The sequence below is a fragment of the Mesoplodon densirostris genome, chromosome 14 (assembly GCF_025265405.1).
Source record: "Mesoplodon densirostris isolate mMesDen1 chromosome 14, mMesDen1 primary haplotype, whole genome shotgun sequence".
NCBI lineage: Eukaryota > Metazoa > Chordata > Mammalia > Artiodactyla > Ziphiidae > Mesoplodon > Mesoplodon densirostris.
Window position 1 is genome coordinate 91,334,105 of NC_082674.1, and position 72,089 is coordinate 91,406,193.

The window sequence follows — 72,089 nt, forward strand, 5'->3', positions numbered from 1 at the left end:
AACCCCGATATCGTAATGAAACCAATCCTCACACCTTTCCATTGGTGAACCATAAGTTTGTTTAATGAATCTGTGATTGCCCTTCTCCGTGGAAATATCTGCCCTGGTATCCATTTTTAGGTAACACCTATAAGTGATATGATACGATATGTGTCTTTCACTTTCTGACTTACTCCAAGTCACGTGATTACCTCTAGACTCATCTACGGGGCTGCAAATGGCATTGTGTCCTTTTTTTCCTTGGCTTCTATTCGGCCTTAGCGAGGTCCATTTTCAACAATGTGATTCCCTGAGGGTTGTGGATTAGCTGATCTGGGCAGCCTTACCCTGCCGGCCGGCCCTCCCCAGGTGTGCCTGGTTGAGGTCAATATAAACAGCACTCCAGGCAGCAATAGCCCCTGAAGTTGTGCCTGACTCCATATTCTCTGCCCCGTCAGCAGTCTCGGGGCTGTGCTGGCGGGAGGGAGTGAGGGGCCAAGGCTTTTTTGGTTGCCCGGTGTGAGTGGGGCTCTGCTGGCCTTTCTGCAGGAGTTGCCAGGCTGCCACCTGTAAAGAAGAGGATGTGTCACCCATACCTTCCGATGGAATTTCTCTCCGGACAGAAATGAGGAAGGAAAAAAGCAGTGGGGGCCGGGACAGGAAGGGTATCTCAGGCAGGGCGATAGAAAGCTTCCAGAAGAGCGCCCGGGGCCAGGACCATCCTGGCTGGCCTGCAGGCACCAAGTTGGCCTGCGTGCTGTCGCTGGTGAGGCTCCACGGCCCTTCCTCTAGGCTTTCAAGCCCTTGTACATATTCAGGTGTTTTACCTGGGAAGGGTGGCAACAGTTCAGCAGCAGCTGGCCTGGGGCTCAGCTCACGTTTACTCACAGATGCCTCAGCACGGTCCCCCAGCTTTGCAATGAGGACGCTCCTTGCATGGGGGGTGGGTTGCTGGCTGTATGGGAGGTGATTCCCCACCTCTGACCAATTTCAGAATTGTTTACCGCTGGAGCAAGTGCCCTCATAGGGTTTCCCTCTGTATCACTGGTGGGTTCAGGTTTTTTTTTTTTCTTTTATGGTTCAAGTTAGATTTGATTCCTCTTTTATGTATTTATAGATATGAGCATGGAAATAATTCATTCCTATAAATACATCTGTGTGAAGGGAAGAACGTTTTTCTGTTTTATTTTAAAATTTTATTTTTTAAAATTTTGAAATTTAATTTTATTTATTTTTTATACAGCAGGTTATTATTAGTTATGTATTTTATGCATATACATGTATACAGGTCAATCCCAATCTCCCAACTCATCCCACCACCACCACCCCATGGCTTCCCACACTTGGTGTCCATACGTTTGTTCTCTACCTCTGTGTCTCTATTTCTTCCCTGCAAACCAGTTCATCTGTACCATTTTTTAGGTTCCACATATATGCATTAATATACAATATTTGTTTTCCTCTTTCTGACTTACTTCATTCTGTATGACAGTCTCTAGATCCATCGATGTCTCTACAAATGACCCAGTTTCATTCCTTTTTATGGCTGAGTAAAATTCCATTTTATATATGTACCACATCTTTATCCATTCATCTGTCTGTGGGCATTTAGGTTGCTTGCATTACCTGGCTATTGTAAATAGTGCTGCAATGAACATTGTGGTGAATGTGCCTTTTTGATTTATGGTTTGCTCTGGGTATATGCCCAGAAGTGGGATTGCTGGATCAGATGGTAATTCTATTTCTAGTTTTTTTAAGGAAACTCCATACTGTTCTCCATAGTGACTGTATCAATTTACATCCCCACCAATAGTGGAAGAGGGCTCCTTTGGTCCACACCCTCCCCAGAATTTGTTGTTTGTAGAGTTTCTGATGATGCCGATTCTAACAGGTGTGAGGTGATACCTCATTGTAGTTTTGATTTGCATTTCTCTAATATTAGTGCTGTTGAGCAGCTTTTCATGTGCGTCTTGGCCATCTCTGTGTCTTCTTTGAAGAAACGTCTCTTTAGATCTTCTGCCCATTTTTGTATTGGGTTGTTTGTTTTTTAAATATTAAGCTGCATGAGCTGTTTATATATATATTGGAGATTAAACCTTTGTCCATTGATTCATTTGCAACGATTTTCGCTCATTCTGAGGGATGCCTTTTTCCATTCCCGTTTTTTTAACAAAAAAGGAAAGAAAGAAAAAGAAGCAGAACACTAATGTGCGTAAAATATGCCTTTTGAAATGGTCCTTTTGAAATATGGACGTCCTTTGAATTTTTTGGTCGATATGTGACCCCAGGATTTGTTTTCAGGGCAGGTGTCATTTACAGGCCTGCAATGATTTTGAATATCAACTGACCATTAGCACTGGGATTAAAGCTGCTGTTGCGTGAAACGGCCTCAAGGTGGCAGCAGTTCTCCCTTACCAAATCTGGTTAGTAGAGCAACAGAGCCTCAATGGAAGTCCTGTTCTAGATTGGAATTTAGAATGGAATGTGCCAGGAGAAAGCCCCTCAAGTTTGTCTCACTACTTCTTGTTCGGGTTTTTAATTTTCTTTTTTTTTATTTTCTATTACAGCAAGTTTGATTACAATGTTTGGCTTGTTGTAGGTGTGGAAGATGTGGTTCTTTTACACATATACAGATGTCTGTTCTTCCTGGGATCCTTTTCCCATGTACGTTAGGACAGAATGTTGAGTCGTCTTCTCTTGGTATTCCGTAGGTCTTTGGTGATTATATATGTCACCTGTGTTTGATTATATCTGTTAACCCCGATATCATAATGAAACCAATCCTCACACCTTTCCATTGGTGAACCATAAGTTTGTTTAATGAATCTGTGATTGCCCTTCTCCGTGGAAATATCTGCCCTGGTATCCATTTTTAGGTAACACCTATAAGTGATATGATACGATATGTGTCTTTCACTTTCTGACTTACTCCAAGTCACGTGATTACCTCTAGACTCATCTATGGGGCTGCAACTGGCATTGTGTCCTTTTTTTCCTTGGCTTCTATTCTGCCTTAGCGAGGTCCATTTTCAACAATATGATTCCCTGAGGGTTGTGGATTAGCTGATCTGGGCAGCCTTACCCTGCCGGCCGGCCCTCCCCAGGTGTGCCTGGTTGAGGTCAATATAAACAGCGCTCCAGGCAGCAATAGCCCCTGAAGTTGTGCCTGACTCCATATTCTCTGCCCCGTCAGCAGTCTCGGGGCTGTGCTGGTGGGAGGGAGTGAGGGGCCAAGGCTTTGTTGGTTGCCCGGTGTGAGTGGGGCTCTGCCGGCCTTTCTGCAGGAGTTGCCAGGCTGCCACCTGTAAAGAAGAGGATGTGTCACCCATACCTTCCGATGGAATTTCTCTCCGGACAGAAATGAGGAAGGAAAAAAGCAGTGGGGGCCGGGACAGGAAGGGTATCTCAGGCAGGGCGATAGAAAGCTTCCAGAAGAGCGCCCGGGGCCAGGACCATCCTGGCTGGCCTGCAGGCACCAAGTTGGCCTGCGTGCTGTCGCTGGTGTGGCTCCACGGCCCTTCCTCTAGGCTTTCAAGCCCTTGTACATATTCAGGTGTTTTACCTGGGAAGGGTGGCAACAGTTCAGCAGCAGCTGGCCTGGGGCTCAGCTCACGTTTACTCACAGATGCCTCAGCACGGTCCCCCAGCTTTGCAATGAGGACGCTCCTTGCATGCGGGCTGGGTTGCTTGCTGTATGGGAGGTGATTCCCCACATCTGACCAATTTCAGAATTGTTTACCGCTGGAGCAAGTGCCCTGATAGGGTTTCCCTCTGTATAACTGGTGGGTTCAGGTTTTTTTTTCTTTTATGGTTCAAGTTAGATTTGATTCCTCTTTTATGTATTTATAGATATAAGCATGGAAATAATTCATTCCTATAAATACATCTGTGTGAAGGGAAGAACGTTTTTCTGTTTTATTTTAAAATTTTAGTTTTTAAAATTTTGAAATTTAATTTTATTTATTTATTTATACATCAGGTTATTATTAGTTATGTATTTTATGCATATACATGTATACAGGTCAATCCCAATCTCCCAACTCATCCCACCACCAGCACCCCATGGCTTCCCACACTTGGTGTCCATACGTTTGTTCTCTACCTCTGTGTCTCTATTTCTTCCCTGCAAACCAGTTCATCTGTACCATTTTTTAGGTTCCACATATATGCATTAATATACAATATTTGTTTTCCTCTTTCTGACTTACTTCATTCTGTATGACAGTCTCTAGATCCATCGATGTCTCTACAAATGACCCAGTTTCATTCCTTTTTATGGCTGAGTAAAATTCCATTTTATATATGTACCACATCTTTATCCATTCATCTGTCTGTGGGCATTTAGGTTGCTTGCATTACCTGGCTATTGTAAATAGTGCTGCAATGAACATTGTGGTGAATGTGCCTTTTTGATTTATGGTTTTCTCTGGGTATATGCCCAGAAGTGGGATTGCTGGATCAGATGGTAATTCTATTTCTAGTTTTTTTAAGGAAACTCCATACTGTTCTCCATAGTGACTGTATCAATTTACATCCCCACCTATAGTGGAAGAGGGCTACTTTTGTCCACACCCTCCCCAGAATTTGTTGTTTGTAGAGTTTCTGATGACGCCGATTCTAACAGGTGTGAGGTGATACCTCATTGTAGTTTTGATTTGCATTTCTCTAATATTAGTGCTGTTGAGCAGCTTTTCATGTGCGTCTTGGCCATCTCTGTGTCTTCTTTGAAGAAACGTCTCTTTAGATCTTCTGCCCATTTTTGTATTGGGTTGTTTGTTTTTTTAATATTAAGCTGCATGAGCTGTTTATATATATATTGGAGATTAAACCTTTGTCCATTGATTCATTTGCAACGATTTTCGCCCATTCTGAGGGATGCCTTTTTCCATTCCCGTTTTTTTAACAAAAAAGGAAAGAAAGAAAAAGAAGCAGAACACTATTGTGCGTAAAATATGCCTTTTGAAATGGTCCTTTTGAAATATGGACGTCCTCTGAATTTTTTGGTCGATATGTGACCCCAGGATTTGTTTTCAGGGCAGGTGTCATTTACAGGCCTGCAATGATTTTGAATATCAACTGACCATTAGCGCTGGGATTAAAGCTGCTGTTGTGGGAAACGGCCACAAGGTGGCAGCAGTTCTCCCTTACCAAATCTGGTTAGTAGAGCAACAGAGCCTCAATGGAAGTCGTGTTCTAGATTGGAATTTAGAATGGAATGTGCCAGGAGAAGGGCCCTCAAGTTTGTCTCACTACTTCTTGTTCGTGGTTTTAATTTTTTTTTTTATTTTCCATTACAGCAAGTTTGATTACAATGTTTGGCTTGTTGTAGGTGTGGAAGATGTGGTTCTTTTACACATATACAGATGTCTGTTCTTCCTGGGATCCTTTTCCCGTGTACGTTAGGACAGAATGTTGAGTAGTCTTCTCTTGGTATTCCGTAGGTCTTTGGTGATTATATATGTCACCTGTGTTTGATTATGTCTGTTAACCCCGATATCGTAATGAAACCAATCCTCACACCTTTCCATTGGTGAACCATAAGTTTGTTTAATGAATCTGTGATTGCCCTTCTCCGTGGAAATATCTGCCCTGGTATCCATTTTTAGGTAACACCTATAAGTGATATGATACGATATGTGTCTTTCACTTTCTGACTTACTCCAAGTCACGTGATTACCTCTAGACTCATCTACGGGGCTGCAAATGGCATTGTGTCCTTTTTTTCCTTGGCTTCTATTCTGCCCTAGCGAGGTCCATTTTCAACAATGTGATTCCCTGAGGGTTGTGGATTAGCTGATCTGGGCAGCCTTACCCTGCCGGCCGGCCCTCCCCAGGTGTGCCTGGTTGAGGTCAATATAAACAGCGCTCCAGGCAGCAATAGCCCCTGAAGTTGTGCCTGACTCCATATTCTCTGCCCCGTCAGCAGTCTCGGGGCTGTGCTGGTGGGAGGGAGTGAGGGGCCAAGGCTTTGTTGGTGGCCCGGTGTGAGTGGGGCTCTGCTGGCCTTTCTGCAGGAGTTGCCAGGCTGCCACCTGTAAAGAAGAGGATGTGTCACCCATACCTTCCGATGGAATTTCTCTCCGGACAGAGGTGAGGAAGGAAAAAAGCAGTGGGGGCCGGGACAGGAGGGGTATCTCAGGCAGGGCGATAGAAAGCTTCCAGAAGAGTGCCCGGGGCCAGGACCATCCTGGCTGGCCTGCAGGCACCAAGTTGGCCTGCGTGCTGTCGCTGGTGTGGCTCCACGGCCCTTCCTCTAGGCTTTCAAGCCCTTGTACATATTCAGGTGTTTTACCTGGGAAGGGTGGGAACAGTTCAGCAGCAGCTGGCCTGGGGCTCAGCTCACGTTTACTCACAGATGCCTCAGCACGCTCCCCCAGCTTTGCAATGAGGACGCTCCTTGCATGGGGGGTGGGTTGCTGGCTGTATGGGAGGTGATTCCCCACCTCTGACCAATTTCAGAATTGTTTACCGCTGGAGCAAGTGCCCTGATAGGGTTTCCCTCTGTATAACTGGTGGGTTCAGGTTTTTTTTTCTTTTATGGTTCAAGTTAGATTTGATTCCTCTTTTATGTATTTATAGATATAAGCATGGAAATAATTCATTCCTATAAATACATCTGTGTGAAGGGAAGAACGTTTTTCTGTTTTATTTTAAAATTTTATTTTTTAAAATTTTGAAATTTAATTTTATTTATTTTTTTATACATCAGGTTATTATTAGTTATGTATTTTATGCATATACATGTATACAGGTCAATCCCAATCTCCCAACTCATCCCACCACCAGCACCCCATGGCTTCCCACACTTGGTGTCCATACGTTTGTTCTCTACCTCTGTGTCTCTATTTATTCCCTGCAAACCAGTTCATCTGTACCATTTTTTAGGTTCCACATATATGCATTAATATACAATATTTGTTTTCCTCTTTCTGACTTACTTCATTCTGTATGACAGTCTCTAGATCCATCGATGTCTCTACAAATGACCCAGTTTCATTCCTTTTTATGGCTGAGTAAAATTCCATTTTATATATGTACCACATCTTTATCCATTCATCTGTCTGTGGGCATTTAGGTTGCTTGCATTACCTGGCTATTGTAAATAGTGCTGCAATGAACATTGTGGTGAATGTGCCTTTTTGATTTATGGTTTTCTCTGGGTATATGCCCAGAAGTGGGATTGCTGGATCAGATGGTAATTCTATTTCTAGTTTTTTTAAGGAAACTCCATACTGTTCTCCATAGTGACTGTATCAATTTACATCCCCACCTATAGTGGAAGAGGGCTCCTTTTGTCCACACCCTCCCCAGAATTTGTTGTTTGTAGAGTTTCTGATGACGCCGATTCTAACAGGTGTGAGGTGATACCTCATTGTAGTTTTGATTTGCATTTCTCTAATATTAGTGCTGTTGAGCAGCTTTTCATGTGCGTCTTGGCCATCTCTGTGTCTTCTTTGAAGAAACGTCTCTTTAGATCTTCTGCCCATTTTTGTATTGGGTTGTTTGTTTTTTTAATATTAAGCTGCATGAGCTGTTTATATATATATTGGAGATTAAACCTTTGTCCATTGATTCATTTGCAACGATTTTCGCCCATTCTGAGGGATGCCTTTTTCCATTCCCGTTTTTTTAACAAAAAAGGAAAGAAAGAAAAAGAAGCAGAACACTAATGTGCGTAAAATATGCCTTTTGAAATGGTCCTTTTGAAATATGGACGTCCTCTGAATTTTATGGTCGATATGTGACCCCAGGATTTGTTTTCAGGGCAGGTGTCATTTACAGGCCTGCAATGATTTTGAATATCAACTGACCATTAGCGCTGGGATTAAAGCTGCTGTTGCGGGGAAAGGCCACAAGGTGGCAGCAGTTCTCCCTTACCAAATCTGGTTAGTAGAGCAACAGAGCCTCAATGGAAGTCGTGTTCTAGATTGGAATTTAGAATGGAATGTGCCAGGAGAAGGGCCCTCAAGTTTGTCTCACTACTTCTTGTTCGGGTTTTCAATTTTTTTTTTATTTTCCATTACAGCAAGTTTGATTACAATGTTTGGCTTGTTGTAGGTGTGGAAGATGTGGTTATTTTACACATATACAGATGTCTGTTCTTCCTGGGATCCTTTTCCCGTGTACGTTAGGACAGAATGTTGAGTAGTCTTCTCTTGGTATTCCGTAGGTCTTTGGTGATTATATATGTCACCTGTGTTTGATTATGTCTGTTAACCCCGATATCGTAATGAAACCAATCCTCACACCTTTCCATTGGTGAACCATAAGTTTGTTTAATGAATCTGTGATTGCCCTTCTCCGTGGAAATATCTGCCCTGGTATCCATTTTTAGGTAACACCTATAAGTGATATGATATGATATGTGTCTTTCACTTTCTGACTTACTCCAAGTCACGTGATTACCTCTAGACTCATCTACGGGGCTGCAAATGGCATTGTGTCCTTTTTTTCCTTGGCTTCTATTCTGCCTTAGCGAGGTCCATTTTCAACAATGTGATTCCCTGAGGGTTGTGGATTAGCTGATCTGGGCAGCCTTACCCTGCCGGCCGGCCCTCCCCAGGTGTGCCTGGTTGAGGTCAATATAAACAGCGCTCCAGGCAGCAATAGCCCCTGAAGTTGTGCCTGACTCCATATTCTCTGCCCCGTCAGCAGTCTCGGGGCTGTGCTGGTGGGAGGGAGTGAGGGGCCAAGGCTTTGTTGGTGGCCCGGTGTGAGTGGGGCTCTGCTGGCCTTTCTGCAGGAGTTGCCAGGCTGCCACCTGTAAAGAAGAGGATGTGTCACCCATACCTTCCGATGGAATTTCTCTCCGGACAGAGGTGAGGAAGGAAAAAAGCAGTGGGGGCCGGGACAGGAGGGGTATCTCAGGCAGGGCGATAGAAAGCTTCCAGAAGAGTGCCCGGGGCCAGGACCATCCTGGCTGGCCTGCAGGCACCAAGTTGGCCTGCGTGCTGTCGCTGGTGTGGCTCCACGGCCCTTCCTCTAGGCTTTCAAGCCCTTGTACATATTCAGGTGTTTTACCTGGGAAGGGTGGGAACAGTTCAGCAGCAGCTGGCCTGGGGCTCAGCTCACGTTTACTCACAGATGCCTCAGCACGGTCCCCCAGCTTTGCAATGAGGACGCTCCTTGCATGGGGGGTGGGTTGCTGGCTGTATGGGAGGTGATTCCCCACCTCTGACCAATTTCAGAATTGTTTACCGCTGGAGCAAGTGCCCTGATAGGGTTTCCCTCTGTATAACTGGTGGGTTCAGGTTTTTTTTTTCTTTTATGGTTCAAGTTAGATTTGATTCCTCTTTTATGTATTTATAGATATAAGCATGGAAATAATTCATTCCTATAAATACATCTGTGTGAAGGAAAGAACGTTTTTCTGTTTTATTTTAAAATTTTATTTTTTAAAATTTTGAAATTTAATTTATTTTTTTATACAGCAGGTTATTATTAGTTATGTATTTTATGCATATACATGTATACAGGTCAATCCCAATCTCCCAACTCATCCCACCACCAGCACCCCATGGCTTCCCACACTTGGTGTCCATACGTTTGTTCTCTACCTCTGTGTCTCTATTTCTTCCCTGCAAACCAGTTCATCTGTACCATTTTTTACGTTCCACATATAGGCATTAATATACAATATTTGTTTTCCTCTTTCTGACTTACTTCATTCTGTATGACAGTCTCTAGATCCATCGATGTCTCTACAAATGACCCAGTTTCATTCCTTTTTATGGCTGAGTAAAATTCCATTTTATATATGTACCACATCTTTATCCATTCATCTGTCTGTGGGCATTTAGGTTGCTTGCATTACCTGGCTATTGTAAATAGTGCTGCAATGAACATTGTGGTGAATGTGCCTTTTTGATTTATGGTTTGCTCTGGGTATATGCCCAGAAGTGGGATTGCTGGATCAGATGGTAATTCTATTTCTAGTTTTTTTAAGGAAACTCCATACTGTTCTCCATAGTGACTGTATCAATTTACATCCCCACCTATAGTGGAAGAGGGCTCCTTTTGTCCACACCCTCCCCAGAATTTGTTGTTTGTAGAGTTTCTGATGACGCCGATTCTAACAGGTGTGAGGTGATACCTCATTGTAGTTTTGATTTGCATTTCTCTAATATTAGTGCTGTTGAGCAGCTTTTCATGTGCGTCTTGGCCATCTCTGTGTCTTCTTTGAAGAAACGTCTCTTTAGATCTTCTGCCCATTTTTGTATTGGGTTGTTTGTTTTTTTAATATTAAGCTGCATGAGCTGTTTATATATATATTGGAGATTAAACCTTTGTCCATTGATTCATTTGCAACGATTTTCGCCCATTCTGAGGGATGCCTTTTTCCATTCCCGTTTTTTTAACAAAAAAGGCAAGAAAGAAAAAGAAGCAGAACACTAATGTGCGTAAAATATGCCTTTTGAAATGGTCCTTTTGAAATATGGACGTCCTTTGAATTTTTTGGTCGATATGTGACCCCAGGATTTGTTTTCAGGGCAGGTGTCATTTACAGGCCTGCAATGATTTTGAATATCAACTGACCATTAGCGCTGGGATTAAAGCTGCTGTTGCGGGGAAAGGCCACAAGGTGGCAGCAGTTCTCCCTTACCAAATCTGGTTAGTAGAGCAACAGAGCCTCAATGGAAGTCGTGTTCTAGATTGGAATTTAGAATGGAATGTGCCAGGAGAAGGGCCCTCAAGTTTGTCTCACTACTTCTTGTTCGGGTTTTCAATTTTTTTTTTATTTTCCATTACAGCAAGTTTGATTACAATGTTTGGCTTGTTGTAGGTGTGGAAGATGTGGTTATTTTACACATATACAGATGTCTGTTCTTCCTGGGATCCTTTTCCCGTGTACGTTAGGACAGAATGTTGAGTAGTCTTCTCTTGGTATTCCGTAGGTCTTTGGTGATTATATATGTCACCTGTGTTTGATTATGTCTGTTAACCCTGATATCGTAATGAAACCAATCCTCACACCTTTCCATTGGTGAACCATAAGTTTGTTTAATGAATCTGTGATTGCCCTTCTCCGTGGAAATATCTGCCCTGGTATCCATTTTTAGGTAACACCTATAAGTGATATGATATGATATGTGTCTTTCACTTTCTGACTTACTCCAAGTCACGTGATTACCTCTAGACTCATCTACGGGGCTGCAAATGGCATTGTGTCCTTTTTTTCCTTGGCTTCTATTCTGCCTTAGCGAGGTCCATTTTCAACAATGTGATTCCCTGAGGGTTGTGGATTAGCTGATCTGGGCAGCCTTACCCTGCCGGCCGGCCCTCCCCAGGTGTGCCTGGTTGAGGTCAATATAAACAGCGCTCCAGGCAGCAATAGCCCCTGAAGTTGTGCCTGACTCCATATTCTCTGCCCCGTCAGCAGTCTCGGGGCTGTGCTGGTGGGAGGGAGTGAGGGGCCAAGGCTTTGTTGGTGGCCCGGTGTGAGTGGGGCTCTGCTGGCCTTTCTGCAGGAGTTGCCAGGCTGCCACCTGTAAAGAAGAGGATGTGTCACCCATACCTTCCGATGGAATTTCTCTCCGGACAGAGGTGAGGAAGGAAAAAAGCAGTGGGGGCCGGGACAGGAGGGGTATCTCAGGCAGGGCGATAGAAAGCTTGCAGAAGAGTGCCCGGGGCCAGGACCATCCTGGCTGGCCTGCAGGCACCAAGTTGGCCTGCGTGCTGTCGCTGGTGTGGCTCCACGGCCCTTCCTCTAGGCTTTCAAGCCCTTGTACATATTCAGGTGTTTTACCTGGGAAGGGTGGGAACAGTTCAGCAGCAGCTGGCCTGGGGCTCAGCTCACGTTTACTCACAGATGCCTCAGCACGGTCCCCCAGCTTTGCAATGAGGACGCTCCTTGCATGGGGGGTGGGTTGCTGGCTGTATGGGAGGTGATTCCCCACCTCTGACCAATTTCAGAATTGTTTACCGCTGGAGCAAGTGCCCTGATAGGGTTTCCCTCTGTATAAGTGGTGGGTTCAGGTTTTTTTTTCTTTTATGGTTCAAGTTAGATTTGATTCCTCTTTTATGTATTTATAGATATAAGCATGGAAATAATTCATTCCTATAAATACATCTGTGTGAAGGAAAGAACGTTTTTCTGTTTTATTTTAAAATTTTATTTTTTAAAATTTTGAAATTTAATTTATTTTTTTATACAGCAGGTTATTATTAGTTATGTATTTTATGCATATACATGTATACAGGTCAATCCCAATCTCCCAACTCATCCCACCACCAGCACCCCATGGCTTCCCACACTTGGTGTCCATACGTTTGTTCTCTACCTCTGTGTCTCTATTTCTTCCCTGCAAACCAGTTCATCTGTACCATTTTTTACGTTCCACATATAGGCATTAATATACAATATTTGTTTTCCTCTTTCTGACTTACTTCATTCTGTATGACAGTCTCTAGATCCATCGATGTCTCTACAAATGACCCAGTTTCATTCCTTTTTATGGCTGAGTAAAATTCCATTTTATATATGTACCACATCTTTATCCATTCATCTGTCTGTGGGCATTTAGGTTGCTTGCATTACCTGGCTATTGTAAATAGTGCTGCAATGAACATTGTGGTGAATGTGCCTTTTTGATTTATGGTTTTCTCTGGGTATATGCCCAGAAGTGGGATTGCTGGATCAGATGATAATTCTATTTCTAGTTTTTTTAAGGAAACTCCATACTGTTCTCCATAGTGACTGTATCAATTTACATCCCCACCAATACTGGAAGAGGGCTCCTTTTGTCCACACCCTCCCCAGAATTTGTTGTTTGTAGAGTTTCTGATGATGCCGATTCTAACAGGTGTGAGGTGATACCTCATTGTAGTTTTGATTTGCATTTCTCTAATAATTAGTGCTGTTGAGCAGCTTTTCATGTGCGTCTTGGCCATCTCTGTGTCTTCTTTGAAGAAACGTCTCTTTAGATCTTCTGCCCATTTTTGTATTGGGTTGTTTGTCTTTTTAATATTAAGCTGCATGAGCTGTTTATATATATATTGGAGATTAAACCTTTGTCCATTGATTCATTTGCAACGATTTTCGCCCATTCTGAGGGATGCCTTTTTCCATTCCCGTTTTTTTAACAAAAAAGGAAAGAAAGAAAAAGAAGCAGAACACTAATGTGCGTAAAATATGCCTTTTGAAATGGTCGTTTTGAAATATGGACGTCCTTTGAATTTTTTGGTCGATATGTGACCCCAGAATTTGTTTTCAGGACAGGTGTCATTTACAGGCCTGCAATGATTTTGAATATCAACTGACCATTAGCACTGGGATTAAAGCTGCTGTTGCGTGAAACGGCCACAAGGTGGCAGCAGTTCTCCCTTACCCAATCTGGTTAGTAGAGCAACAGAGCCTCAATGGAAGTCGTGTTCTAGATTGGAATTTAGAATGGAATGTGCCAGGAGAAAGCCCCTCAAGTTTCTCTCACTACTTCTTGTTCGGGATTTTAATTTTTTTTTTTTATTTTCTATTACAGCAAGTTTGATTACAATGTTTGGCTTGTTGTAGGTGTGGAAGATGTGGTTCTTTTACACATATACAGATGTCTGTTCTTCCTGGGATCCTTTTCCCATGTACGTTAGGACAGAATGTTGAGTCGTCTTCTCTTGGTATTCCGTAGGTCTTTGGTGATTATATATGTCACCTGTGTTTGATTATATCTGTTAACCCCGATATCATAATGAAACCAATCCTCACACCTTTCCATTGGTGAACCATAAGTTTGTTTAATGAATCTGTGATTGCCCTTCTCCGTGGAAATATCTGCCCTGGTATCCATTTTTAGGTAACACCTATAAGTGATATGATACGATATGTGTCTTTCACTTTCTGACTTACTCCAAGTCACGTGATTACCTCTAGACTCATCTACGGGGCTGCAACTGGCATTGTGTCCTTTTTTTCCTTGGCTTCTATTCGGCCTTAGCGAGGTCCATTTTCAACAATGTGATTCCCTGAGGGTTGTGGATTAGCTGATCTGGGCAGCCTTACCCTGCCGGCCGGCCCTCCCCAGGTGTGCCTGGTTGAGGTCAATATAAACAGAGCTCCAGGCAGCAATAGCCCCTGACGTTGTGCCTGACTCCATATTCTCTGCCCCGTCAGCAGTCTCGGGGCTGTGCTGGTGGGAGGGAGTGAGGGGCCAAGGCTTTGTTGGTTGCCCGGTGTGAGTGGGGCTCTGCTGGCCTTTCTGCAGGAGTTGCCAGGCTGCCACCTGTAAAGAAGAGGATGTGTCACCCATACCTTCCGATGGAATTTCTCTCCGGACAGAGGTGAGGAAGGAAAAAAGCAGTGGGGGCCGGGACAGGAGGGGTATCTCAGGCAGGGCGATAGAAAGCTTCCAGAAGAGCGCCCGGAGCCAGGACCATCCTGGCTGGCCTGCAGGCACCAAGTTGGCCTGCGTGCTGCCGCTGGTGTGGCTCCACGGCCCTTCCTCTAGGCTTTCAAGCCCTTGTACATATTCAGGTGTTTTACCTGGGATGGGTGGCAACAGTTCAGCAGCAGCTGGCCTGGGGCTCAGCTCACGTTTACTCACAGATGCCTCAGCACGGTCCCCCAGCTTTGCAATGAGGACGCTCCTTGCATGGGGGGTGGGTTGCTGGCTGTATGGGAGGTGATTCCCCACCTCTGACCAATTTCAGAATTGTTTACTGCTGGAGCAAGTGCCCAGATAGGGTTTCCCTCTGTATAACTGGTGGGTTCAGTTTTTTTTTTTTCTTTTATGGTTCAAGTTAGATTTGATTCCTCTTTTATGTATTTATAGATATAAGCATGGAAATAATTCATTCCTATAAATACATCTGTGTGAAGGGAAGAACGTTTTTCTGTTTTATTTTAAAATTTTATTTTTTAAAATTTTGAAATTTAATTTTATTTATTTTTTTTATACAGCAGGTTATTATTAGTTATGTATTTTATGCATATACATGTATACAGGTCAATCCCAATCTCCCAACTCATCCCACCACCACCACCCCCATGGCTTCCTACACTTGGTGTCCATACGTTTGTTCTCTACCTCTGTGTCTCTATTTCTTCCCTGCAAACCAGTTCATCTGTACCATTTTTTAGGTTCCACATATATGCATTAATATACAATATTTGTTTTCCTCTTTCTGACTTACTTCATTCTGTATGACAGTCTCTAGATCCATCGATGTCTCTACAAATGACCCAGTTTCATTCCTTTTTATGGCTGAGTAATATTCCATTTTATATATGTACCACATCTTTATCCATTCATCTGTCTGTGGGCATTTAGGTTGCTTGCATTACCTGGCTATTGTAAATAGTGCTGCAATGAACATTGTGGTGAATGTGCCTTTTTGATTTATGGTTTTCTCTGGGTATATGCCCAGAAGTGGGATTGCTGGATCAGATGGTAATTCTATTTCTAGTTTTTTTAAGGAAACTCCATACTGTTCTCCATAGTGACTGTATCAATTTACATCCCCACCAATAGTGGAAGAGGGCTCCTTTTGTCCACACCCTCCCCAGAATTTGTTGTTTGTAGAGTTTCTGATGATGCCGATTCTAACAGGTGTGAGGTGATACCTCATTGTAGTTTTGATTTGCATTTCTCTAATAATTAGTGCTGTTGAGCAGCTTTTCATGTGCGTCTTGGCCATCTCTGTGTCTTCTTTGAAGAAACGTCTCTTTAGATCTTCTGCCCATTTTTGTATTGGGTTGTTTGTTTTTTTAAATATTAAGCTGCATGAGCTGTTTATATATATATTGGAGATTAAACCTTTGTCCATTGATTCATTTGCAACGATTTTCGCCCATTCTGAGGGATGCCTTTTTCCATTCCCGTTTTTTTAACAAAAAAGGCAAGAAAGAAAAAGAAGCAGAACACTAATGTGCGTAAAATATGCCTTTTGAAATGGTCGTTTTGAAATATGGACGTCCTTTGAATTTTTTGGTCAATATGTGACCCCAGGATTTGTTTTCAGGGCAGGTGTCATTTACAGGCCTGCAATGATTTTGAATATCAACTGACCATTAGTGCTGGGATTAAAGCTGCTGTTGCGTGAAACGGCCACAAGGTGGCAGCAGTTCTCCCTTACCAAATCTGGTTAGTAGAGCAACAGAGCCTCAATGGAAGTCGTGTTCTAGATTGGAATTTAGAATGGAATGTGCCAGGAGAAAGCCCCTCAAGTTTGTCTCACTACTTCTTGTTCGTGTTTTTAATTTTTTTTTATTTTCCATTACAGCAAGTTTGATTACAATGTTTGGCTTGTTGTAGGTGTGGAAGATGTGGTTCTTTTACACATATACAGATGTCTGTTCTTCCTGGGATCCTTTTCCCGTGTACGTTAGGACAGAATGTTGAGTAGTCTTCTCTTGGTATTCCGTAGGTCTTTGGTGATTATATATGTCACCTGTGTTTGATTATGTCTGTTAACCCCGATATCGTAATGAAACCAATCCTCACACCTTTCCATTGGTGAACCATAAGTTTGTTTAATGAATCTGTGATTGCCCTTCTCCGTGGAAATATCTGCCCTGGTATCCATTTTTAGGTAACACCTATAAGTGATATGATACGATATGTGTCTTTCACTTTCTGACTTACTCCAAGTCACGTGATTACCTCTAGACTCATCTACGGGGCTGCAACTGGCATTGAGTCCTTTTTTTCCTTGGCTTCTATTCGGCCTTAGCGAGGTCCATTTTCAACAATGTGATTCCCTGAGGGTTGTGGATTAGCTGATCTGGGCAGCCTTACCCTGCCGGCCGGCCCTCCCCAGGTGTGGCTGGTTGAGGTCAATATAAACAGCGCTCCAGGCAGCAATAGCCCCTGAAGTTGTGCCTGACTCCATATTCTCTGCCCCGTCAGCAGTCTCGGGGCTGTGCTGGTGGGAGGGAGTGAGGGGCCAAGGCTTTGTTGGTTGCCCGGTGTGAGTGGGGCTCTGCTGGCCTTTCTGCAGGAGTTGCCAGGCTGCCACCTGTAAAGAAGAGGATGTGTCACCCATACCTTCCGATGGAATTTCTCTCCGGACAGAGGTGAGGAAGGAAAAAAGCAGTGGGGGCCGGGACAGGAGGGGTATCTCAGGCAGGGCGATAGAAAGCTTCCAGAAGAGCGCCCGGAGCCAGGACCATCCTGGCTGGCCTGCAGGCACCAAGTTGGCCTGCGTGCTGTCGCTGGTGTGGCTCCACGGCCCTTCCTCTAGGCTTTCAAGCCCTTGTACATATTCAGGTGTTTTACCTGGGATGGGTGGCAACAGTTCAGCAGCAGCTGGCCTGGGGCTCAGCTCACGTTTACTCACAGATGCCTCAGCACGGTCCCCCAGCTTTGCAATGAGGACGCTCCTTGCATGGGGGGTGGGTTGCTGGCTGTATGGGAGGTGATTCCCCACCTCTGACCAATTTCAGAATTGTTTACCGCTGGAGCAAGTGCCCAGATAGGGTTTCCCTCTGTATAACTGGTGGGTTCAGTTTTTTTTTTTCTTTTATGGTTCAAGTTAGATTTGATTCCTCTTTTATGTATTTATAGATATAAGCATGGAAATAATTCATTCCTATAAATACATCTGTGTGAAGGGAAGAACGTTTTTCTGTTTTATTTTAAAATTTTATTTTTTAAAATTTTGAAATTTAATTTTATTTATTTTTTTTATACAGCAGGTTATTATTAGTTATGTATTTTATGCATATACATGTATACAGGTCAATCCCAATCTCCCAACTCATCCCACCACCACCACCCCCATGGCTTCCTACACTTGGTGTCCATACGTTTGTTCTCTACCTCTGTGTCTCTATTTCTTCCCTGCAAACCAGTTCATCTGTACCATTTTTTAGGTTCCACATATATGCATTAATATACAATATTTGTTTTCCTCTTTCTGACTTACTTCATTCTGTATGACAGTCTCTAGATCCATCGATGTCTCTACAAATGACCCAGTTTCATTCCTTTTTATGGCTGAGTAATATTCCATTTTATATATGTACCACATCTTTATCCATTCATCTGTCTGTGGGCATTTAGGTTGCTTGCATTACCTGGCTATTGTAAATAGTGCTGCAATGAACATTGTGGTGAATGTGCCTTTTTGATTTATGGTTTTCTCTGGGTATATGCCCAGAAGTGGGATTGCTGGATCAGATGGTAATTCTATTTCTAGTTTTTTTAAGGAAACTCCATACTGTTCTCCATAGTGACTGTATCAATTTACATCCCCACCAATAGTGGAAGAGGGCTCCTTTTGTCCACACCCTCCCCAGAATTTGTTGTTTGTAGAGTTTCTGATGATGCCGATTCTAACAGGTGTGAGGTGATACCTCATTGTAGTTTTGATTTGCATTTCTCTAATAATTAGTGCTGTTGAGCAGCTTTTCATGTGCGTCTTGGCCATCTCTGTGTCTTCTTTGAAGAAACGTCTCTTTAGATCTTCTGCCCATTTTTGTATTGGGTTGTTTGTTTTTTTAAATATTAAGCTGCATGAGCTGTTTATATATATATTGGAGATTAAACCTTTGTCCATTGATTCATTTGCAACGATTTTCGCCCATTCTGAGGGATGCCTTTTTCCATTCCCGTTTTTTTAACAAAAAAGGAAAGAAAGAAAAAGAAGCAGAACACTAATGTGCGTAAAATATGCCTTTTGAAATGGTCCTTTTGAAATATGGACGTCCTTTGAATTTTTTGGTCGATATGTGACCCCAGGATTTGTTTTCAGGGCAGGTGTCATTTACAGGCCTGCAATGATTTTGAATATCAACTGACCATTAGCGCTGGGATTAAAGCTGCTGTTGCGTGAAACGGCCACAAGGTGGCAGCAGTTCTCCCTTACCAAATCTGGTTAGTAGAGCAACAGAGCCTCAATGGAAGTCGTGTTCTAGATTGGAATTTAGAATGGAATGTGCCAGGAGAAAGCCCCTCAAGTTTGTCTCACTACTTCTTGTTCGTGTTTTTAATTTTTTTTTATTTTCCATTACAGCAAGTTTGATTACAATGTTTGGCTTGTTGTAGGTGTGGAAGATGTGGTTCTTTTACACATATACAGATGTCTGTTCTTCCTGGGATCCTTTTCCCGTGTACGTTAGGACAGAATGTTGAGTAGTCTTCTCTTGGTATTCCGTAGGTCTTTGGTGATTATATATGTCACCTGTGTTTGATTATGTCTGTTAACCCCGATATCGTAATGAAACCAATCCTCACACCTTTCCATTGGTGAACCATAAGTTTGTTTAATGAATCTGTGATTGCCCTTCTCCGTGGAAATATCTGCCCTGGTATCCATTTTTAGGTAACACCTATAAGTGATATGATACGATATGTGTCTTTCACTTTCTGACTTACTCCAAGTCACGTGATTACCTCTAGACTCATCTACGGGGCTGCAACTGGCATTGAGTCCTTTTTTTCCTTGGCTTCTATTCGGCCTTAGCGAGGTCCATTTTCAACAATGTGATTCCCTGAGGGTTGTGGATTAGCTGATCTGGGCAGCCTTACCCTGCCGGCCGGCCCTCCCCAGGTGTGGCTGGTTGAGGTCAATATAAACAGCGCTCCAGGCAGCAATAGCCCCTGAAGTTGTGCCTGACTCCATATTCTCTGCCCCGTCAGCAGTCTCGGGGCTGTGCTGGTGGGAGGGAGTGAGGGGCCAAGGCTTTGTTGGTTGCCCGGTGTGAGTGGGGCTCTGCTGGCCTTTCTGCAGGAGTTGCCAGGCTGCCACCTGTAAAGAAGAGGATGTGTCACCCATACCTTCCGATGGAATTTCTCTCCGGACAGAGGTGAGGAAGGAAAAAAGCAGTGGGGGCCGGGACAGGAGGGGTATCTCAGGCAGGGCGATAGAAAGCTTCCAGAAGAGCGCCCGGAGCCAGGACCATCCTGGCTGGCCTGCAGGCACCAAGTTGGCCTGCGTGCTGTCGCTGGTGTGGCTCCACGGCCCTTCCTCTAGGCTTTCAAGCCCTTGTACATATTCAGGTGTTTTACCTGGGATGGGTGGCAACAGTTCAGCAGCAGCTGGCCTGGGGCTCAGCTCACGTTTACTCACAGATGCCTCAGCACGGTCCCCCAGCTTTGCAATGAGGACGCTCCTTGCATGGGGGGTGGGTTGCTGGCTGTATGGGAGGTGATTCCCCACCTCTGACCAATTTCAGAATTGTTTACCGCTGGAGCAAGTGCCCAGATAGGGTTTCCCTCTGTATAACTGGTGGGTTCAGTTTTTTTTTTTCTTTTATGGTTCAAGTTAGATTTGATTCCTCTTTTATGTATTTATAGATATAAGCATGGAAATAATTCATTCCTATAAATACATCTGTGTGAAGGGAAGAACGTTTTTCTGTTTTATTTTAAAATTTTATTTTTTAAAATTTTGAAATTTAATTTTATTTATTTTTTTTATACAGCAGGTTATTATTAGTTATGTATTTTATGCATATACATGTATACAGGTCAATCCCAATCTCCCAACTCATCCCACCACCACCACCCCCATGGCTTCCTACACTTGGTGTCCATACGTTTGTTCTCTACCTCTGTGTCTCTATTTCTTCCCTGCAAACCAGTTCATCTGTACCATTTTTTAGGTTCCACATATATGCATTAATATACAATATTTGTTTTCCTCTTTCTGACTTACTTCATTCTGTATGACAGTCTCTAGATCCATCGATGTCTCTACAAATGACCCAGTTTCATTCCTTTTTATGGCTGAGTAATATTCCATTTTATATATGTACCACATCTTTATCCATTCATCTGTCTGTGGGCATTTAGGTTGCTTGCATTACCTGGCTATTGTAAATAGTGCTGCAATGAACATTGTGGTGAATGTGCCTTTTTGATTTATGGTTTTCTCTGGGTATATGCCCAGAAGTGGGATTGCTGGATCAGATGGTAATTCTATTTCTAGTTTTTTTAAGGAAACTCCATACTGTTCTCCATAGTGACTGTATCAATTTACATCCCCACCAATAGTGGAAGAGGGCTCCTTTTGTCCACACCCTCCCCAGAATTTGTTGTTTGTAGAGTTTCTGATGATGCCGATTCTAACAGGTGTGAGGTGATACCTCATTGTAGTTTTGATTTGCATTTCTCTAATAATTAGTGCTGTTGAGCAGCTTTTCATGTGCGTCTTGGCCATCTCTGTGTCTTCTTTGAAGAAACGTCTCTTTAGATCTTCTGCCCATTTTTGTATTGGGTTGTTTGTTTTTTTAAATATTAAGCTGCATGAGCTGTTTATATATATATTGGAGATTAAACCTTTGTCCATTGATTCATTTGCAACGATTTTCGCCCATTCTGAGGGATGCCTTTTTCCATTCCCGTTTTTTTAACAAAAAAGGAAAGAAAGAAAAAGAAGCAGAACACTAATGTGCGTAAAATATGCCTTTTGAAATGGTCCTTTTGAAATATGGACGTCCTTTGAATTTTTTGGTCGATATGTGACCCCAGGATTTGTTTTCAGGGCAGGTGTCATTTACAGGCCTGCAATGATTTTGAATATCAACTGACCATTAGCGCTGGGATTAAAGCTGCTGTTGCGTGAAACGGCCACAAGGTGGCAGCAGTTCTCCCTTACCAAATCTGGTTAGTAGAGCAACAGAGCCTCAATGGAAGTCGTGTTCTAGATTGGAATTTAGAATGGAATGTGCCAGGAGAAAGCCCCTCAAGTTTGTCTCACTACTTCTTGTTCGTGTTTTTAATTTTTTTTTTTATTTTCCATTACAGCAAGTTTGATTACAATGTTTAGCTTGTTGTAGGTGTGGAAGATGTGGTTCTTTTACACATATACAGATGTCTGTTCTTCCTGGGATCCTTTTCCCGTGTACGTTAGGACAGAATGTTGAGTAGTCTTCTCTTGGTATTCCGTAGGTCTTTGGTGATTATATATGTCACCTGTGTTTGATTATGTCTGTTAACCCCGATATCTTAATGAAACCAATCCTCACACCTTTCCATTGGTGAACCATAAGTTTGTTTAATGAATCTGTGATTGCCCTTCTCCGTGGAAATATCTGCCCTGGTATCCATTTTTAGGTAACACCTATAAGTGATATGATATGATATGTGTCTTTCACTTTCTGACTTACTCCAAGTCACGTGATTACCTCTAGACTCATCTACGGGGCTGCAACTGGCATTGTGTCCTTTTTTTCCTTGGCTTCTATTCGGCCTTAGCGAGGTCCATTTTCAACAATGTGATTCCCTGAGGGTTGTGGATTAGCTGATCTGGGCAGCCTTACCCTGCCGGCCGGCCCTCCCCAGGTGTGCCTGGTTGAGGTCAATATAAACAGCGCTCCAGGCAGCAATAGCCCCTGAAGTTGTGCCTGACTCCATATTCTCTGCCCCGTCAGCAGTCTCGGGGCTGTGCTGGTGGGAGGGAGTGAGGGGCCAAGGCTTTGTTGGTTGCCCGGTGTGAGTGGGGCTCTGCTGGCCTTTCTGCAGGAGTTGCCAGGCTGCCACCTGTAAAGAAGAGGATGTGTCACCCATACCTTCCGATGGAATTTCTGTCCGGACAGAGTTGAGGAAGGAAAAAAGCAGTGGGGGCCGGGACAGGAGGGGTATCTCAGGCAGGGCGATAGAAAGCTTCCAGAAGAGCGCCCGGGGCCAGGACCATCCTGGCTGGCCTGCAGGCACCAAGTTGGCCTGCGTGCTGTCGCTGGTGTGGCTCCACGGCCCTTCCTCTAGGCTTTCAAGCCCTTGTACATATTCAGGTGTTTTACCTGGGATGGGTGGCAACAGTTCAGCAGCAGCTGGCCTGGGGCTCAGCTCACGTTTACTCACAGATGCCTCAGCACGGTCCCCCAGCTTTGCAATGAGGACGCTCCTTGCATGGGGGGTGGGTTGCTGGCTGTATGGGAGGTGATTCCCCACCTCTGAGCAATTTCAGAATTGTTTACCGCTGGAGCAAGTGCCCAGATAGGGTTTCCCTCTGTATAACTGGTGGGTTCAGTTTTTTTTTTCTTTTATGGTTCAAGTTAGATTTGATTCCTCTTTTATGTATTTATAGATATAAGCATGGAAATAATTCATTCCTATAAATACATCTGTGTGAAGGGAAGAACGTTTTTCTGTTTTATTTTAAAATTTTATTTTTTAAAATTTTGAAATTTAATTTTATTTATTTTTTTTATACAGCAGGTTATTATTAGTTATGTATTTTATGCATATACATGTATACAGGTCAATCCCAATCTCCCAACTCATCCCACCACCACCACCCCCATGGCTTCCTACACTTGGTGTCCATACGTTTGTTCTCTACCTCTGTGTCTCTATTTCTTCCCTGCAAACCAGTTCATCTGTACCATTTTTTAGGTTCCACATATATGCATTAATATACAATATTTGTTTTCCTCTTTCTGACTTACTTCATTCTGTATGACAGTCTCTAGATCCATCGATGTCTCTACAAATGACCCAGTTTCATTCCTTTTTATGGCTGAGTAATATTCCAATTTGTATATGTACCACATCTTTATCCATTCATCTGTCTGTGGGCATTTAGGTTGCTTGCATTACCTGGCTATTGTAAATAGTGCTGCAATGAACATTGTGGTGAATGTGCCTTTTTGATTTATGGTTTTCTCTGGGTATATGCCCAGAAGTGGGATTGCTGGATCAGATGGTAATTCTATTTCTAGTTTTTTTAAGGAAACTCCATACTCTTCTCCATAGTGACTGTATCAATTTACATCCCCACCAATAGTGGAAGAGGGCTCCTTTTGTCCACACCCTCCCCAGAATTTGTTGTTTGTAGAGTTTCTGATGATGCCGATTCTAACAGGTGTGAGGTGATACCTCATTGTAGTTTTGATTTGCATTTCTCTAATAATTAGTGCTGTTGAGCAGCTTTTCATGTGCGTCTTGGCCATCTCTGTGTCTTCTTTGAAGAAACGTCTCTTTAGATCTTCTGCCCATTTTTGTATTGGGTTGTTTGTTTTTTTAAATATTAAGCTGCATGAGCTGTTTATATATATATTGGAGATTAAACCTTTGTCCATTGATTCATTTGCAACGATTTTCGCCCATTCTGAGGGATGCCTTTTTCCATTCCCGTTTTTTTAACAAAAAAGGAAAGAAAGAAAAAGAAGCAGAACACTAATGTGCGTAAAATATGCCTTTTGAAATGGTCCTTTTGAAATATGGACGTCCTTTGAATTTTTTGGTCGATATGTGACCCCAGGATTTGTTTTCAGGGCAGGTGTCATTTACAGGCCTGCAATGATTTTGAATATCAACTGACCATTAGCGCTGGGATTAAAGCTGCTGTTGCGTGAAACGGCCACAAGGTGGCAGCAGTTCTCCCTTACCAAATCTGGTTAGTAGAGCAACAGAGCCTCAATGGAAGTCGTGTTCTAGATTGGAATTTAGAATGGAATGTGCCAGGAGAAGGGCCCTCAAGTTTGTCTCACTACTTCTTGTTCGTGTTTTTATTTTTATTTTTTTATTTTCCATTACAGCAAGTTTGATTACAATGTTTGGCTTGTTGTAGGTGTGGAAGATGTGGTTCTTTTACACATATACAGATGTCTGTTCTTCCTGGGATCCTTTTCCCGTGTACGTTAGGACAGAATGTTGAGTAGTCTTCTCTTGGTATTCCATAGGTCTTTGGTGATTATATATGTCACCTGTGTTTGATTATGTCTGTTAACCCCGATATCGTAATGAAACCAATCCTCACACCTTTCCATTGGTGAACCATAAGTTTGTTTAATGAATCTGTGATTGCCCTTCTCCGTGGAAATATCTGCCCTGGTATCCATTTTTAGGTAACACCTATAAGTGATATGATACGATATGTGTCTTTCACTTTCTGACTTACTCCAAGTCACGTGATTACCTCTAGACTCATCTACAGGGCTGCAAATGGCATTGTGTCCTTTTTTTCCTTGGCTTCTATTCTGCCTTAGCGAGGTCCATTTTCAACAATGTGATTCCCTGAGGGTTGTGGATTAGCTGATCTGGGCAGCCTTACCCTGCCGGCCGGCCCTCCCCAGGTGTGCCTGGTTGAGGTCAATATAAACAGCGCTCCAGGCAGCAATAGCTCCTGAAGTTGTGCCTGACTCCATATTCTCTGCCCCGTCAGCAGTCTCGGTGCTGTGCTGGTGGGAGGGAGTGAGGGGCCAAGGCTTTGTTGGTGGCCCGGTGTGAGTGGGGCTCTGCTGTCCTTTCTGCAGGAGTTGCCAGGCTGCCACCTGTAAAGAAGAGGATGTGTCACCCATACCTTCCGATGGAATTTCTCTCCGGACAGAGGTGAGGAAGTAAAAAAGCAGTGGGGGCCGGGACAGGAGGGGTATCTCAGGCAGGGCGATAGAAAGCTTCCAGAAGAGCGCCCGGGGCCAGGACCATCCTGGCTGGCCTGCAGGCACCAAGTTGGCCTGCGTGCTGTCGCTGGTGTGGCTCCACGGCCCTTCCTCTAGGCTTTCAAGCCCTTGTACATATTCAGGTGTTTTACCTGGGAAGGGTGGGAACAGTTCAGCAGCAGCTGGCCTGGGGCTCAGCTCACGTTTACTCACAGATGCCTCAGCACGGTCCCCCAGCTTTGCAATGAGGACGCTCCTTGCATGGGGGGTGGGTTGCTGGCTGTATGGGAGGTGATTCCCCACCTCTGAGCAATTTCAGAAATGTTTACCGCTGGAGCAAGTGCCCTGATAGGGTTTCCCTCTGTATAACTGGTGGGTTCAGTGTTTTTTTTTCTTTTATGGTTCAAGTTAGATTTGATTCCTCTTTTATGTATTTATAGATATAAGCATGGAAATAATTCATTCCTATAAATACATCTGTGTGAAGGGAAGAACGTTTTTCTGTTTTATTTTAAAATTTTATTTTTTAAAATTTTGAAATTTAATTTTATTTATTTTTTTTATAAAGCAGGTTATTTTTAGTTATGTATTTTATGCATATACATGTATAGAGGTCAATCCCAATCCCCAACTCATCCCACCACCACCACGCCATGGCTTCCCACACTTGGTGTCCATACGTTTGTTCTCTACCTCTGTGTCTCTATTTCTTCCCTGCAAACCAGTTCATCTGTACCATTTTTTAGGTTCCACATATATGCATTAATATACAATATTTGTTTTCCTCTTTCTGACTTACTTCATTCTGTATGACAGTCTCTAGATCCATCGATGTCTCTACAAATGACCCAGTTTCATTCCTTTTTATGGCTGAGTAATATTCCATTTTATATATGTACCACATCTTTATCCATTCATCTGTCTGTGGGCATTTAGGTTGCTTGCATTACCTGGCCATTGTAAATAGTGCTGCAATGAACATTGTGGTGAATGTGCCTTTTTGATTTATGGTTTGCTCTGGGTATATGCCCAGAAGTGGGATTGCTGGATCAGATGGTAATTCTATTTCTAGTTTTTTTAAGGAAACTCCATACTGTTCTCCATAGTGACTGTATCAATTTACATCCCCACCAATAGTGGAAGAGGGCTCCTTTTGTCCACACCCTCCCCAGAATTTGTTGTTTGTAGAGTTTCTGATGATGCCGATTCTAACAGGTGTGAGGTGATACCTCATTGTAGTTTTGATTTGCATTTCTCTAATAATTAGTGCTGTTGAGCAGCTTTTCATGTGCGTCTTGGCCATCTCTGTGTCTTCTTTGAAGAAACGTCTCTTTAGATCTTCTGCCCATTTTTGTATTGGGTTGTTTGTTTTTTGAAATATTAAGCTGCATGAGCTGTTTATATATATATTGGAGATTAAACCTTTGTCCATTGATTCATTTGCAACGATTTTCGCCCATTCTGAGGGATGCCTTTTTCCATTCCCGTTTTTTTAACAAAAAAGGAAAGAAAGAAAAAGAAGCAGAACACTAATGTGCGTAAAATATGACTTTTGAAATGATCCTTTTTAAATATGGACGTCCTTTGAATTTTTTGGTCGATATGTGACCCCAGGATTTGTTTTCAGGGCAGGTGTCATTTATAGGCCTGCAATGATTTTGAATATCAACTGACCATTAGCGCTGGGATTAAAGCTGCTGTTGCGTGAAACGGCCACAAGGTGGCAGCAGTTCTCCCTTACCAAATCTGGTTAGTAGAGCAACAGAGCCTCAATGGAAGTCGTGTTCTAGATTGGAATTTAGAATGGAATGTGCCAGGAGAAAGGCCCTCAAGTTTGTCTCACTACTTCTTGTTCGTGTTTTTAATTTTTTTTTTTATTTTCCATTACAGCAAGTTTGATTACAATGTTTGGCTTGTTGTAGGTGTGGAAAATGTGGTTCTTTTACACATATACAGATGTCTGTTCTTCCTGGGATCCTTTTCCCGTGTACGTTAGGACAGAATGTTGAGTAGTCTTCTCTTGGTATTCCGTAGGTCTTTGGTGATTATATATGTCACCTGTGATTGATTATGTCTGTTAACCCCGATATCGTAATGAAACCAATCCTCACACCTTTCCATTGGTGAACCATAAGTTTGTTTAATGAATCTGTGATTGCCCTTCTCCGTGGAAATATCTGCCCTGGTATCCATTTTTAGGTAACACCTATAAGTGATATGATACGATATGTGTCTTTCACTTTCTGACTTACTCCAAGTCACGTGATTACCTCTAGACTCATCTACGGGGCTGCAAATGGCATTGTGTCCTTTTTTTCCTTGGCTTCTATTCTGCCTTAGCGAGGTCCATTTTCAACAATGTGATTCCCTGAGGGTTGTGGATTAGCTGATCTGGGCAGCCTTACCCTGCCGGCCGGCCCTCCCCAGGTGTGCCTGGTTGAGGTCAATATAAACAGCACTCCAGGCAGCAATAGCCCCTGAAGTTGTGCCTGACTCCATATTCTCTGCCCCGTCAGCAGTCTCGGGGCTGTGCTGGCGGGAGGGAGTGAGGGGCCAAGGCTTTTTTGGTTGCCCGGTGTGAGTGGGGCTCTGCTGGCCTTTCTGCAGGAGTTGCCAGGCTGCCACCTGTAAAGAAGAGGATGTGTCACCCATACCTTCCGATGGAATTTCTCTCCGGACAGAGGTGAGGAAGGAAAAAAGCAGTGGGGGCCGGGACAGGAAGGGTATCTCAGGCAGGGCGATAGAAAGCTTCCAGAAGAGCGCCCGGGGCCAGGACCATCCTGGCTGGCCTGCAGGCACCAAGTTGGCCTGCGTGCTGTCGCTGGTGAGGCTCCACGGCCCTTCCTCTAGGCTTTCAAGCCCTTGTACATATTCAGGTGTTTTACCTGGGAAGGGTGGCAACAGTTCAGCAGCAGCTGGCCTGGGGCTCAGCTCACGTTTACTCACAGATGCCTCAGCACGGTCCCCCAGCTTTGCAATGAGGACGCTCCTTGCATGGGGGGTGGGTTGCTGGCTGTATGGGAGGTGATTCCCCACCTCTGACCAATTTCAGAATTGTTTACCGCTGGAGCAAGTGCCCTCATAGGGTTTCCCTCTGTATCACTGGTGGGTTCAGGTTTTTTTTTTTTCTTTTATGGTTCAAGTTAGATTTGATTCCTCTTTTATGTATTTATAGATATGAGCATGGAAATAATTCATTCCTATAAATACATCTGTGTGAAGGGAAGAACGTTTTTCTGTTTTATTTTAAAATTTTATTTTTTAAAATTTTGAAATTTAATTTTATTTATTTTTTATACAGCAGGTTATTATTAGTTATGTATTTTATGCATATACATGTATACAGGTCAATCCCAATCTCCCAACTCATCCCACCACCACCACCCCATGGCTTCCCACACTTGGTGTCCATACGTTTGTTCTCTACCTCTGTGTCTCTATTTCTTCCCTGCAAACCAGTTCATCTGTACCATTTTTTAGGTTCCACATATATGCATTAATATACAATATTTGTTTTCCTCTTTCTGACTTACTTCATTCTGTATGACAGTCTCTAGATCCATCGATGTCTCTACAAATGACCCAGTTTCATTCCTTTTTATGGCTGAGTAAAATTCCATTTTATATATGTACCACATCTTTATCCATTCATCTGTCTGTGGGCATTTAGGTTGCTTGCATTACCTGGCTATTGTAAATAGTGCTGCAATGAACATTGTGGTGAATGTGCCTTTTTGATTTATGGTTTGCTCTGGGTATATGCCCAGAAGTGGGATTGCTGGATCAGATGGTAATTCTATTTCTAGTTTTTTTAAGGAAACTCCATACTGTTCTCCATAGTGACTGTATCAATTTACATCCCCACCAATAGTGGAAGAGGGCTCCTTTGGTCCACACCCTCCCCAGAATTTGTTGTTTGTAGAGTTTCTGATGATGCCGATTCTAACAGGTGTGAGGTGATACCTCATTGTAGTTTTGATTTGCATTTCTCTAATATTAGTGCTGTTGAGCAGCTTTTCATGTGCGTCTTGGCCATCTCTGTGTCTTCTTTGAAGAAACGTCTCTTTAGATCTTCTGCCCATTTTTGTATTGGGTTGTTTGTTTTTTAAATATTAAGCTGCATGAGCTGTTTATATATATATTGGAGATTAAACCTTTGTCCATTGATTCATTTGCAACGATTTTCGCTCATTCTGAGGGATGCCTTTTTCCATTCCCGTTTTTTTAACAAAAAAGGAAAGAAAGAAAAAGAAGCAGAACACTAATGTGCGTAAAATATGCCTTTTGAAATGGTCCTTTTGAAATATGGACGTCCTTTGAATTTTTTGGTCGATATGTGACCCCAGGATTTGTTTTCAGGGCAGGTGTCATTTACAGGCCTGCAATGATTTTGAATATCAACTGACCATTAGCACTGGGATTAAAGCTGCTGTTGCGTGAAACGGCCTCAAGGTGGCAGCAGTTCTCCCTTACCAAATCTGGTTAGTAGAGCAACAGAGCCTCAATGGAAGTCCTGTTCTAGATTGGAATTTAGAATGGAATGTGCCAGGAGAAAGCCCCTCAAGTTTGTCTCACTACTTCTTGTTCGGGTTTTTAATTTTCTTTTTTTTTATTTTCTATTACAGCAAGTTTGATTACAATGTTTGGCTTGTTGTAGGTGTGGAAGATGTGGTTCTTTTACACATATACAGATGTCTGTTCTTCCTGGGATCCTTTTCCCATGTACGTTAGGACAGAATGTTGAGTCGTCTTCTCTTGGTATTCCGTAGGTCTTTGGTGATTATATATGTCACCTGTGTTTGATTATATCTGTTAACCCCGATATCATAATGAAACCAATCCTCACACCTTTCCATTGGTGAACCATAAGTTTGTTTAATGAATCTGTGATTGCCCTTCTCCGTGGAAATATCTGCCCTGGTATCCATTTTTAGGTAACACCTATAAGTGATATGATACGATATGTGTCTTTCACTTTCTGACTTACTCCAAGTCACGTGATTACCTCTAGACTCATCTATGGGGCTGCAACTGGCATTGTGTCCTTTTTTTCCTTGGCTTCTATTCTGCCTTAGCGAGGTCCATTTTCAACAATATGATTCCCTGAGGGTTGTGGATTAGCTGATCTGGGCAGCCTTACCCTGCCGGCCGGCCCTCCCCAGGTGTGCCTGGTTGAGGTCAATATAAACAGCGCTCCAGGCAGCAATAGCCCCTGAAGTTGTGCCTGACTCCATATTCTCTGCCCCGTCAGCAGTCTCGGGGCTGTGCTGGTGGGAGGGAGTGAGGGGCCAAGGCTTTGTTGGTTGCCCGGTGTGAGTGGGGCTCTGCCGGCCTTTCTGCAGGAGTTGCCAGGCTGCCACCTGTAAAGAAGAGGATGTGTCACCCATACCTTCCGATGGAATTTCTCTCCGGACAGAAATGAGGAAGGAAAAAAGCAGTGGGGGCCGGGACAGGAAGGGTATCTCAGGCAGGGCGATAGAAAGCTTCCAGAAGAGCGCCCGGGGCCAGGACCATCCTGGCTGGCCTGCAGGCACCAAGTTGGCCTGCGTGCTGTCGCTGGTGTGGCTCCACGGCCCTTCCTCTAGGCTTTCAAGCCCTTGTACATATTCAGGTGTTTTACCTGGGAAGGGTGGCAACAGTTCAGCAGCAGCTGGCCTGGGGCTCAGCTCACGTTTACTCACAGATGCCTCAGCACGGTCCCCCAGCTTTGCAATGAGGACGCTCCTTGCATGCGGGCTGGGTTGCTTGCTGTATGGGAGGTGATTCCCCACATCTGACCAATTTCAGAATTGTTTACCGCTGGAGCAAGTGCCCTGATAGGGTTTCCCTCTGTATAACTGGTGGGTTCAGGTTTTTTTTTCTTTTATGTTTCAAGTTAGATTTGATTCCTCTTTTATGTATTTATAGATATGAGCATGGAAATAATTCATTCCTATAAATACATCTGTGTGAAGGGAAGAACGTTTTTCTGTTTTATTTTAAAATTTTATTTTTTAAAATTTTGAAATTTAATTTTATTTATTTTTTATACAGCAGGTTATTATTAGTTATGTGTTTTATGCATATACATGTATACAGGTCAATCCCAATCTCCCAACTCATCCCACCACCACCACACCATGGCTTCCCACACTTGGTGTCCATACGTTTGTTCTCTACCTCTGTGTCTCTATTTCTTCCCTGCAAACCAGTTCATCTGTACCATTTTTTAGGTTCCACATATATGCATTAATATACAATATTTGTTTTCCTCTTTCTGACTTACTTCATTCTGTATGACAGTCTCTAGATCCATCGATGTCTCTACAAATGACCCAGTTTCATTCCTTTTTATGGCTGAGTAAAATTCCATTTTATATATGTACCACATCTTTATCCATTCATCTGTCTGTGGGCATTTAGGTTGCTTGCATTACCTGGCTATTGTAAATAGTGCTGCAATGAACATTGTGGTGAATGTGCCTTTTTGATTTATGGTTTTCTCTGGGTATATCCCCAGAAGTGGGATTGCTGGATCAGATGGTAATTCTATTTCTAGTTTTTTTAAGGAAACTCCATACTGTTCTCCATAGTGACTGTATCAATTTACATCCCCACCAATAGTGGAAGAGGGCTCCTTTTGTCCACACCCTCCCCAGAATTTGTTGTTTGTAGAGTTTCTGATGATGCCGATTCTAACAGGTGTGAGGTGATACCTCATTGTAGTTTTGATTTGCATTTCTCTAATAATTAGTGCTGTTGAGCAGCTTTTCATGTGCGTCTTGGCCATCTCTGTGTCTTCTTTGAAGAAACGTCTCTTTAGATCTTCTGCCCATTTTTGTATTGGGTTGTTTGTTTTTTTAATATTAAGCTCCATGAGCTGTTTATATATATATTGGAGATTAAACCTTTGTCCATTGATTCATTTGCAACGATTTTCGCCCATTCTGAGGGATGCCTTTTTCCATTCCCGTTTTTTTAACAAAAAAGGAAAGAAAGAAAAAGAAGCAGAACACTAATGTACGTAAAATATGCCTTTTGAAATGGTCGTCTTGAAATATGGACGTCCTTTGAATTTTTTGGTCGATATGTGACCCCAGGATTTGTTTTCAGGGCAGGTGTCATTTACAGGCCTGCAATGATTTTGAATATCAACTGACCATTAGCGCTGGGATTAAAGCTGCTGTTGCGTTAAACGGCCACAAGGTGGCAGCAGTTCTCCCTTACCAAATCTGGTTAGTAGAGCAACAGAGCCTCAATAGAAGTCGTGTTCTAGATTGGAATTTAGAATGGAATGTGCCAGGAGAAAGCCCCTCAAGTTTGTCTCACTACTTCTTGTTCGTGTTTTTAATTATTTTTTTTATTTTCCATTACAGCAAGTTTGATTACAATGTTTGGCTTGTTGTAGGTGTGGAAGATGTGGTTCTTTTACACATATACAGATGTCTGTTCTTCCTGGGATCCTTTTCCCATGTACGTTAGGACAGAATGTTGAGTCGTCTTCTCTTGGTATTCCGTAGGTCTTTGGTGATTATATATGTCACCTGTGTTTGATTATGTCTGTTAACCCCGATATCGTAATGAAACCAATCCTCACACCTTTCCATTGGTGAACCATAAGTTTGTTTAATGAATCTGTGATTGCCCTTCTCCGTGGAAATATCTGCCCTGGTATCCATTTTTAGGTAACACCTATAAGTGATATGATACGATATGTGTCTTTCACTTTCTGACTTACTCCAAGTCACGTGATTACCTCTAGACTCATCTACGGGGCTGCAAATGGCATTGTGTCCTTTTTTTCCTTGGCTTCTATTCTGCCTTAGCGAGGTCCATTTTCAACAATGTGATTCCCTGAGGGTTGTGGATTAGCTGATCTGGGCAGCCTTACCCTGCCGGCCGGCCCTCCCCAGGTGTGCCTGGTTGAGGTCAATATAAACAGCACTCCAGGCAGCAATAGCCCCTGAAGTTGTGCCTGACTCCATATTCTCTGCCCCGTCAGCAGTCTCGGGGCTGTGCTGGTGGGAGGGAGTGAGGGGCCAAGGCTTTGTTGGTGGCCCGGTGTGAGTGGGGCTCTGCTGGCCTTTCTGCAGGAGTTGCCAGGCTGCCACCTGTAAAGAAGAGGATGTGTCACCCATACCTTCCGATGGAATTTCTCTCCGGACAGAGGTGAGGAAGGAAAAAAGCAGTGGGGGCCGGGACAGGAGGGGTATCTCAGGCAGGGCGATAGAAAGCTTCCAGAAGAGCGCCCGGGGCCAGGACCATCCTGGCTGGCCTGCAGGCACCAAGTTGGCCTGCGTGCTGTCACTGGTGTGGCTCCACGGCCCTTCCTCTAGGCTTTCAAGCCCTTGTACATATTCAGGTGTTTTACCTGGGAAGGGTGGCAACAGTTCAGCAGCAGCTGGCCTGGGGCTCAGCTCACGTTTACTCACAGATGCCTCAGCACGGTCCCCCAGCTTTGCAATGAGGACGCTCCTTGCATGGGGGGTGGGTTGCTGGCTGTATGGGAGGTGATTCCCCACCTCTGAGCAATTTCAGAATTGTTTACCGCTGGAGCAAGTGCCCTGATAGGGTTTCCCTCTGTATAACTGGTGGGTTCAGGTTTTTTTTTCTTTTATGGTTCAAGTTAGATTTGATTCCTCTTTTATGTATTTATAGATATAAGCATGGAAATAATTCATTCCTATAAATACATCTGTGTGAAGGGAAGAACGTTTTTCTGTTTTATTTTAAAATTTTAGTTTTTAAAATTTTGAAATTTAATTTTATTTATTTTTTTTAAACAGCAGGTTATTATTAGTTATGTATTTTATGCATATACATGTATACAGGTCAATCCCAATCTCCCAACTCATCCCACCACCAGCACCCCATGGCTTCCCACACTTGGTGTCCATACGTTTGTTCTCTACCTCTGTGTCTCTATTTCTTCCCTGCAAACCAGTTCATCTGTACCATTTTTTAGGTTCCACATATATGCATTAATATACAATATTTGTTTTCCTCTTTCTGACTTACTTCATTCTGTATGACAGTCTCTAGATCCATCGATGTCTCTACAAATGACCCAGTTTCATTCCTTTTTATGGCTGAGTAAAATTCCATTTTATATATGTACCACATCTTTATCCATTCATCTGTCTGTGGGCATTTAGGTTGCTTGCATTACCTGGCTATTGTACATAGTGCTGCAATGAACATTGTGGTGAATGTGCCTTTTTGATTTATGGTTTTCTCTGGGTATATGCCCAGAAGTGGGATTGCTGGATCAGATGGTAATTCTATTTCTAGTTTTTTTAAGGAAACTCCATACTGTTCTCCATAGTGACTGTATCAATTTACATCCCCACCAATAGTGGAAGAGGGCTCCTTTTGTCCACACCCTCCCCAGAATTTGTTGTTTGTAGAGTTTCTGATGATGCCGATTCTAACAGGTGTGAGGTGATACCTCATTGTAGTTTTGATTTGCATTTCTCTAATATTAGTGCTGTTGAGCAGCTTTTCATGTGCGTCTTGGCCATCTCTGTGTCTTCTTTGAAGAAACGTCTCTTTAGATCTTCTGCCCATTTTTGTATTGGGTTGTTTGTTTTTTTAATATTAAGCTGCATGAGCTGTTTATATATATATTGGAGATTAAACCTTTGTCCATTGATTCATTTGCAACGATTTTCGCCCATTCTGAGGGATGCCTTTTTCCATTCCCGTTTTTTTAACAAAAAAGGAAAGAAAGAAAAAGAAGCAGAACACTAATGTGCGTAAAATATGCCTTTTGAAATGGTCGTCTTGAAATATGGACCTCCTTTGAATTTTTTGGTCGATATGTGACCCCAGGATTTGTTTTCAGGGCAGGTGTCATTTACAGGCCTGCAATGATTTTGAATATCAACTGACCATTAGCGCTGGGATTAAAGCTGCTGTTGCGTGAAACGGCCACAAGGTGGCAGCAGTTCTCCCTTACCAAATCTGGTTAGTAGAGCAACAGAGCCTCAATGGAAGTCGTGTTCTAGATTGGAATTTAGAATGGAATGTGCCAGGAGAAAGGCCCTCAAGTTTGTCTCACTACTTCTTGTTCGGGTTTTTAATTTTTTTTTTTTTATTTTCTATTACAGCAAGTTTGATTACAATGTTTGGCTTGTTGTAGGTGTGGAAGATGTGGTTCTTTTACACATATACAGATGTCTGTTCTTCCTGGGATCCTTTTCCCATGTACGTTAGGACAGAATGTTGAGTCGTCTTCTCTTGGTATTCCGTATGTCTTTGGTGATTATATATGTCACCTGTGTTTGATTATGTCTGTTAACCCCGATATCGTAATGAAACCAATCCTCACACCTTTCCATTGGTGAACCATAAGTTTGTTTAATGAATCTGTGATTGCCCTTCTCCGTGGAAATATCTGCCCTGGTATCCATTTTTAGGTAACACCTATAAGTGATATGATACGATATGTGTCTTTCACTTTCTGACTTACTCCAAGTCACGTGATTACCTCTAGACTCATCTACGGGGCTGCAACTGGCATTGTGTCCTTTTTTTCCTTGGCTTCTATTCGGCCTTAGCGAGGTCCATTTTCAACAATGTGATTCCCTGAGGGTTGTGGATTAGCTGATCTGGGCAGCCTTACCCTGCCGGCCGGCCCTCCCCAGGTGTGCCTGGTTGAGGTCAATATAAACAGCGCTCCAGGCAGCAATAGCCCCTGAAGTTGTGCCTGACTCCATATTCTCTGCCCCGTCAGCAGTCTCGGGGCTGTGCTGGTGGGAGGGAGTGAGGGGCCAAGGCTTTGTTGGTTGCCCGGTGTGAGTGGGGCTCTGCTGGCCTTTCTGCAGGAGTTGCCAGGCTGCCACCTGTAAAGAAGAGGATGTGTCACCCATACCTTCCGATGGAATTTCTCTCCGGACAGAGGTGAGGAAGGAAAAAAGCAGTGGGGGCCGGGACAGGAAGGGTATCTCAGGCAGGGCGATAGAAAGCTTCCAGAAGAGCGCCCGGGGCCAGGACCATCCTGGCTGGCCTGCAGGCACCAAGTTGGCCTGCGTGCTGTCGCTGGTGTGGCTCCACGGCCCTTCCTCTAGGCTTTCAAGCCCTTGTACATATTCAGGTGTTTTACCTGGGAAGGGTGGCAACAGTTCAGCAGCAGCTGGCCTGGGGCTCAGCTCACGTTTACTCACAGATGCCTCAGCACGGTCCCCCAGCTTTGCAATGAGGACGCTCCTTGCATGGGGGGTGGGTTGCTGGCTGTATGGGAGGTGATTCCCCACCTCTGACCAATTTCAGAATTGTTTTCCGCTGGAGCAAGTGCCCTGATAGGGTTTCCCTCTGTATAACTGGTGGGTTCAGGTTTTTTTTTCTTTTATGGTTCAAGTTAGATTTGATTCCTCTTTTATGTATTTATAGATATAAGCATGGAAATAATTCATTCCTATAAATACATCTGTGTGAAGGGAAGAACGTTTTTCTGTTTTATTTTAAAATTTTAGTTTTTAAAATTTTGAAATTTAATTTTATTTATTTTTTTTAAACAGCAGGTTATTATTAGTTATGTATTTTATGCATATACATGTATACAGGTCAATCCCAATCTCCCAACTCATCCCACCACCACCACCCCATGGCTTCCCACACTTGGTGTCCATACGTTTGTTCTCTACCTCTGTGTCTCTATTTCTTCCCTGCAAACCAGTTCATCTGTACCATTTTTTAGGTTCCACATATATGCATTAATATACAATATTTGTTTTCCTCTTTCTGACTTACTTCATTCTGTATGACAGTCTCTAGATCCATCGATGTCTCTACAAATGACCCAGTTTCATTCCTTTTTATGGCTGAGTAAAATTCCATTTTATATATGTACCACATCTTTATCCATTCATCTGTCTGTGGGCATTTAGGTTGCTTGCATTACCTGGCTATTGTAAATAGTGCTGCAATGAACATTGTGGTGAATGTGCCTTTTTGATTTATGGTTTGCTCTGGGTATATGCCCAGAAATGGGATTGCTGGATCAGATGGTAATTCTATTTCTAGTTTTTTTAAGGAAACTCCATACTGTTCTCCATAGTGACTGTATCAATTTACATCCCCACCTATAGTGGAAGAGGGCTCCTTTTGTCCACACCCTCCCCAGAATTTGTTGTTTGTAGAGTTTCTGATGATGCCGATTCTAACAGGTGTGAGGTGATACCTCATTGTAGTTTTGATTTGCATTTCTCTAATATTAGTGCTGTTGAGCAGCTTTTCATGTGCGTCTTGGCCATCTCTGTGTCTTCTTTGAAGAAACGTCTCTTTAGATCTTCTGCCCATTTTTGTATTGGGTTGTTTGTTTTTTTAATATTAAGCTGCATGAGCTGTTTATATATATATTGGAGATTAAACCTTTGTCCATTGATTCATTTGCAACGATTTTCGCCCATTCTGAGGGATGCCTTTTTCCATTCCCGTTTTTTTAACAAAAAAGGAAAGAAAGAAAAAGAAGCAGAACACTAATGTGCGTAAAATATGCCTTTTGAAATGGTCGTCTTGAAATATGGACCTCCTTTGAATTTTTTGGTCGATATGTGACCCCAGGATTTGTTTTCAGGGCAGGTGTCATTTACAGGCCTGCAATGATTTTGAATATCAACTGACCATTAGCACTGGGATTAAAGCTGCTGTTGCGTGAAACGGCCACAAGGTGGCAGCAGTTCTCCCTTACCAAATCTGGTTAGTAGAGCAACAGAGCCTCAATGGAAGTCGTGTTCTAGATTGGAATTTAGAATGGAATGTGCCAGGAGAAAGGCCCTCAAGTTTGTCTCACTACTTCTTGTTCGGGTTTTTAATTTTTTTTTTTATTTTCTATTACAGCAAGTTTGATTACAATGTTTGGCTTGTTGTAGGTGTGGAAGATGTGGTTCTTTTACACATATACAGATGTCTGTTCTTCCTGGGATCCTTTTCCCATGTACGTTAGGACAGAATGTTGAGTCGTCTTCTCTTGGTATTCCGTATGTCTTTGGTGATTATATATGTCACCTGTGTTTGATTATGTCTGTTAACCCCGATATCGTAATGAAACCAATCCTCACACCTTTCCATTGGTGAACCATAAGTTTGTTTAATGAATCTGTGATTGCCCTTCTCCGTGGAAATATCTGCCCTGGTATCCATTTTTAGGTAACACCTATAAGTGATATGATACGATATGTGTCTTTCACTTTCTGACTTACTCCAAGTCACGTGATTACCTCTAGACTCATCTACGGGGCTGCAAATGGCATTGTGTCCTTTTTTTCCTTGGCTTCTATTCGGCCTTAGCGAGGTCCATTTTCAACAATGTGATTCCCTGAGGGTTGTGGATTAGCTGATCTGGGCAGCCTTAACCTGCCGGCCGGCCCTCCCCAGGTGTGCCTGGTTGAGGTCAATATAAACAGCGCTCCAGGCAGCAATAGCCCCTGAAGTTGTGCCTGACTCCATATTCTCTGCCCCGTCAGCAGTCTCGGGGCTGTGCTGGTGGGAGGGAGTGAGGGGCCAAGGCTTTGTTGGTTGCCCGGTGTGAGTGGGGCTCTGCTGGCCTTTCTGCAGGAGTTGCCAGGCTGCCACCTGTAAAGAAGAGGATGTGTCACCCATACCTTCTGATGGAATTTCTCTCCGGACAGAGGTGAGGAAGGAAAAAAGCAGTGGGGGCCGGGACAGGAGGGGTATCTCAGGCAGGGCGATAGAAAGCTTCCAGAAGAGCGCCCGGAGCCAGGACCATCCTGGCTGGCCTGCAGGCACCAAGTTGGCCTGCGTGCTGTCGCTGGTGTGGCTCCACGGCCCTTCCTCTAGGCTTTCAAGCCCTTGTACATATTCAGGTGTTTTACCTGGGAAGGGTGGCAACAGTTCAGCAGCAGCTGGCCTGGGGCTCAGCTCACGTTTACTCACAGATGCCTCAGCACGGTCCCCCAGCTTTGCAATGAGGACGCTCCTTGCATGGGGGGTGGGTTGCTGGCTGTATGGGAGGTGATTCCCCACCTCTGAGCAATTTCAGAATTGTTTTCCGCTGGAGCAAGTGCCCTGATAGGGTTTCCCTCTGTATAACTGGTGGGTTCAGGTTTTTTTTTCTTTTATGGTTCAAGTTAGATTTGATTCCTCTTTTATGTATTTATAGATATAAGCATGGAAATAATTCATTCCTATAAATACATCTGTGTGAAGGGAAGAACGTTTTTCTGTTTTATTTTAAAATTTTAGTTTTTAAAATTTTGAAATTTAATTTTATTTATTTTTTTTAAACAGCAGGTTATTATTAGTTATGTATTTTATGCATATACATGTATACAGGTCAATCCCAATCTCCCAACTCATCCCACCACCACCACCCCATGGCTTCCCACACTTGGTGTCCATACGTTTGTTCTCTACCTCTGTGTCTCTATTTCTTCCCTGCAAACCAGTTCATCTGTACCATTTTTTAGGTTCCACATATATGCATTAATATACAATATTTGTTTTCCTCTTTCTGACTTACTTCATTCTGTATGACAGTCTCTAGATCCATCGATGTCTCTACAAATGACCCAGTTTCATTCCCTTTTATGGCTGAGTAAAATTCCATTTTATATATGTACCACATCTTTATCCATTCATCTGTCTGTGGGCATTTAGGTTGCTTGCATTACCTGGCTATTGTAAATAGTGCTGCAATGAACATTGTGGTGAATGTGCCTTTTTGATTTATGGTTTTCTCTGGGTATATGCCCAGAAGTGGGATTGCTGGATCAGATGGTAATTCTATTTCTAGTTTTTTTAAGGAAACTCCATACTGTTCTCCATAGTGACTGTATCAATTTACATCCCCACCAATAGTGGAAGAGGGCTCCTTTTGTCCACACCCTCCCCAGAATTTGTTGTTTGTAGAGTTTCTGATGATGCCGATTCTAACAGGTGTGAGGTGATACCTCATTGTAGTTTTGATTTGCATTTCTCTAATATTAGTGCTGTTGAGCAGCTTTTCATGTGCGTCTTGGCCATCTCTGTGTCTTCTTTGAAGAAACGTCTCTTTAGATCTTCTTCCCATTTTTGTATTGGGTTGTTTGTTTTTTTAATATTAAGCTGCATGAGCTGTTTATATATATATTGGAGATTAAACCTTTGTCCATTGATTCATTTGCAACGATTTTCGCCCATTCTGAGGGATGCCTTTTTCCATTCCCGTTTTTTTAACAAAAAAGGAAAGAAAGAAAAAGAAGCAGAACACTAATGTGCGTAAAATATGCCTTTTGAAATGGTCGTCTTGAAATATGGACCTCCTTTGAATTTTTTGGTCGATATGTGACCCCAGGATTTGTTTTCAGGGCAGGTGTCATTTACAGGCCTGCAATGATTTTGAATATCAACTGACCATTAGCACTGGGATTAAAGCTGCTGTTGCGTGAAACGGCCACAAGGTGGCAGCAGTTCTCCCTTACCAAATCTGGTTAGTAGAGCAACAGAGCCTCAATGGAAGTCGTGTTCTAGATTGGAATTTAGAATGGAATGTGCCAGGAGAAGGGGCCTCAAGTTTGTCTCACTACTTCTTGTTCGTGTTTTTAATTTTTTTTTTTTATTTTCCATTACAGCAAGTGTGATTACAATGTTTGGCTTGTTGTAGGTGTGGAAGATGTGGTTCTTTTACACATATACAGATGTCTGTTCTTCCTGGGATCCTTTTCCCGTGTACGTTAGGACAGAATGTTGAGTAGTCTTCTCTTGGTATTCCGTAGGTCTTTGGTGATTATATATGTCACCTGTGTTTGATTATGTCTGTTAACCCCGATATCGTAATGAAACCAATCCTCACACCTTTCCATTGGTGAACCATAAGTTTGTTTAATGAATCTGTGATTGCCCTTCTCCGTGGAAATATCTGCCCTGGTATCCATTTTTAGGTAACACCTATAAGTGATATGATACGATATGTGTCTTTCACTTTCTGACTTACTCCAAGTCACGTGATTACCTCTAGACTCATCTACGGGGCTGCAAATGGCATTGTGTCCTTTTTTTCCTTGGCTTCTATTCTGCCTTAGCGAGGTCCATTTTCAACAATGTGATTCCCTGAGGGTTGTGGATTAGCTGATCTGGGCAGCCTTACCCTGCCGGCCGGCCCTCCCCAGGTGTGCCTGGTTGAGGTCAATATAAACAGCGCTCCAGGCAGCAATAGCCCCTGAAGTTGTGCCTGACTCCATATTCTCTGCCCCGTCAGCAGTCTCGGGGCTGTGCTGGTGGGAGGGAGTGAGGGGCCAAGGCTTTGTTGGTTGCCCGGTGTGAGTGGGGCTCTGCTGGCCTTTCTGCAGGAGTTGCCAGGCTGCCACCTGTAAAGAAGAGGATGTGTCACCCATACCTTCCGATGGAATTTCTCTCCGGACAGAGGTGAGGAAGGAAAAAAGCAGTGGGGGCCGGGACAGGAGGGGTATCTCAGGCAGGGCGATAGAAAGCTTCCAGAAGAGCGCCCGGGGCCAGGACCATCCTGGCTGGCCTGCAGGCACCAAGTTGGCCTGCGTGCTGTCGCTGGTGTGGCTCCACGGCCCTTCCTCTAGGCTTTCAAGCCCTTGTACATATTCAGGTGTTTTACCTGGGAAGGGTGGGAACAGTTCAGCAGCAGCTGGCCTGGGGCTCAGCTCACGTTTACTCACAGATGCCTCAGCACGGTCCCCCAGCTTTGCAATGAGGACGCTCCTTGCATGGGGGGTGGGTTGCTGGCTGTATGGGAGGTGATTCCCCACCTCTGACCAATTTCAGAATTGTTTACCGCTGGAGCAAGTGCCCTGATAGGGTTTCCCTCTGCATAACTGGTGGGTTCAGGTTTTTTTTTCTTTTATGGTTCAAGTTAGATTTGATTCCTCTTTTATGTATTTATAGATATAAGCATGGAAGTAATTCATTCCTATAAATACATCTGTGTGAAGGGAAGAACGTTTTTCTGTTTTATTTTAAAATTTTATTTTTTAAAATTTTGAAATTTAATTTAATTTATTTTTTTTATACAGCAGGTTATTATTAGTTATGTATTTTATGCATATACATGTATAGAGGTCAATCCCAATCTCCCAACTCATCCCACCACCACCACCCCATGGCTTCCCACACTTGGTGTCCATACGTTTGTTCTGTACCTCTGTGTCTCTATTTCTTCCCTGCAAACCAGTTCATCTGTACTATTTTTTAGGTTCCACATATATGCATTAATATACAATATTTGTTTTCCTCTTTCTGACTTACTTCATTCTGTATGACAGTCTCTAGATCCATCGATGTCTCTACAAATGACCCAGTTTCATTCCTTTTTATGGCTGAGTAATATTCCATTTTATATATGTACCACATCTTTATCCATTCATCTGTCTGTGGGCATTTAGGTTGCTTGCATTACCTGGCTATTGTAAATAGTGCTGCAGTGAATATTGTGGTGAATGTGCCTTTTTGATTTATGGTTTTCTCTGGGTATATGCCCAGAAGTGGGATTGCTGGATCAGATGGTAATTCTATTTCTAGTTTTTTTAAGGAAACTCCATACTGTTCTCCATAGTGACTGTATCAATTTACATCCCCACCAATAGTGGAAGAGGGCTCCTTTTGTCCACACCCTCCCCAGAATTTGTTGTTTGTAGAGTTTCTGATGATGCCGATTCTAACAGGTGTGAGGTGATACCTCATTGTAGTTTTGATTTGCATTTCTCTAATAATTAGTGCTGTTGAGCAGCTTTTCATGTGCGTCTTGGCCATCTCTGTGTCTTCTTTGAAGAAACGTCTCTTTAGATCTTCTGCCCATTTTTGTATTGGGTTGTTTGTTTTTTTAATATTAAGCTCCATGAGCTGTTTATATATATATTGGAGATTAAACCTTTGTCCATTGATTCATTTGCAACGATTTTCGCCCATTCTGAGGGATGCCTTTTTCCATTCCCGTTTTTTTAACAAAAAAGGAAAGAAAGAAAAAGAAGCAGAACACTAATGTGCGTAAAATATGCCTTTTGAAATGGTCGTCTTGAAATATGGACCTCCTTTGAATTTTTTGGTCGATATGTGACCCCAGGATTTGTTTTCAGGGCAGGTGTCATTTACAGGCCTGCAATGATTTTGAATATCAACTGACCATTAGCACTGGGATTAAAGCTGCTGTTGCGTGAAACGGCCACAAGGTGGCAGCAGTTCTCCCTTACCAAATCTGGTTAGTAGAGCAACAGAGCCTCAATGGAAGTCGTGTTCTAGATTGGAATTTAGAATGGAATGTGCCAGGAGAAGGGGCCTCAAGTTTGTCTCACTACTTCTTGTTCGTGTTTTTAATTTTTTTTTTTTATTTTCCATTACAGCAAGTGTGATTACAATGTTTGGCTTGTTGTAGGTGTGGAAGATGTGGTTCTTTTACACATATACAGATGTCTGTTCTTCCTGGGATCCTTTTCCCGTGTACGTTAGGACAGAATGTTGAGTAGTCTTCTCTTGGTATTCCGTAGGTCTTTGGTGATTATATATGTCACCTGTGTTTGATTATGTCTGTTAACCCCGATATCGTAATGAAACCAATCCTCACACCTTTCCATTGGTGAACCATAAGTTTGTTTAATGAATCTGTGATTGCCCTTCTCCGTGGAAATATCTGCCCTGGTATCCATTTTTAGGTAACACCTATAAGTGATATGATACGATATGTGTCTTTCACTTTCTGACTTACTCCAAGTCACGTGATTACCTCTAGACTCATCTACGGGGCTGCAAATGGCATTGTGTCCTTTTTTTCCTTGGCTTCTATTCTGCCTTAGCGAGGTCCATTTTCAACAATGTGATTCCCTGAGGGTTGTGGATTAGCTGATCTGGGCAGCCTTACCCTGCCGGCCGGCCCTCCCCAGGTGTGCCTGGTTGAGGTCAATATAAACAGCGCTCCAGGCAGCAATAGCCCCTGAAGTTGTGCCTGACTCCATATTCTCTGCCCCGTCAGCAGTCTCGGGGCTGTGCTGGTGGGAGGGAGTGAGGGGCCAAGGCTTTGTTGGTTGCCCGGTGTGAGTGGGGCTCTGCTGGCCTTTCTGCAGGAGTTGCCAGGCTGCCACCTGTAAAGAAGAGGATGTGTCACCCATACCTTCCGATGGAATTTCTCTCCGGACAGAGGTGAGGAAGGAAAAAAGCAGTGGGGGCCGGGACAGGAGGGGTATCTCAGGCAGGGCGATAGAAAGCTTCCAGAAGAGCGCCCGGGGCCAGGACCATCCTGGCTGGCCTGCAGGCACCAAGTTGGCCTGCGTGCTGTCGCTGGTGTGGCTCCACGGCCCTTCCTCTAGGCTTTCAAGCCCTTGTACATATTCAGGTGTTTTACCTGGGAAGGGTGGGAACAGTTCAGCAGCAGCTGGCCTGGGGCTCAGCTCACGTTTACTCACAGATGCCTCAGCACGGTCCCCCAGCTTTGCAATGAGGACGCTCCTTGCATGGGGGGTGGGTTGCTGGCTGTATGGGAGGTGATTCCCCACCTCTGACCAATTTCAGAATTGTTTACCGCTGGAGCAAGTGCCCTGATAGGGTTTCCCTCTGCATAACTGGTGGGTTCAGGTTTTTTTTTCTTTTATGGTTCAAGTTAGATTTGATTCCTCTTTTATGTATTTATAGATATAAGCATGGAAGTAATTCATTCCTATAAATACATCTGTGTGAAGGGAAGAACGTTTTTCTGTTTTATTTTAAAATTTTATTTTTTAAAATTTTGAAATTTAATTTAATTTATTTTTTTTATACAGCAGGTTATTATTAGTTATGTATTTTATGCATATACATGTATAGAGGTCAATCCCAATCTCCCAACTCATCCCACCACCACCACCCCATGGCTTCCCACACTTGGTGTCCATACGTTTGTTCTCTACCTCTGTGTCTCTATTTCTTCCCTGCAAACCAGTTCATCTGTACTATTTTTTAGGTTCCACATATATGCATTAATATACAATATTTGTTTTCCTCTTTCTGACTTACTTCATTCTGTATGACAGTCTCTAGATCCATCGATGTCTCTACAAATGACCCAGTTTCATTCCTTTTTATGGCTGAGTAATATTCCATTTTATATATGTACCACATCTTTATCCATTCATCTGTCTGTGGGCATTTAGGTTGCTTGCATTACCTGGCTATTGTAAATAGTGCTGCAGTGAATATTGTGGTGAATGTGCCTTTTTGATTTATGGTTTTCTCTGGGTATATGCCCAGAAGTGGGATTGCTGGATCAGATGGTAATTCTATTTCTAGTTTTTTTAAGGAAACTCCATACTGTTCTCCATAGTGACTGTATCAATTTACATCCCCACCAATAGTGGAAGAGGGCTCCTTTTGTCCACACCCTCCCCAGAATTTGTTGTTTGTAGAGTTTCTGATGATGCCGATTCTAACAGGTGTGAGGTGATACCTCATTGTAGTTTTGATTTGCATTTCTCTAATAATTAGTGCTGTTGAGCAGCTTTTCATGTGCGTCTTGGCCATCTCTGTGTCTTCTTTGAAGAAACGTCTCTTTAGATCTTCTGCCCATTTTTGTATTGGGTTGTTTGTTTTTTTAAATATTAAGCTGCATGAGCTGTTTATATATATATTGGAGATTAAACCTTTGTCCATTGATTCATTTGCAACGATTTTCGCCCATTCTGAGGGATGCCTTTTTCCATTCCCGTTTTTTTAACAAAAAAGGAAAGAAAGAAAAAGAAGCAGAACACTAATGTGCGTAAAATATGCCTTTTGAAATGATCCTTTTGAAATATGGACGTCCTTTGAATTTTTTGGTCGATATGTGACCCCAGGATTTGTTTTCAGGGCAGGTGTCATTTACAGGCCTGCAATGATTTTGAATATCAACTGACCATTAGCGCTGGGATTAAAGCTGCTGTTGCGTGAAACGGCCACAAGGTGGCAGCAGTTCTCCCTTACCAAATCTGGTTAGTAGAGCAACAGAGCCTCAATGGAAGTCGTGTTCTAGATTGGAATTTAGAATGGAATGTGCCAGGAGAAAGGCCCTCAAGTTTCTCTCACTACTTCTTGTTCGTGTTTTTAATTTTTTTTTTTTATTTTCCATTACAGCAAGTTTGATTACAATGTTTGGCTTGTTGTAGGTGTGGAAGATGTGGTTCTTTTACACATATACAGATGTCTGTTCTTCCTGGGATCCTTTTCCCGTGTACGTTAGGACAGAATGTTGAGTAGTCTTCTCTTGGTATTCCGTAGGTCTTTGGTGATTATATATGTCACCTGTGTTTGATTATGTCTGTTAACCCTGATATCGTAATGAAACCAATCCTCACACCTTTCCATTGGTGAACCATAAGTTTGTTTAATGAATCTGTGATTGCCCTTCTCCGTGGAAATATCTGCCCTGGTATCCATTTTTAGGTAACACCTATAAGTGATATGATACGATATGTGTCTTTCACTTTCTGACTTACTCCAAGTCACGTGATTACCTCTAGACTCATCTACGGGGCTGCAAATGGCATTGTGTCCTTTTTTTCCTTGGCTTCTATTCTGCCTTAGCGAGGTCCATTTTCAACAATGTGATTCCCTGAGGGTTGTGGATTAGCTGATCTGGGCAGCCTTACCCTGCCGGCCGGCCCTCCCCAGGTGTGCCTGGTTGAGGTCAATATAAACAGCGCTCCAGGCAGCAATAGCCCCTGAAGTTGTGCCTGACTCCATATTCTCTGCCCCGTCAGCAGTCTCGGGGCTGTGCTGGTGGGAGGGAGTGAGGGGCCAAGGCTTTGTTGGTTGCCCGGTGTGAGTGGGGCTCTGCTGGCCTTTCTGCAGGAGTTGCCAGGCTGCCACCTGTAAAGAAGAGGATGTGTCACCCATACCTTCCGATGGAATTTCTCTCCGGACAGAGGTGAGGAAGGAAAAAAGCAGTGGGGGCCGGGACACGAGGGGTATCTCAGGCAGAGCGATAGAAAGCTTCCAGAAGAGCGCCCGGGGCCATGACCATCCTGGCTGGCCTGCAGGCACCAAGTTGGCCTGCGTGCTGTCGCTGGTGTGGCTCCACGGCCCTTCCTCTAGGCTTTCAAGCCCTTGTACATATTCAGGTGTTTTACCTGGGAAGGGTGGCAACAGTTCAGCAGCAGCTGGCCTGGGGCTCAGCTCACGTTTACTCACAGATGCCTCAGCACGGTCCCCCAGCTTTGCAATGAGGACGCTCCTTGCATGGGGGGTGGGTTGCTGGCTGTATGGGAGGTGATTCCCCACCTCTGAGCAATTTCAGAATTGTTTACCGCTGGAGCAAGTGCCCTGATAGGGTTTCCCTCTGTATAACTGGTGGGTTCAGGTTTTTTTTTCTTTTATGGTTCAAGTTAGATTTGATTCCTCTTTTATGTATTTATAGATATAAGCATGGAAATAATTCATTCCTATAAATACATCTGTGTGAAGGGAAGAACGTTTTTCTGTTTTATTTTAAAATTTTAGTTTTTAAAATTTTGAAATTTAATTTTATTTATTTTTTTTAAACAGCAGGTTATTATTAGTTATGTATTTTATGCATATACATGTATACAGGTCAATCCCAATCTCCCAACTCATCCCACCACCAGCACCCCATGGCTTCCCACACTTGGTGTCCATACGTTTGTTCTCTACCTCTGTGTCTCTATTTCTTCCCTGCAAACCAGTTCATCTGTACCATTTTTTAGGTTCCACATATATGCATTAATATACAATATTTGTTTTCCTCTTTCTGACTTACTTCATTCTGTATGACAGTCTCTAGATCCATCGATGTCTCTACAAATGACCCAGTTTCATTCCTTTTTATGGCTGAGTAAAATTCCATTTTATATATGTACCACATCTTTATCCATTCATCTGTCTGTGGGCATTTAGGTTGCTTGCATTACCTGGCTATTGTAAATAGTGCTGCAATGAACATTGTGGTGAATGTGCCTTTTTGATTTATGGTTTTCTCTGGGTATATGCCCAGAAGTGGGATTGCTGGATCAGATGGTAATTCTATTTCTAGTTTTTTTAAGGAAACTCCATACTGTTCTCCATAGTGACTGTATCAATTTACATCCCCACCAATAGTGGAAGAGGGCTCCTTTTGTCCACACCCTCCCCAGAATTTGTTGTTTGTAGAGTTTCTGATGATGCCGATTCTAACAGGTGTGAGGTGATACCTCATTGTAGTTTTGATTTGCATTTCTCTAATATTAGTGCTGTTGAGCAGCTTTTCATGTGCGTCTTGGCCATCTCTGTGTCTTCTTTGAAGAAACGTCTCTTTAGATCTTCTGCCCATTTTTGTATTGGGTTGTTTGTTTTTTTAATATTAAGCTGCATGAGCTGTTTATATATATATTGGAGATTAAACCTTTGTCCATTGATTCATTTGCAACGATTTTCGCCCATTCTGAGGGATGCCTTTTTCCATTCCCGTTTTTTTAACAAAAAAGGAAAGAAAGAAAAAGAAGCAGAACACTAATGTGCGTAAAATATGCCTTTTGAAATGGTCGTCTTGAAATATGGACCTCCTTTGAATTTTTTGGTCGATATGTGACCCCAGGATTTGTTTTCAGGGCAGGTGTCATTTACAGGCCTGCAATGATTTTGAATATCAACTGACCATTAGCACTGGGATTAAAGCTGCTGTTGCGTGAAACGGCCACAAGGTGGCAGCAGTTCTCCCTTACCAAATCTGGTTAGTAGAGCAACAGAGCCTCAATGGAAGTCGTGTTCTAGATTGGAATTTAGAATGGAATGTGCCAGGAGAAAGGCCCTCAAGTTTGTCTCACTACTTCTTGTTCGGGTTTTTAATTTTTTTTTTTTTATTTTCTATTACAGCAAGTTTGATTACAATGTTTGGCTTGTTGTAGGTGTGGAAGATGTGGTTCTTTTACACATATACAGATGTCTGTTCTTCCTGGGATCCTTTTCCCATGTACGTTAGGACAGAATGTTGAGTCGTCTTCTCTTGGTATTCCGTATGTCTTTGGTGATTATATATGTCACCTGTGTTTGATTATGTCTGTTAACCCCGATATCGTAATGAAACCAATCCTCACACCTTTCCATTGGTGAACCATAAGTTTGTTTAATGAATCTGTGATTGCCCTTCTCCGTGGAAATATCTGCCCTGGTATCCATTTTTAGGTAACACCTATAAGTGATATGATACGATATGTGTCTTTCACTTTCTGACTTACTCCAAGTCACGTGATTACCTCTAGACTCATCTACGGGGCTGCAACTGGCATTGTGTCCTTTTTTTCCTTGGCTTCTATTCGGCCTTAGCGAGGTCCATTTTCAACAATGTGATTCCCTGAGGGTTGTGGATTAGCTGATCTGGGCAGCCTTACCCTGCCGGCCGGCCCTCCCCAGGTGTGCCTGGTTGAGGTCAATATAAACAGCGCTCCAGGCAGCAATAGCCCCTGAAGTTGTGCCTGACTCCATATTCTCTGCCCCGTCAGCAGTCTCGGGGCTGTGCTGGTGGGAGGGAGTGAGGGGCCAAGGCTTTGTTGGTTGCCCGGTGTGAGTGGGGCTCTGCTGGCCTTTCTGCAGGAGTTGCCAGGCTGCCACCTGTAAAGAAGAGGATGTGTCACCCATACCTTCCGATGGAATTTCTCTCCGGACAGAGGTGAGGAAGGAAAAAAGCAGTGGGGGCCGGGACAGGAGGGGTATCTCAGGCAGGGCGATAGAAAGCTTCCAGAAGAGCGCCCGGAGCCAGGACCATCCTGGCTGGCCTGCAGGCACCAAGTTGGCCTGCGTGCTGTCGCTGGTGTGGCTCCACGGCCCTTCCTCTAGGCTTTCAAGCCCTTGTACATATTCAGGTGTTTTACCTGGGAAGGGTGGCAACAGTTCAGCAGCAGCTGGCCTGGGGCTCAGCTCACGTTTACTCACAGATGCCTCAGCACGGTCCCCCAGCTTTGCAATGAGGACGCTCCTTGCATGGGGGGTGGGTTGCTGGCTGTATGGGAGGTGATTCCCCACCTCTGAGCAATTTCAGAATTGTTTACCGCTGGAGCAAGTGCCCTGATAGGGTTTCCCTCTGTATAACTGGTGGGTTCAGGTTTTTTTTTCTTTTATGGTTCAAGTTAGATTTGATTCCTCTTTTATGTATTTATAGATATAAGCATGGAAATAATTCATTCCTATAAATACATCTGTGTGAAGGGAAGAACGTTTTTCTGTTTTATTTTAAAATTTTATTTTTTAAAATTTTGAAATTTAATTTAATTTATTTTTTTTAAACAGCAGGTTATTATTAGTTATGTATTTTATGCATATACATGTATAGAGGTCAATCCCAATCTCCCAACTCATCCCACCACCACCACCCCATGGCTTCCCACACTTGGTGTCCATACGTTTGTTCTCTACCTCTGTGTCTCTATTTCTTCCCTGCAAACCAGTTCATCTGTACTATTTTTTAGGTTCCACATATATGCATTAATATACAATATTTGTTTTCCTCTTTCTGACTTACTTCATTCTGTATGACAGTCTCTAGATCCATCGATGTCTCTACAAATGACCCAGTTTCATTCCTTTTTATGGCTGAGTAATATTCCATTTTATATATGTACCACATCTTTATCCATTCATCTGTCTGTGGGCATTTAGGTTGCTTGCATTACCTGGCTATTGTAAATAGTGCTGCAGTGAATATTGTGGTGAATGTGCCTTTTTGATTTATGGTTTTCTCTGGGTATATGCCCAGAAGTGGGATTGCTGGATCAGATGGTAATTCTATTTCTAGTTTTTTTAAGGAAACTCCATACTGTTCTCCATAGTGACTGTATCAATTTACATCCCCACCAATAGTGGAAGAGGGCTCCTTTTGTCCACACCCTCCCCAGAATTTGTTGTTTGTAGAGTTTCTGATGATGCCGATTCTAACAGGTGTGAGGTGATACCTCATTGTAGTTTTGATTTGCATTTCTCTAATAATTAGTGCTGTTGAGCAGCTTTTCATGTGCGTCTTGGCCATCTCTGTGTCTTCTTTGAAGAAACGTCTCTTTAGATCTTCTGCCCATTTTTGTATTGGGTTGTTTGTTTTTTTAAATATTAAGCTGCATGAGCTGTTTATATATATATTGGAGATTAAACCTTTGTCCATTGATTCATTTGCAACGATTTTCGCCCATTCTGAGGGATGCCTTTTTCCATTCCCGTTTTTTTAACAAAAAAGGAAAGAAAGAAAAAGAAGCAGAACACTAATGTGCGTAAAATATGCCTTTTGAAATGATCCTTTTGAAATATGGACGTCCTTTGAATTTTTTGGTCGATATGTGACCCCAGGATTTGTTTTCAGGGCAGGTGTCATTTACAGGCCTGCAATGATTTTGAATATCAACTGACCATTAGCGCTGGGATTAAAGCTGCTGTTGCGTGAAACGGCCACAAGGTGGCAGCAGTTCTCCCTTACCAAATCTGGTTAGTAGAGCAACAGAGCCTCAATGGAAGTCGTGTTCTAGATTGGAATTTAGAATGGAATGTGCCAGGAGAAAGGCCCTCAAGTTTCTCTCACTACTTCTTGTTCGTGTTTTTAATTTTTTTTTTTTATTTTCCATTACAGCAAGTTTGATTACAATGTTTGGCTTGTTGTAGGTGTGGAAGATGTGGTTCTTTTACACATATACAGATGTCTGTTCTTCCTGGGATCCTTTTCCCGTGTACGTTAGGACAGAATGTTGAGTAGTCTTCTCTTGGTATTCCGTAGGTCTTTGGTGATTATATATGTCACCTGTGTTTGATTATGTCTGTTAACCCTGATATCGTAATGAAACCAATCCTCACACCTTTCCATTGGTGAACCATAAGTTTGTTTAATGAATCTGTGATTGCCCTTCTCCGTGGAAATATCTGCCCTGGTATCCATTTTTAGGTAACACCTATAAGTGATATGATACGATATGTGTCTTTCACTTTCTGACTTACTCCAAGTCACGTGATTACCTCTAGACTCATCTACGGGGCTGCAAATGGCATTGTGTCCTTTTTTTCCTTGGCTTCTATTCTGCCTTAGCGAGGTCCATTTTCAACAATGTGATTCCCTGAGGGTTGTGGATTAGCTGATCTGGGCAGCCTTACCCTGCCGGCCGGCCCTCCCCAGGTGTGCCTGGTTGAGGTCAATATAAACAGCGCTCCAGGCAGCAATAGCCCCTGAAGTTGTGCCTGACTCCATATTCTCTGCCCCGTCAGCAGTCTCGGGGCTGTGCTGGTGGGAGGGAGTGAGGGGCCAAGGCTTTGTTGGTTGCCCGGTGTGAGTGGGGCTCTGCTGGCCTTTCTGCAGGAGTTGCCAGGCTGCCACCTGTAAAGAAGAGGATGTGTCACCCATACCTTCCGATGGAATTTCTCTCCGGACAGAGGTGAGGAAGGAAAAAAGCAGTGGGGGCCGGGACACGAGGGGTATCTCAGGCAGAGCGATAGAAAGCTTCCAGAAGAGCGCCCGGGGCCATGACCATCCTGGCTGGCCTGCAGGCACCAAGTTGGCCTGCGTGCTGTCGCTGGTGTGGCTCCACGGCCCTTCCTCTAGGCTTTCAAGCCCTTGTACATATTCAGGTGTTTTACCTGGGAAGGGTGGCAACAGTTCAGCAGCAGCTGGCCTGGGGCTCAGCTCACGTTTACTCACAGATGCCTCAGCACGGTCCCCCAGCTTTGCAATGAGGACGCTCCTTGCATGGGGGGTGGGTTGCTGGCTGTATGGGAGGTGATTCCCCACCTCTGAGCAATTTCAGAATTGTTTACCGCTGGAGCAAGTGCCCTGATAGGGTTTCCCTCTGTATAACTGGTGGGTTCAGGTTTTTTTTTCTTTTATGGTTCAAGTTAGATTTGATTCCTCTTTTATGTATTTATAGATATAAGCATGGAAATAATTCATTCCTATAAATACATCTGTGTGAAGGGAAGAACGTTTTTCTGTTTTATTTTAAAATTTTAGTTTTTAAAATTTTGAAATTTAATTTTATTTATTTTTTTTAAACAGCAGGTTATTATTAGTTATGTATTTTATGCATATACATGTATACAGGTCAATCCCAATCTCCCAACTCATCCCACCACCAGCACCCCATGGCTTCCCACACTTGGTGTCCATACGTTTGTTCTCTACCTCTGTGTCTCTATTTCTTCCCTGCAAACCAGTTCATCTGTACCATTTTTTAGGTTCCACATATATGCATTAATATACAATATTTGTTTTCCTCTTTCTGACTTACTTCATTCTGTATGACAGTCTCTAGATCCATCGATGTCTCTACAAATGACCCAGTTTCATTCCTTTTTATGGCTGAGTAAAATTCCATTTTATATATGTACCACATCTTTATCCATTCATCTGTCTGTGGGCATTTAGGTTGCTTGCATTACCTGGCTATTGTAAATAGTGCTGCAATGAACATTGTGGTGAATGTGCCTTTTTGATTTATGGTTTTCTCTGGGTATATGCCCAGAAGTGGGATTGCTGGATCAGATGGTAATTCTATTTCTAGTTTTTTTAAGGAAACTCCATACTGTTCTCCATAGTGACTGTATCAATTTACATCCCCACCAATAGTGGAAGAGGGCTCCTTTTGTCCACACCCTCCCCAGAATTTGTTGTTTGTAGAGTTTCTGATGATGCCGATTCTAACAGGTGTGAGGTGATACCTCATTGTAGTTTTGATTTGCATTTCTCTAATATTAGTGCTGTTGAGCAGCTTTTCATGTGCGTCTTGGCCATCTCTGTGTCTTCTTTGAAGAAACGTCTCTTTAGATCTTCTGCCCATTTTTGTATTGGGTTGTTTGTTTTTTTAATATTAAGCTGCATGAGCTGTTTATATATATATTGGAGATTAAACCTTTGTCCATTGATTCATTTGCAACGATTTTCGCCCATTCTGAGGGATGCCTTTTTCCATTCCCGTTTTTTTAACAAAAAAGGAAAGAAAGAAAAAGAAGCAGAACACTAATGTGCGTAAAATATGCCTTTTGAAATGGTCGTCTTGAAATATGGACCTCCTTTGAATTTTTTGGTCGATATGTGACCCCAGGATTTGTTTTCAGGGCAGGTGTCATTTACAGGCCTGCAATGATTTTGAATATCAACTGACCATTAGCACTGGGATTAAAGCTGCTGTTGCGTGAAACGGCCACAAGGTGGCAGCAGTTCTCCCTTACCAAATCTGGTTAGTAGAGCAACAGAGCCTCAATGGAAGTCGTGTTCTAGATTGGAATTTAGAATGGAATGTGCCAGGAGAAAGGCCCTCAAGTTTGTCTCACTACTTCTTGTTCGGGTTTTTAATTTTTTTTTTTTATTTTCTATTACAGCAAGTTTGATTACAATGTTTGGCTTGTTGTAGGTGTGGAAGATGTGGTTCTTTTACACATATACAGATGTCTGTTCTTCCTGGGATCCTTTTCCCATGTACGTTAGGACAGAATGTTGAGTCGTCTTCTCTTGGTATTCCGTATGTCTTTGGTGATTATATATGTCACCTGTGTTTGATTATGTCTGTTAACCCCGATATCGTAATGAAACCAATCCTCACACCTTTCCATTGGTGAACCATAAGTTTGTTTAATGAATCTGTGATTGCCCTTCTCCGTGGAAATATCTGCCCTGGTATCCATTTTTAGGTAACACCTATAAGTGATATGATACGATATGTGTCTTTCACTTTCTGACTTACTCCAAGTCACGTGATTACCTCTAGACTCATCTACGGGGCTGCAACTGGCATTGTGTCCTTTTTTTCCTTGGCTTCTATTCGGCCTTAGCGAGGTCCATTTTCAACAATGTGATTCCCTGAGGGTTGTGGATTAGCTGATCTGGGCAGCCTTACCCTGCCGGCCGGCCCTCCCCAGGTGTGCCTGGTTGAGGTCAATATAAACAGCGCTCCAGGCAGCAATAGCCCCTGAAGTTGTGCCTGACTCCATATTCTCTGCCCCGTCAGCAGTCTCGGGGCTGTGCTGGTGGGAGGGAGTGAGGGGCCAAGGCTTTGTTGGTTGCCCGGTGTGAGTGGGGCTCTGCTGGCCTTTCTGCAGGAGTTGCCAGGCTGCCACCTGTAAAGAAGAGGATGTGTCACCCATACCTTCCGATGGAATTTCTCTCCGGACAGAGGTGAGGAAGGAAAAAAGCAGTGGGGGCCGGGACAGGAGGGGTATCTCAGGCAGGGCGATAGAAAGCTTCCAGAAGAGCGCCCGGAGCCAGGACCATCCTGGCTGGCCTGCAGGCACCAAGTTGGCCTGCGTGCTGTCGCTGGTGTGGCTCCACGGCCCTTCCTCTAGGCTTTCAAGCCCTTGTACATATTCAGGTGTTTTACCTGGGAAGGGTGGCAACAGTTCAGCAGCAGCTGGCCTGGGGCTCAGCTCACGTTTACTCACAGATGCCTCAGCACGGTCCCCCAGCTTTGCAATGAGGACGCTCCTTGCATGGGGGGTGGGTTGCTGGCTGTATGGGAGGTGATTCCCCACCTCTGAGCAATTTCAGAATTGTTTACCGCTGGAGCAAGTGCCCTGATAGGGTTTCCCTCTGTATAACTGGTGGGTTCAGGTTTTTTTTTCTTTTATGGTTCAAGTTAGATTTGATTCCTCTTTTATGTATTTATAGATATAAGCATGGAAATAATTCATTCCTATAAATACATCTGTGTGAAGGGAAGAACGTTTTTCTGTTTTATTTTAAAATTTTAGTTTTTAAAATTTTGAAATTTAATTTTATTTATTTTTTTTAAACAGCAGGTTATTATTAGTTATGTATTTTATGCATATACATGTATACAGGTCAATCCCAATCTCCCAACTCATCCCACCACCAGCACCCCATGGCTTCCCACACTTGGTGTCCATACGTTTGTTCTCTACCTCTGTGTCTCTATTTCTTCCCTGCAAACCAGTTCATCTGTACCATTTTTTAGGTTCCACATATATGCATTAATATACAATATTTGTTTTCCTCTTTCTGACTTACTTCATTCTGTATGACAGTCTCTAGATCCATCGATGTCTCTACAAATGACCCAGTTTCATTCCTTTTTATGGCTGAGTAAAATTCCATTTTATATATGTACCACATCTTTATCCATTCATCTGTCTGTGGGCATTTAGGTTGCTTGCATTACCTGGCTATTGTAAATAGTGCTGCAATGAACATTGTGGTGAATGTGCCTTTTTGATTTATGGTTTGCTCTGGGTATATGCCCAGAAATGGGATTGCTGGATCAGATGGTAATTCTATTTCTAGTTTTTTTAAGGAAACTCCATACTGTTCTCCATAGTGACTGTATCAATTTACATCCCCACCTATAGTGGAAGAGGGCTCCTTTTGTCCACACCCTCCCCAGAATTTGTTGTTTGTAGAGTTTCTGATGATGCCGATTCTAACAGGTGTGAGGTGATACCTCATTGTAGTTTTGATTTGCATTTCTCTAATATTAGTGCTGTTGAGCAGCTTTTCATGTGCGTCTTGGCCATCTCTGTGTCTTCTTTGAAGAAACGTCTCTTTAGATCTTCTTCCCATTTTTGTATTGGGTTGTTTGTTTTTTTAATATTAAGCTGCATGAGCTGTTTATATATATATTGGAGATTAAACCTTTGTCCATTGATTCATTTGCAACGATTTTCGCCCATTCTGAGGGATGCCTTTTTCCATTCCCGTTTTTTTAACAAAAAAGGAAAGAAAGAAAAAGAAGCAGAACACTAATGTGCGTAAAATATGCCTTTTGAAATGGTCCTTTTGAAATATGGACGTCCTTTGAATTCTTTGGTCGATATGTGACCCCAGGATTTGTTTTCAGGGCAGGTGTCATTTACAGGCCTGCAATGATTTTGAATATCAACTGACCATTAGTGCTGGGATTAAAGCTGCTGTTGCGTGAAACGGCCACAAGGTGGCAGCAGTTCTCCCTTACCAAATCTGGTTAGTAGAGCAACAGAGCCTCAATGGAAGTCGTGTTCTAGATTGGAATTTAGAATGGAATGTGCCAGGAGAAGGGTCCTCAAGTTTGTCTCACTACTTCTTGTTCGTGTTTTTAATTTTTTTTTTTATTTTGCATTACAGCAAGTGTGATTACAATGTTTGGCTTGTTGTAGGTGTGGAAGATGTGGTTCTTTTACACATATACAGATGTCTGTTCTTCCTGGGATCCTTTTCCCGTGTACGTTAGGACAGAATGTTGAGTAGTCTTCTCTTGGTATTCCGTAGGTCTTTGGTGATTATATATGTCACCTGTGTTTGATTATGTCTGTTAACCCCGATATCGTAATGAAACCAATCCTCACACCTTTCCATTGGTGAACCATAAGTTTGTTTAATGAATCTGTGATTGCCCTTCTCCGTGGAAATATCTGCCCTGGTATCCATTTTTAGGTAACACCTATAAGTGATATGATACGATATGTGTCTTTCACTTTCGGACTTAATCCAAGTCACGTGATTACCTCTAGACTCATCTACGGGGCTGCAAATGGCATTGTGTCCTTTTTTTCCTTGGCTTCTATTCTGCCTTAGCGAGGTCCATTTTCAACAATGTGATTCCCTGAGGGTTGTGGATTAGCTGACCTGGGCAGCCTTACCCTGCCGGCCGGCCCTCCCCAGGTGTGCTTAGTTGAGGTCAATATAAACAGCGCTCCAGGCAGCAATAGCCCATGAATTTGTGCCTGACTCCATATTCTCTGCCCCGTCAGCAGTCTCGGGGCTGTGCTGGTGGGAGGGAGTGAGGGGCCAAGGCTTTGTTGGTGGCCCGGTGTGAGTAGGGCTCTGCTGGCCTTTCTGCAGGAGTTGCCAGGCTGCCACCTGTAAAGAAGAGGATGTGTCACCCATACCTTCCGATGGAATTTCTCTCCGGACAGAGGTGAGGAAGGAAAAAAGCAGTGGGGGCCGGGACACGAGGGGTATCTCAGGCAGAGCGATAGAAAGCTTCCAGAAGAGCGCCCGGGGCCAGGACCATCCTGGCTGGCCTGCAGGCACCAAGTTGGCCTGCGTGCTGTCGCTGGTGTGGCTCCACGGCCCTTCCTCTAGGCTTTCAAGCCCTTGTACATATTCAGGTGTTTTACCTGGGAAGGGTGGGAACAGTTCAGCAGCAGCTGGCTTGGGGCTCAGCTCACGTTTACTCACAGATGCCTCAGCACGGTACCCCAGCTTTGCAATGAGGACACTCCTTGCATGGGGGGTGGGTTGCTGGCTGTATGGGAGGTGATTCCCCACCTCTGACCAATTTCAGAATTGTTTACCGCTGGAGCAAGTGCCCTGATAGGGTTTCCCTCTGTATAACTGGTGGGTTCAGTTTTTTTTTTCTTTTATGGTTCAAGTTAGATTTGATTCCTCATTTATGTATTTATAGATATAAGCATGGAAATAATTCATTCCTATAAATACATCTGTGTGAAGGGAAGAACGTTTTTCTGTTTTATTTTAAAATTTTATTTTTTAAAATTTTGAAATTTAATTTTATTTATTTTTTTATACAGCAGGATATTATTAGTTATGTATTTTATGCATATACATGTATACAGGTCAATCCCAATCTCCCAACTCATCCCACCACCACCACCCCATGGCTTACCACACTTGGTGTCCATACGTTTGTTCTCTACCTCTGTGTCTCTATTTCTTCCCTGCAAACCAGTTCATCTGTACCATTTTTTAGGTTCCACATATATGCATTAATATACAATATTTGTTTTCCTCTTTCTGACTTACTTCATTCTGTATGACAGTCTCTAGATCCATCGATGTCTCTACAAATGACCCAGTTTCATTCCTTTTTATGGCTGAGTAAAATTCCATTTTATATATGTACCACATCTTTATCCATTCATCTGTCTGTGGGCATTTAGGTTGCTTGCATTACCTGGCTATTGTAAATAGTGCTGCAATGAACATTGTGGTGAATGTGCCTTTTTGATTTATGGTTTTCTCTGGGTATATGCCCAGAAGTGGGATTGCTGGATCAGATGGTAATTCTATTTCTAGTTTTTTTAAGGAAACTCCATACTGTTCTCCATAGTGACTGTATCAATTTACATCCCCACCAATAGTGGAAGAGGGCTCCTTTTGTCCACACCCTCCCCAGAATTTGTTGTTTGTAGAGTTTCTGATGATGCCGATTCTAACAGGTGTGAGGTGATACCTCATTGTAGTTTTGATTTGCATTTCTCTAATATTAGTGCTGTTGAGCAGCTTTTCATGTGCGTCTTGGCCATCTCTGTGTCTTCTTTGAAGAAACGTCTCTTTAGATCTTCTGCCCATTTTTGTATTGGGTTGTTTGTTTTTTTAATATTAAGCTGCATGAGCTGTTTATATATATATTGGAGATTAAACCTTTGTCCATTGATTCATTTGCAACGATTTTCGCCCATTCTGAGGGATGCCTTTTTCCATTCCCGTTTTTTTAACAAAAAAGGAAAGAAAGAAAAAGAAGCAGAACACTAATGTGCGTAAAATATGCCTTTTGAAATGGTCGTCTTGAAATATGGACCTCCTTTGAATTTTTTGGTCGATATGTGACCCCAGGATTTGTTTTCAGGGCAGGTGTCATTTACAGGCCTGCAATGATTTTGAATATCAACTGACCATTAGCACTGGGATTAAAGCTGCTGTTGCGTGAAACGGCCACAAGGTGGCAGCAGTTCTCCCTTACCAAATCTGGTTAGTAGAGCAACAGAGCCTCAATGGAAGTCGTGTTCTAGATTGGAATTTAGAATGGAATGTGCCAGGAGAAAGGCCCTCAAGTTTGTCTCACTACTTCTTGTTCGGGTTTTTAATTTTTTTTTTTATTTTCTATTACAGCAAGTTTGATTACAATGTTTGGCTTGTTGTAGGTGTGGAAGATGTGGTTCTTTTACACATATACAGATGTCTGTTCTTCCTGGGATCCTTTTCCCATGTACGTTAGGACAGAATGTTGAGTCGTCTTCTCTTGGTATTCCGTATGTCTTTGGTGATTATATATGTCACCTGTGTTTGATTATGTCTGTTAACCCCGATATCGTAATGAAACCAATCCTCACACCTTTCCATTGGTGAACCATAAGTTTGTTTAATGAATCTGTGATTGCCCTTCTCCGTGGAAATATCTGCCCTGGTATCCATTTTTAGGTAACACCTATAAGTGATATGATACGATATGTGTCTTTCACTTTCTGACTTACTCCAAGTCACGTGATTACCTCTAGACTCATCTACGGGGCTGCAACTGGCATTGTGTCCTTTTTTTCCTTGGCTTCTATTCGGCCTTAGCGAGGTCCATTTTCAACAATGTGATTCCCTGAGGGTTGTGGATTAGCTGATCTGGGCAGCCTTACCCTGCCGGCCGGCCCTCCCCAGGTGTGCCTGGTTGAGGTCAATATAAACAGCGCTCCAGGCAGCAATAGCCCCTGAAGTTGTGCCTGACTCCATATTCTCTGCCCCGTCAGCAGTCTCGGGGCTGTGCTGGTGGGAGGGAGTGAGGGGCCAAGGCTTTGTTGGTTGCCCGGTGTGAGTGGGGCTCTGCTGGCCTTTCTGCAGGAGTTGCCAGGCTGCCACCTGTAAAGAAGAGGATGTGTCACCCATACCTTCCGATGGAATTTCTCTCCGGACAGAGGTGAGGAAGGAAAAAAGCAGTGGGGGCCGGGACAGGAGGGGTATCTCAGGCAGGGCGATAGAAAGCTTCCAGAAGAGCGCCCGGAGCCAGGACCATCCTGGCTGGCCTGCAGGCACCAAGTTGGCCTGCGTGCTGTCGCTGGTGTGGCTCCACGGCCCTTCCTCTAGGCTTTCAAGCCCTTGTACATATTCAGGTGTTTTACCTGGGAAGGGTGGCAACAGTTCAGCAGCAGCTGGCCTGGGGCTCAGCTCACGTTTACTCACAGATGCCTCAGCACGGTCCCCCAGCTTTGCAATGAGGACGCTCCTTGCATGGGGGGTGGGTTGCTGGCTGTATGGGAGGTGATTCCCCACCTCTGAGCAATTTCAGAATTGTTTACCGCTGGAGCAAGTGCCCTGATAGGGTTTCCCTCTGTATAACTGGTGGGTTCAGGTTTTTTTTTCTTTTATGGTTCAAGTTAGATTTGATTCCTCTTTTATGTATTTATAGATATAAGCATGGAAATAATTCATTCCTATAAATACATCTGTGTGAAGGGAAGAACGTTTTTCTGTTTTATTTTAAAATTTTAGTTTTTAAAATTTTGAAATTTAATTTTATTTATTTTTTTTAAACAGCAGGTTATTATTAGTTATGTATTTTATGCATATACATGTATACAGGTCAATCCCAATCTCCCAACTCATCCCACCACCAGCACCCCATGGCTTCCCACACTTGGTGTCCATACGTTTGTTCTCTACCTCTGTGTCTCTATTTCTTCCCTGCAAACCAGTTCATCTGTACCATTTTTTAGGTTCCACATATATGCATTAATATACAATATTTGTTTTCCTCTTTCTGACTTACTTCATTCTGTATGACAGTCTCTAGATCCATCGATGTCTCTACAAATGACCCAGTTTCATTCCTTTTTATGGCTGAGTAAAATTCCATTTTATATATGTACCACATCTTTATCCATTCATCTGTCTGTGGGCATTTAGGTTGCTTGCATTACCTGGCTATTGTAAATAGTGCTGCAATGAACATTGTGGTGAATGTGCCTTTTTGATTTATGGTTTTCTCTGGGTATATGCCCAGAAATGGGATTGCTGGATCAGATGGTAATTCTATTTCTAGTTTTTTTAAGGAAACTCCATACTGTTCTCCATAGTGACTGTATCAATTTACATCCCCACCTATAGTGGAAGAGGGCTCCTTTTGTCCACACCCTCCCCAGAATTTGTTGTTTGTAGAGTTTCTGATGATGCCGATTCTAACAGGTGTGAGGTGATACCTCATTGTAGTTTTGATTTGCATTTCTCTAATATTAGTGCTGTTGAGCAGCTTTTCATGTGCGTCTTGGCCATCTCTGTGTCTTCTTTGAAGAAACGTCTCTTTAGATCTTCTTCCCATTTTTGTATTGGGTTGTTTGTTTTTTTAATATTAAGCTGCATGAGCTGTTTATATATATATTGGAGATTAAACCTTTGTCCATTGATTCATTTGCAACGATTTTCGCCCATTCTGAGGGATGCCTTTTTCCATTCCCGTTTTTTTAACAAAAAAGGAAAGAAAGAAAAAGAAGCAGAACACTAATGTGCGTAAAATATGCCTTTTGAAATGGTCCTTTTGAAATATGGACGTCCTTTGAATTCTTTGGTCGATATGTGACCCCAGGATTTGTTTTCAGGGCAGGTGTCATTTACAGGCCTGCAATGATTTTGAATATCAACTGACCATTAGTGCTGGGATTAAAGCTGCTGTTGCGTGAAACGGCCACAAGGTGGCAGCATTTCTCCCTTACCAAATCTGGTTAGTAGAGCAACAGAGCCTCAATGGAAGTCGTGTTCTAGATTGGAATTTAGAATGGAATGTGCCAGGAGAAGGGGCCTCAAGTTTGTCTCACTACTTCTTGTTCGTGTTTTTAATTTTTTTTTTTTATTTTGCATTACAGCAAGTGTGATTACAATGTTTGGCTTGTTGTAGGTGTGGAAGATGTGGTTCTTTTACACATATACAGATGTCTGTTCTTCCTGGGATCCTTTTCCCGTGTACGTTAGGACAGAATGTTGAGTAGTCTTCTCTTGGTATTCCGTAGGTCTTTGGTGATTATATATGTCACCTGTGTTTGATTATGTCTGTTAACCCCGATATCGTAATGAAACCAATCCTCACACCTTTCCATTGGTGAACCATAAGTTTGTTTAATGAATCTGTGATTGCCCTTCTCCGTGGAAATATCTGCCCTGGTATCCATTTTTAGGTAACACCTATAAGTGATATGATACGATATGTGTCTTTCACTTTCGGACTTAATCCAAGTCACGTGATTACCTCTAGACTCATCTACGGGGCTGCAAATGGCATTGTGTCCTTTTTTTCCTTGGCTTCTATTCTGCCTTAGCGAGGTCCATTTTCAACAATGTGATTCCCTGAGGGTTGTGGATTAGCTGACCTGGGCAGCCTTACCCTGCCGGCCGGCCCTCCCCAGGTGTGCTTAGTTGAGGTCAATATAAACAGCGCTCCAGGCAGCAATAGCCCATGAATTTGTGCCTGACTCCATATTCTCTGCCCCGTCAGCAGTCTCGGGGCTGTGCTGGTGGGAGGGAGTGAGGGGCCAAGGCTTTGTTGGTGGCCCGGTGTGAGTAGGGCTCTGCTGGCCTTTCTGCAGGAGTTGCCAGGCTGCCACCTGTAAAGAAGAGGATGTGTCACCCATACCTTCCGATGGAATTTCTCTCCGGACAGAGGTGAGGAAGGAAAAAAGCAGTGGGGGCCGGGACACGAGGGGTATCTCAGGCAGAGCGATAGAAAGCTTCCAGAAGAGCGCCCGGGGCCAGGACCATCCTGGCTGGCCTGCAGGCACCAAGTTGGCCTGCGTGCTGTCGCTGGTGTGGCTCCACGGCCCTTCCTCTAGGCTTTCAAGCCCTTGTACATATTCAGGTGTTTTACCTGGGAAGGGTGGGAACAGTTCAGCAGCAGCTGGCTTGGGGCTCAGCTCACGTTTACTCACAGATGCCTCAGCACGGTCCCCCAGCTTTGCAATGAGGACACTCCTTGCATGGGGGGTGGGTTGCTGGCTGTATGGGAGGTGATTCCCCACCTCTGACCAATTTCAGAATTGTTTACCGCTGGAGCAAGTGCCCTGATAGGGTTTCCCTCTGTATAACTGGTGGGTTCAGTTTTTTTTTTCTTTTATGGTTCAAGTTAGATTTGATTCCTCTTTTATGTATTTATAGATATAAGCATGGAAATAATTCATTCCTATAAATACATCTGTGTGAAGGGAAGAACGTTTTTCTGTTTTATTTTAAAATTTTATTTTTTAAAATTTTGAAATTTAATTTTATTTATTTTTTTATACAGCAGGATATTATTAGTTATGTATTTTATGCATATACATGTATACAGGTCAATCCCAATCTCCCAACTCATCCCACCACCACCACCCCATGGCTTACCACACTTGGTGTCCATACGTTTGTTCTCTACCTCTGTGTCTCTATTTCTTCCCTGCAAACCAGTTCATCTGTACCATTTTTTAGGTTCCACATATATGCATTAATATACAATATTTGTTTTCCTCTTTCTGACTTACTTCATTCTGTATGACAGTCTCTAGATCCATCGATGTCTCTACAAATGACCCAGTTTCATTCCTTTTTATGGCTGAGTAATATTCCATTTTATATATGTACCACATCTTTATCCATTCATCTGTCTGTGGGCATTTAGGTTGCTTGCATTACCTGGCTATTGTAAATAGTGCTGCAATGAACATTGTGGTGAATGTGCCTTTTTGATTTATGGTTTGCTCTGGGTATATGCCCAGAAGTGGGATTGCTGGATCAGATGGTAATTCTATTTCTAGTTTTTTTTAAGGAAACTCCATACTGTTCTCCATAGTGACTGTATCAATTTACATCCCCACCAATAGTGGAAGAGGGCTCCTTTTGTCCACACCCTCCCCAGAATTTGTTGTTTGTAGAGATTCTGATGATGCCGATTCTAACAGGTGTGAGGTGATACCTCATTGTAGTTTTGATTTGCATTTCTCTAATAATTAGTGCTGTTGAGCAGCTTTTCATGTGCGTCTTGGCCATCTCTGTGTCTTCTTTGAAGAAACGTCTCTTTAGATCTTCTGCCCATTTTTGTATTGGGTTGTTTGTTTTTTTAATATTAAGCTGCATGAGCTGTTTATATATATATATTGGAGATTAAACCTTTGTCCATTGATTCATTTGCAACGATTTTCGCCCATTCTGAGGGATGCCTTTTTCCATTCCCGTTTTTTTTACAAAAAAGGCAACAAAGAAAAAGAAGCAGAACACTAATGTGCGTAAAATATGCCTTTTGAAATGGTCCTTTTGAAATATGGACGTCCTTTGAATTTTTTGGTCGATATGTGACCCCAGAATTTGTTTTCAGGGCAGGTGTCATTTACAGGCCTGCAATGGTTTTGAATATCAACTGACCACTAGCGCTGGGATTAAAGCTGCTGTTGCGTGAAACGGCCACAAGGTGGCAGCTGTTCTCCCTTACCAAATCTGGTTAGTAGAGCAACAGAGCCTCAATGGAAGTCGTGTTCTAGATTGGAATTTAGAATGGAATGTGCCAGGAGAAAGCCCCTCAAGTTTGTCTCACTAATTCTTGTTCGTGTTTTTAATTTTGTTTTTAAATTTTCTATTACAGCAAGTTTGATTACAATGTTTGGCTTGTTGTAGGTGTGGAAGATGTGGTTCTTTTACACATATACAGATGTCTGTTCTTCCTGGGATCCTTTTCCCATGTACGTTAGGACAGAAGGTTGAGTAGTCTTCTCTTGGTATTCCGTAGGTCTTTGGTGATTATATATGTCACCTGTGTTTGATTATGTCTGTTAACCCTGATATCGTAATGAAACCAATCCTCACACCTTTCCATTGGTGAACCATAAGTTTGTTTAATGAATCTGTGATTGCCCTTCTCCGTGGAAATATCTGCCCTGGTATCCATTTTTAGGTAACACCTATAAGTGATATGATACGATATGTGTCTTTCACTTTCTGACTTAATCCAAGTCACGTGATTACCTCTAGACTCATCTACGGGGCTGCAAATGGCATTGTGTCCTTTTTTTCCTTGGCTTCTATTCTGCCTTAGCGAGGTCCATTTTCAACAATGTCATTCCCTGAGGGTTGTGGATTAGCTGACCTGGGCAGCCTTACCCTGCCGGCCGGCCCTCCCCAGGTGTGCCTGGTTGAGGTCAATATAAACAGCGCTCCAGGCAGCAATAGCCCCTGAAGTTGTGCCTGACTCCATATTCTCTGCCCCGTCAGCAGTCTCGGGGCTGTGCTGGTGGGAGGGAGTGAGGGGCCAAGGCTTTGTTGGTGGCCCGGTGTGAGTAGGGCTCTGCTGGCCTTTCTGCAGGAGTTGCCAGGCTGCCACCTGTAAAGAAGAGGATGTGTCACGCATACCTTCCGATGGAATTTCTCTCCGGACAGAGGTGAGGAAGGAAAAAAGCAGTGGGGGCCGGGACACGAGGGGTATCTCAGGCAGAGCGATAGAAAGCTTCCAGAAGAGCGCCCGGGGCCAGGACCATCATGGCTGGCCTGCAGGCACCAAGTTGGCCTGCGTGCTGTCGCTGGTGTGGTTCCACGGCCCTTCCTCTAGGCTTTCAAGCCCTTGTACATATTCAGGTGTTTTACCTGGGAAGGGTGGGAACAGTTCAGCAGCAGCTGGCCTGGGGCTCAGCTCACGTTTACTCACAGATGCCTCAGCACGGTCCCCCAGCTTTGCAATGAGGACGCTCCTTGCATGGGGGGTGGGTTGCTGGTTGTATGGGAGGTGATTCCCCACCTCTGAGCAATTTCAGAATTGTTTACCGCTGGAGCAAGTGCCCTGATAGGGTTTCCCTCTGTATAACTGGTGGGTTCAGTTTTTTTTTTCTTTTAAGTTTCAAGTTAGATTTGATTCCTCTTTTATGTATTTATAGATATAAGCATGGAAATAATTCATTCCTATAAATACATCTGTGTGAAGGGAATAACGTTTTTCTGTTTTATTTTAAAATTTTATTTTTTAAAATTTTGAAATTTAATTTTATCTATTATTTTATACAGCAGGTTATTATTAGTTATGTATTTTATGCATATACATGTATACAGGTCAATCCCAATCTCCCAACTCATCCCACCACCACCACCCCATGGCTTCCCACACTTGGTGTCCATATGTTTGTTCTGTACCTCTGTGTCTCTATTTCTTCCCTGCAAACCAGTTCATCTGTACTATTTTTTAGGTTCCACATATATGCATTAATATACAATATTTGTTTTCCTCTTTCTGACTTACTTCATTCTGTATGACAGTCTCTAGATCCATCGATGTCTCTACAAATGACCCAGTTTCATTCCTTTTTATGGCTGAGTAATATTCCATTTTATATATGTACCACATCTTTATCCATTCATCTGTCTGTGGGCATTTAGGTTGCTTGCATTACCTGGCTATTGTAAATAGTGCTGCAATGAACATTGTGGTGAATGTGCCTTTTTGATTTATGGTTTGCTCTGGGTATATGCCCAGAAGTGGGATTGCTGGATCAGATGGTAATTCTATTTCTAGTTTTTTTAAGGAAACGCCATACTCTTCTCCATAGTGACTGTATGAATTTACATCCCCACCAATAGTGGAAGAGGGCTCCTTTTGTCCACACCCTCCCCAGAATTTGTTGTTTGTAGAGTTTCTGATGATGCCGATTCTAACAGGTGTGAGGTGATACCTCATTGTAGTTTTGATTTGCATTTCTCTAATAATTAGTGCTGTTGAGCAGCTTTTCATGTGCGTCTTGGCCATCTCTGTGTCTTCTTTGAAGAAACGTCTCTTTAGATCTTCTGCCCATTTTTGTATTGGGTTGTTTGTTTTTTTAATATTAAGCTGCATGAGCTGTTTATATATATATTGGAGATTAAACCTTTGTCCATTGATTCATTTGCAACGATTTTCGCCCATTCTGAGGGATGCCTTTTTCCATTCCCTTTTTTTAACAAAAAAGGAAAGAAAGAAAAAGAAGCAGAACACTAATGTGCGTAAAATATGCCTTTTGAAATGGTCGTTTTGAAATATGGACGTCCTTTGAATTTTTTGGTCGATATGTGACCCCAGGATTTGTTTTCAGGGCAGGTGTCATTTACAGGCCTGCAATGATTTTGAATATCAACTGACCATTAGCGCTGGGATTAAAGCTGCTGTTGCGTGAAACGGCCACAAGGTGGCAGCAGTTCTCCCTTACCAAATCTGGTTAGTAGAGCAACAGAGCCTCAATGGAAGTCGTGTTCTAGATTGGAATTTAGAATGGAATGTGCCAGGAGAAAGCCCCTCAAGTTTGTCTCACTACTTCTTGTTCGTGTTTTTAATTTTTTTTTTATTTTCTATTACAGCAAGTTTGATTACAATGTTTGGCTTGTTGTAGGTGTGGAAGATGTGGTTCTTTTACACATATACAGATGTCTGTTCTTCCTGGGATCCTTTTCCCATGTACGTTAGGACAGAATGTTGAGTAGTCTTCTCTTGGTATTCCGTAGGTCTTTGGTGATTATATATGTCACCTGTGTTTGATTATGTCTGTTAACCCCGATATCGTAATGAAACCAATCCTCACACCTTTCCATTGGTGAACCATAAGTTTGTTTAATGAATCTGTGATTGCCCTTCTCCGTGGAAATATCTGCCCTGGTATCCATTTTTAGGTAACACCTATAAGTGATATGATACGATATGTGTCTTTCACTTTCTGACTTAATCCAAGTCACGTGATTACCTCTAGACTCATCTACGGGGCTGCAAATGGCATTGTGTCCTTTTTTTCCTTGGCTTCTATTCTGCCTTAGCGAGGTCCATTTTCAACAATGTGATTCCCTGAGGGTTGTGGATTAGCTGACCTGGGCAGCCTTACCCTGCCGGCCGGCCCTCCCCAGGTGTGCCTGGTTGAGGTCAATATAAACAGCGCTCCAGGCAGCAATAGCCCCTGAAGTTGTGCCTGACTCCATATTCTCTGCCCCGTCAGCAGTCTCGGGGCTGTGCTGGTGGGAGGGAGTGAGGGGCCAAGGCTTTGTTGGTGGCCCGGTGTGAGTAGGGCTCTGCTGGCCTTTCTGCAGGAGTTGCCAGGCTGCCACCTGTAAAGAAGAGGATGTGTCACCCATACCTTCCGATGGAATTTCTCTCCGGACAGAGGTGAGGAAGGAAAAAAGCAGTGGGGGCCGGGACACGAGGGGTATCTCAGGCAGAGCGATAGAAAGCTTCCAGAAGAGCGCCCGGAGCCAGGACCATCCTGGCTGGCCTGCAGGCACCAAGTTGGCCTGCGTGCTGTCGCTGGTGTGGCTCCACGGCCCTTCCTCTAGGCTTTCAAGCCCTTGTACATATTCAGGTGTTTTACCTGGGAAGGGTGGCAACAGCTCAGCAGCAGCTGGCCTGGGGCTCAGCTCACGTTTACTCACAGATGCCTCAGCACGGTCCCCCAGCTTTGCAATGAGGACGCTCCTTGCATGGGGGGTGGGTTGCTGGCTGTATGGGAGGTGATTCCCCACCTCTGACCAATTTCAGAATTGTTTACCGCTGGAGCAAGTGCCCTGATAGGGTTTCCCTCTGTATAACTGGTGGGTTCAGGTTTTTTTTTCTTTTATGGTTCAAGTTAGATTTGATTCCTCTTTTATGTATTTATAGATATAAGCATGGAAATAATTCATTCCTATAAATACATCTGTGTGAAGGGAAGAACGTTTTTCTGTTTTATTTTAAAATTTTATTTTTTAAAATTTTGAAATTTAATTTTATTTATTTTTTTTAAACAGCAGGTTATTATTAGTTATGTATTTTATGCATATACATGTATACAGGTCAATCCCAATCTCCCAACTCATCCCACCACCAGCACCCCATGGCTTCCCACACTTGGTGTCCATACGTTTGTTCTCTACCTCTGTGTCTCTATTTCTTCCCTGCAAACCAGTTCATCTGTACCATTTTTTAGGTTCCACATATATGCATTAATATACAATATTTGTTTTCCTCTTTCTGACTTACTTCATTCTGTATGACAGTCTCTAGATCCATCGATGTCTCTACAAATGACCCAGTTTCATTCCTTTTTATGGCTGAGTAAAATTCCATTTTATATATGTACCACATCTTTATCCATTCATCTGTCTGTGGGCATTTAGGTTGCTTGCATTACCTGGCTATTGTAAATAGTGCTGCAATGAACATTGTGGTGAATGTGCCTTTTTGATTTATGGTTTTCTCTGGGTATATGCCCAGAAGTGGGATTGCTGGATCAGATGGTAATTCTATTTCTAGTTTTTTTAAGGAAACTCCATACTGTTCTCCATAGTGACTGTATCAATTTACATCCCCACCAATAGTGGAAGAGGGCTCCTTTTGTCCACACCCTCCCCAGAATTTGTTGTTTGTAGAGTTTCTGATGATGCCGATTCTAACAGGTGTGAGGTGATACCTCATTGTAGTTTTGATTTGCATTTCTCTAATATTAGTGCTGTTGAGCAGCTTTTCATGTGCGTCTTGGCCATCTCTGTGTCTTCTTTGAAGAAACGTCTCTTTAGATCTTCTGCCCATTTTTGTATTGGGTTGTTTGTTTTTTTAATATTAAGCTGCATGAGCTGTTTATATATATATTGGAGATTAAACCTTTGTCCATTGATTCATTTGCAACGATTTTCGCCCATTCTGAGGGATGCCTTTTTCCATTCCCGTTTTTTTAACAAAAAAGGAAAGAAAGAAAAAGAAGCAGAACACTAATGTGCGTATAATATGCCTTTTGAAATGGTCGTCTTGAAATATGGACCTCCTTTGAATTTTTTGGTCGATATGTGACCCCAGGATTTGTTTTCAGGGCAGGTGTCATTTACAGGCCTGCAATGATTTTGAATATCAACTGACCATTAGCACTGGGATTAAAGCTGCTGTTGCGTGAAACGGCCACAAGGTGGCAGCAGTTCTCCCTTACCAAATCTGGTTAGTAGAGCAACAGAGCCTCAATGGAAGTCGTGTTCTAGATTGGAATTTAGAATGCAATGTGCCAGGAGAAAGCCCCTCAAGTTTGTCTCACTACTTCTTGTTCAGGTTTTTAATTTTTTTTTTATTTTCTATTACAGCAAGTTTGATTACAATGTTTGGCTTGTTGTAGGTGTGGAAGATGTGGTTCTTTTACACATATACAGATGTCTGTTCTTCCTGGGATCCTTTTCCCATGTACGTTAGGACAGAATGTTGAGTCGTCTTCTCTTGGTATTCCGTATGTCTTTGGTGATTATATATGTCACCTGTGTTTGATTATGTCTGTTAACCCCGATATCGTAATGAAACCAATCCTCACACCTTTCCATTGGTGAACCATAAGTTTGTTTAATGAATCTGTGATTGCCCTTCTCCGTGGAAATATCTGCCCTGGTATCCATTTTTAGGTAACACCTATAAGTGATATGATACGATATGTGTCTTTCACTTTCTGACTTACTCCAAGTCACGTGATTACCTCTAGACTCATCTACGGGGCTGCAAATGGCATTGTGTCCTTTTTTTCCTTGGCTTCTATTCTGCCTTAGCGAGGTCCATTTTCAACAATGTGATTCCCTGAGGGTTGTGGATTAGCTGATCTGGGCAGCCTTACCCTGCCGGCCGGCCCTCCCCAGGTGTGCCTGGTTGAGGTCAATATAAACAGCGCTCCAGGCAGCAATAGCCCCTGAAGTTGTGCCTGACTCCATATTCTCTGCCCCGTCAGCAGTCTCGGGGCTGTGCTGGTGGGAGGGAGTGAGGGGCCAAGGCTTTGTTGGTTGCCCGGTGTGAGTGGGGCTCTGCTGGCCTTTCTGCAGGAGTTGCCAGGCTGCCACCTGTAAAGAAGAGGATGTGTCACCCATACCTTCCGATGGAATTTCTCTCCGGACAGAGGTGAGGAAGGAAAAAAGCAGTGGGGGCCGGGACAGGAGGGGTATCTCAGGCAGGGCGATAGAAAGCTTCCAGAAGAGCGCCCGGGGCCAGGACCATCCTGGCTGGCCTGCAGGCACCAAGTTGGCCTGCGTGCTGTCGCTGGTGTGGCTCCACGGCCCTTCCTCTAGGCTTTCAAGCCCTTGTACATATTCAGGTGTTTTACCTGGGAAGGGTGGCAACAGTTCAGCAGCAGCTGGCCTGGGGCTCAGCTCACGTTTACTCACAGATGCCTCAGCACGGTCCCCCAGCTTTGCAATGAGGACGCTCCTTGCATGGGGGGTGGGTTGCTGGCTGTATGGGAGGTGATTCCCCACCTCTGACCAATTTCAGAATTGTTTACCGCTGGAGCAAGTGCCCTGATAGGGTTTCCCTCTGCATAACTGGTGGGTTCAGGTTTTTTTTTCTTTTATGGTTCA